The following is a 72,089-nucleotide window of genomic DNA, read 5'->3' on the forward strand; positions in this document are numbered from 1 at the left end:
AAGCGTGAGCATTTGATTTGAAAATCAAGTCACACTCAAGTCTTGTAAAATCTATCTAGTCCAACCCATCTCCACACCAAAATCATTAATTTCTATTTATTACTTATAGTTACTTCTATCTTTTAAACACATTGTGTTGACTGATAAAAGGGATGTGGCTCACATTAGGCTTTAGCTTTTTTCCTTTGCTTCTTTCTTTGGTTTCTACTGCATAAAAAAAATGTGAACATTTTTTTTTTATCATTGAGAAAGGTACAAAAAGAACAAAGGGAAAATTAATATCTAATAAAAACCACATCAACTTCTTCAGCCAGAACAACAGAGTGCAATTGAGGAGACAAGATTCACGTCTAACAAACTAAGTTGTGGTTGATGAGCCATGCTTTGCTAATCAGTTCGCACACTGGTTCCCTTCTCTTAAGTAGGTTTTCAATAAAATTTCATTTTGATTACCACTTAATTTATGATATATCCAATTATATACATCTAAATCATTACCAAAGTAAGAATATCCGAACTACCTAAAAAGCCATAGTTTTCGTGATGTGCAAACACATCATTCATTATAGTGTAAAAAATCTCACTCTGGTTGTAGATCAAATTTCAACTCATTAAGAAAATCCTACAGATGCATAATTGTATAAAATTTTGGCGTACCTTAAATATTTGTAGTTCTTGCATAAGCCTAAAGTAGAGAAAAGTATCTCGGCATTTTTGGTTTAACAACTTGCATACACGAGTGCAATGGCATTTTACAGGATTTTATCGTTGATCCCGTTTGTAATGAATATGCATGAAGCAGTAGAAACTCGAACAAGGATGAAAAGTGACAATTTTGAACTCAGGATCCACAAAATGAAGCAGTATAAGTTGGGAGAATAAAGTATGAAGCAAAAATAGGCTCCTAGCCAACTAGAAAAATTGCTTGTTAGATATATAAATTGCTATATCTGATTCATTAAAAGCCTAAAAAATGATTGAATAATGGTGAGTAGATTAACTATATTCTCAAGTCAGTCACAACAGGTGAAATATATACAATTGCCGGACAAGACTTGCATGTAGATAACAATTAGCAAAGACAGGAAAAGGGAGGAGTTTAGACCATACATAAACAAGTTTTTTTTTTTTATCTATAATTGACCGAAAAGGGGAACTCAAACCTTTCTTCTTTTCTTTGCATTGGTCATCAGATTTTCTGTAAATTGGAAGCTGGAAATGGTGTTCTTGAATTGTTGAGTTTCCCAGCTTCTATATAACAGATCAGGCTGCTAGACAGTGTGTCATTGTATAAGTCAGATGTTCATTCTCTGCTTATAGTGGTGTGATTGGGGAAAGAAGATGGCCTTCCCAGCTATCATTTTGATATGATGCTCAAGGTCTGTGCCCTACAAGAGTAAATACCCATGCAATTACTTGATTTACTTCCCAAGCTTCTTACCTGCAATCCAGAGCTCACATGTTAACAAGAAATGCCATGTCAATATTGAGAGAAAGGGGAGCGGTTTCGTTAATGGCTCGTCTAATGATTAGCTTTGGAATAGTGTAGTTTAATATTCTTTCATTGATTTCAGGCCTAAGCACAAAAGTGAGGAAGAAAATAGAGAACGGCAATGGTACCAATTGCTTCTTTTCAAGGTAACCATGAGCTTGTTATACCTCTCTGAAACCATGATCTCCGGACAGTTCGCCGGATGTGACGCTCATGCCTTTCCAAGAGCTCATCAACTGTGTGCATTTGAGATAGCAGGGGCCCAGAAAATTCAACCTTTTCCCCTTGATCTTGAAAACTCTGCAAGATTGTAGCGAATAAGAATTATTTCAATGCAAGGACACATGAATTATGTAAATGCAAGGATTCATAAATTATTGCATAGTTGACATATGGTCCGAGAATTTGATACAGGTAGGGCAAAGCACAATAAGATAAATAAATTCCTGAATAAAACTGAGTATGAGCTTTGTCATGTATTGATCCTTTATTATTCTATGACGGCAAATACGCAAGAGATTTTATGTTTAAACAATATATTATTATCCAAGTTTGGAATTGGTCCTTAGTCCCTGCTATTGGCCTATATCTTTGACAAATAAAAGTCAATAAAATCAATTTCTTTACTAAGAAGGAGATCACTTAATTAAACTGACATCTAAGAAGAAATTTAGTTATTGACAAATCTTAAACAATGCTGTTATTTCAACGAATTTTGTCTTTCTTCTTTCCATATTTTAACATTCATATTAATTCCCTGCATAATAAATTCCTGATTCCCTCTTTCCCTGAGTAACCTGTATCAATCTCTACACACACGGACAGATAATTATGCAGCAAGAGTCACATAAGTTTCATTTCACAGCAGATGATATCTCATGTTTAATACCATATAAAAAATCTGGCCAACTTACAAACTTACCAGGTTACTTCTCTTGGAAGCTGAATCTTCTCTATGATAAAGGGCGATAGACAATTCTTGCGAATGGTACTCATCTGAAGCATCAAATGAATCTGGGCGATCAAACTTACTCCATTGATTCTGCATTGAAAGTTTAGAAATTTCAAGAAGGTCATGGCCCCTAGAATTGGTGCATCCTCCAGAAAACTCCTTATTTTCCTGGTTTCTGGTGTCCAAATTATTCCTTGAATTTAATGTACAAGGTTCTAATGGATTGAAAGTATGTCCTCTTGAAATAGTTCGACAATGGGATCGAAATGAAGTGTCATCTTTACGGCTTTTGGCCCATGCAAAGCCACTTGATGTTGAAACTTGTAATGGTCCAGAAAGGGGAATATCTCCTTGAGAAGCATTCTTCACATGAGAAGCATCTTCAGGTTTACCACTTGATGGCTTTTGTGCTTTGTCACCTATTTTAGTCCTCTCCTCTTCAAGGACACGGAAAGATCTAGCATTGACCTTATGGGAAGTCTGAGTTTGACTTGCCAAATCCTGTAAGAGAAATCTTAAGTGAGAATTGGTTTATGGTAATTAGACCATTCCTGTAAACCAGTGTAGATGCACATAAGAAATTCCAAGATGCAAGAATAGAAATCAAGATAGACCTCTGCTGGGGCTAGTTTATTGAATCCCAGAGGTTTTCTTGACGGTTTTCTTGTTTCAGTTCCACGCACTCGTCCGCTAATTTTTTTCCTGAAAATCCATCACAGTATGATTTCATGAAAAAACTAAAGATAAATATATAAGTAATGCTTATGAAAATGGAATTTGTTAAGAATAGGTTTTATTTGTTTTATATTGTCAAAGATGTTGAACTATTCACTGCATCTTTCCAATTTCAAATCCTATAAAGATATAAAAAAGGCAAACTAGTGCACGCTAAAAGGCAGTAATATTTCCATTGTACCAACCAAGGGCAGAACTCTATTATGACGTTTCTTAAAAACATTTGAGGCTAGTTAAGATAAACATAGTTGGCTACTTAAAAGAAAATTTAGTGGCTACTCCAAATTTTGTTGACTTGTTATTTTCTATGGTGAATGTTAAATATTGACAGATTGGGACTTTTCTATAACATTTTTTATGTTTTCGTTCTTTTTTTTTATTTTCATAGGTCATATAGTTTGGCTATCCCTATAAATATTTTCTAGCTCCACTCCTCGTGCCATGGTTTGCCTTAAAAGATAAGTATATCTCAATATAATAACCCATAGAAAATATTTCAAAACAAAAAACAAATGTTCATTAATGGATTGGCTTATGAAATCCAAGTATGGCAGTAGACTCAACCAGGTGAAATGCACATGCGGACTTTCTCTTATTTTGACCATACCAGATAAGAGGTAATCCAGAGATCATCAGTTGAATATGTGACAACCTAAAGGCTAAAGCTTTATTTTCCAACAACTCTGCATAAAATGAGCAGTGAATATCAGTCTCACCTTGATTCCTCCCTGTGTTTTGCATCGATTTCCTTGCTAGGTGGGTATACTGGCAAGCTTGATGGGTCACACGCATAAGGTTTTGTTTTGAAATACTGAAAAATGGTTAGGACGATATATCAAAGGACTAGAAAGAGTCCATACCATATTTCAATGATTCACATAGTCATTAAGTTTCAGATAAATGATGAATGGCTTTGTATATAGGACTAATGTCATAAAAAGAAATTGACTGATATTTATATATCCCCCCAAAAAATGGGCAAGAGACATTATTCTGCAAGAAAGATTAATTCTACGCAGTACACAGAAATTAGGGTCTGTTTGGTCTTAAAAACATTTTCTACTTTTGTTTTCTGTTTTCATAAATAATTAAAAAACGTCACCTTATTTTCACTATGTTTTCTGGTTTCAAAGATTTCTACAAGAAACAATGTAAACAACAAAATCCTTGTTTTTATGGTTTCCTATACAAATCTTTGAAAATGAGAAATAAAATGAAAACATTAATGAAAAGGCATTTTTGTAATTATCTACAAAATTAGGAAACATTTTGTTAAACCAAATAGGCCAGGTATTTCAAATTAACCACAAAAGGTATTTCAGGAGTTTCCAACAAATACAAAACTAAACTACCTCTGATGATAGAGCAGATGTGGCAGTTCCACGTTTGTATGGTTCTATAGAAAGAAGGGTTTGTAGCAGATGTACACTGGTCACTGGCAAATCTTTAAAGGACTGTCGAAGGCAACTATCATATGGTTGCTGTGGCTTAAATAAAGTTGCATGAGGAAGTCTAGACTTTTTCCAGTATTCATCCGGTGGGGAGCCACAGAGCTTGAAAATTTTGTGCAATTGTTCAACCTGCATACGTAACAAATATGAATTTAGAAGAGTTTCAAATCATAGTGTCAGAATTGGCATTTCCAGTTGATTCATTTATTAACCGCAAACTGATTAGCATCTGGTCTAACATTTGAAGTGATTTTCAGATTGAAACACTTCCTTATATGAAAATTAATAATAGGTATCATGATCATATTCTTTAGTTTTATTACATTCTCCCTTTTATCTTTATTGAGAAATAGAATGTTGGCAATCTTAAAATACTGAACAAGTAATGATAGCATTAATATTAAATGACCCTATTGACAAATTGCTGTGAAATCTCATGTTGTCATGCAATAGGTATGGGATCCAAACTTCAGCTCTGTTCAATATTTGGTGGTAAAAATATGGAATTATATTCAAAATTTATACTGCAACTCAGATATAGTAATGTAAGACTAGGAGAACAAAAGCTATAATCATTATGTAAGCATGAAATATACTTAAGATTATTGCTTTTTCAGAGAGGGAGAAAATGGTGACACTAATATATGGTAAACATGCAGTGTAACTGTAAGGCTCGGTCTTGAGAGTTAATCAATTATAATTATTATTATTATTATTATTATTTTCCTTAAAGAACAAGTGCTAACGTGGCCAGCCTAGAACCTGACCTAATTCTTAAGTGAAAATTCCTGCGGTTCAGTTTGAAAGCTGCATATTGCTTACATTAGATCAGATCCAATTCTTTTAAATTGCCATGGACCATAAGAATTGACCAATGATGTGCACATTACTCTATAAAAACCATTCTAATAGAATTACAATATCAAAAGCTACTATGTAAAAGGGAAATAAAGCACTTGTATTCTGAAAAAGGAAATGGAATCTTTACCCCCGGAAGAAAGAGAGGATATCAAAAGTTATTGAACTGAAATCTCAGTGCACCTTGCTGCCAAAATTTATTTGAATTGATACTATTTTAAGTAGTTTTTTAATTGCATATAAGCTTAACAAAGAAACTCAAATATCCATCTCATGCCAAGCATTTTCATATCAGTGGCTTCCTTGAGGGTTGAGGCATTGTCATATTTCTTCATTCTTATACATCTTCAAAGTTATTTTAAACTTACCATACAGAGCACACTCTTATAGGTTTGCCATTAATTTTTTTTCTAATAAAAATGTAATCAACTTCACTACACTAACATTCACCATGACAGGAAAAATCCATACATTTTGGAAAGTCTAATACCTCTGTCCTCCCCTGAAGTATAGGCTTTCCAACAAGCAGCTCCGCAAAGACACAGCCAACACTCCAGAGATCAACAGCTGGACCATAATCTGTCGAACCGAGCAAAAGCTCCGGCGGCCGGTACCACAAGGTGACAACACGACTAGTCAGAGGTTGCCTGTGCCCAGGATTGACAAAATTTGCCAACCCAAAATCTGCCACCTTCAAAACCCCTTCATTATTCACCAAAAGATTCGACCCCTTAATGTCCCTATGCATCACTCCTCGCAAGTGACAGTGCTCAAGACCAACCAATAACTGCTTCATGTAGCACTTAATCTGCACATACAGAAAACCCATTTCATCCATTCAACAACAAAACCAAAAACAATACTACACCACACAAAATCACAACAATGCATTGATTAATGATTACTATTATTATTATTATTACTAAATAACTTAGATAAAATACCTTAGTTACTTTTGGTACTCTGATCATAATTAGAGTTTCATCTCAGTTATCCTGACATTCCTAAAATTTGAGGAGCCTAATCCAATATCAAAAACAATAAACTCTTATACTGTATTAGAATTTGAGTTTTTCAATCTAACTCAAGTTAAAAAATTACTAGATGGAAATTATATCTCACTTATATACATTATTTTATCCATATTATTACTAATCCAACAAACATTTAATACAAACCTTTATGTACCCAAAATATCCAAGTAAAAACTGTAATAGAGATCAGAAAACGACACTAAAAGCACATAATTTGAGTTTTGAATTTAAGTCAACTTTAAAAGTTAGTTAAAAGTTAACTAAGGAGAATTATCCCTTGTATACATTATTTTATTCATACTATTAATCCAACAAACATACCCTTTATTACCCAAACTAGCCAAATAAAAACTCTAATTGAGATCAGAAAACGACACTAAAAACACACAAAAAACGCACCTCTATTTCATTCAAATTATTAAAAGTTTATTACCTGCGGTTCAGTGAACTTGATATCAGGGGAAGACAAGAGCCCCGTAATGTCATGCTCCATGTACTCAAACACGAGGTAAATGCTACACGACAACCTCGAAGTAATCAAACCCTCAAGCTTTATGATATTGGGGTGATCAAGCCGTCGCAGGATCAGTATCTCACGCGCCATGAACCGCACACTCTCCGGTTCGAAATTGTCGAACCGCACCTTCTTCAATGCCACTATCTTCCCCGTCTCAAGCTCCCTCGCCCTAAACACACTGCTGTACGTCCCCTGCCCTATCTGTCAACATCAACCACCACCACTCAATCACTTAATCATCATCACCATCACATCGTAATCATAATCATAATCATAATCAAAATAATTATTATAAAAATAATAAGATTAATTTATTTATTTTTTAAGAAAAAATGTATTTTTAGTCTCCATTTTTTCTGCATGAAAATTAGTATTAGTCCCGTACTTTAACTATGATTCCTGAACTCTAAAAAAACAGTGATATCCGTTTATCATCACAGACAGACGGTTTTCACTGTAAGAAGAGATTTAAAAGAAATATAGGATTAGCCCGGTAATTGAAAAAATGATAAAGAGAAAAAAGGAAGAGTGGTTCTAATATTATTTCTAATAAAATTAACAAAAGGAGGAGAAGAAAAAAAAGAAAAGAAAAGAGAGATCGTTGTTTTGAATCCATTAATATCATTTTTAATAAAATTAACAATCTAATATTTATCATAAGAAAAGAAAAAACAAAAGTCATGATTTCTTTTTTTCGTAATCCCCCTACTTTAGTTATGATTCCTGAACTTTAGAAAAATAAAAATTTTCTTCCCTTGTTATAGACTGTTGGGAGAGATGAAAATCAATGTTTTTTCCCGTAAAATTAAGGGAGCAAATTGATCAAAAGTTTATGTTGGGTGGACTAAAATCTAGTTTCGCAAAAAATACAGGACTAAAAACATATTTGGTGACCCCTTCTTCTTCTTCACCTTCTCGAGTTTTTCGAAGGCGTCTGCGCGGAGGGGGACCCAGCCGTGAATGGCTTCGCCGGCGACGGCGCTGAGCCAGGCGGGCCAGCCGGCTGCGACGTGTTCGCCCTGCACGTACTTGTGGAGGTTCCCCAGCCTGAAGCTGAGCGAGTCGCAATTGGAACTCGTTCTCCCCGACTCACCTACCTCGCTCTGACTCGCTCCACCAGACTCGGTCCTCTTCTTGCTCCTCTTCTTCTCCGGCTCGGCCAGACCACCCGCATTGCTCCGGAACGCGCCGGAGTGGTCAATCGCCGGCGTCACCGACACCGCTTGCTTCGAGCTCACGCACCCCATGGATCCGGGTCGGATCCTCGAGACCCAATTCAAAGAACGATGATACAAAGTCTGCGCTCTGCGTTTGTTTTTTCTTTATACAAGTGTGAAGAAAGAAAGTGAAGGAATTCAATTAGTGGAACGCAGAAAGGGAACGTCGTTTTGTGTTTCTCTGCCTGTCTCTCGCTGCTGCTTCTGCGGCAATTGCGGATGGGGAAAAGAGATTTAATGAGGAGGGACGGTTAATTATATTAATAATAATAAACTCATTCTTCAAAATAATAAAATAAATACAAGGCCATTACTATGTACTACGTACGTGGATGAAAGTCTTGGGTTAAAATTAGGCACATAGAAAGACAATAAAAAATATTTAAGGAAGATTTTACTAAATGTTTGGTTTCACTTTATCTTGAGTTCAGATTGATTTTAGATTAATTTTAAATTTTAGTTTTATGTTATAGAAGATTTTAAAATTTAAAATTGATTCAGGTTTAAAATTAATTATAATTTAAAGTAACTTTGAACAGTTTTTGTGTAAGAACAAAAAATTTATACTAAGTTTTAATTTTAACTTATTCTATAATAATAACTTTCATATATAAAACAGGTTACTTTAAAATTAATTTTAATCAAAATTAATTTTATTTAAAATCAATTTTATCAACCATCCTCCAAACACACAAAAAAATTAAATTTTTGTTTGCAACAATATAGTGACCCAAAATAACATCAATCAACTATTTATTTATTCTAACTTAATTAATAATCTTCTATTCGAGAGTCTCAACATGAAGCTATGTTAAATATCTATCATAAGAGAAAGTCTTATGATCATAATAAATTACTACAGTTAACACAGGATTGTTTTAGTTCAATTATTACTCTCTTGCTTTATATAATATAATGTTTTAAAAAATTATTATAAATTAATTATTATTTTACAAAATCAATAAAATAAAATATTAAATATTTTTTTATAAAGTATCTTAATGAGAATAATTGTTACTATTGAGTAAATATTTTTTCTTAATTCATTAGAGACATAAAAAAATATATATTAAAAAGTTATACAATGCTATCTTATAATTATTAATTATATTTCATAATGACAAAACTTTAAGCATCAACAACGGAGAGAGTTTGTCTTTGATTTCAAGTGGAGCTTTATTGTTCCGTATAGTTACTTTATTGGAAAAGAATTGCTTTAAAAAATACATCTCGTTTAATAAATATAAAAATAATAAAGGTTAAATTACTCTTTTTTTTAATTTTATGATTCGTCTTTTGAAAGTAATTTTTTAGTTTATATAATTTATATTTTAATTTTTTTTTAATTCTTATAATTTGTATTTTAATTTTATTTTAGTCCCTATAGATTCAAAGTAATTTTGTATTTTAATTATCTTTTAATCCTTATTATAAAAAATATATAAAAATAATTACTTATAAATTAATTATAAATAATCAACTATTTTTTATTAGAAATTATCATACGATAAATTAGTTACGAATTACTTGTTAATATTTTTATAGTTAATTATAATTGATAATATTATTCATATTTTAATAATAAGAACTAAAAAAGAATTAAAATATAAAATATAAGAACTAAAAAAATCACTTTCAAACTATAAAGACTAAAAAATAATTAAAATAATAATTATAAACATTAAAAAAATCAATTTCAAAATATAAAAATTAAAAAAATATTAAAATATAAATTTTAAGAAAAAAATCATTTTCAAACTATAAAAATTAAAAAATATAAAATAAAACTATAGGAACCAAACTAAACTAATTCTAAAATAGAATGCCTAAATCACGGGAGGGACTCATAATGGGAAAAGTGTGACTCTGGGATATAATTTATTTTATTTATTTCCTTTGAGACTGAAACCGAAATTACTTTCTAATATGCTGTTAGTAAATCTTATATTCTCTGCATTTGTTTGCATTCGTGTTTTGTTGTGTGTGGTTTGTTGGTTGGTTGTGTTGGGTTGTTCCCAAATGGCCAAGGGAAGGGAGAAACTCTGCAAGGCAGAGACTTGTGGTGGGCTTCTATTGCTTTGGATTTTGTGAAGCGCGTGGCAGCACGTGACTCCGCTTTTGCTAAAGATTATCAATTAATTAATTCGGTTTTTTGCTTCCACACTGGTTGTTGTTGACTTGAAGAGCACTTAATTTGTTTTCTAAATTTTTAATCTTTGTTTCTTTAATTTTAAAACTTGGGGGTTTTAGTTTTACCACTTCACGCCATGGTGGGGATGTGATAGAGAAGGCAAAGGGGCACGACGTAACCAAGGAAGACAAGAGGGGAATTCTCTTGCGATGCGCTCACATCATGTTGATCGTGATTTGAGAAACATACAATTGTTCATTTTTAGTCCTTTAGGAATTACAACTGTGTAATTTTAATTCTATCTAGTATTTTTTTATATAATGATAACAATGAAAATTGAATATGAATTCTATACTTTTATGTAATTAATTACCTAAACTTCTCGCCACTAGACCCTTAGGCTGACGCTTATGTGTTAAATTTCATTTTCTAATAATGATATATCTAATGTATTTAACAAAATTGATGTGGAAAATTAGACATGACAATAAATAAACATCTCATTGTAAATAAGAAATGATATGAGACACCAAATTAGTATAATTAAAATATTTAATAAGTGGTTGGTCCAATTGAATTGAGTGATATTGGAATGAGTTTCAATTGTGTGGATGAAAAAAATGTAATTAACAAGATAAAATCCATTAAAAATAAAGTGATTAATCAGATTTTTTAAATAAAAATTAGTTGTCGATAAAACTGATGAATATTTCGTTCTAATATTAAACTAATAAAAAAATATGAGGAACAAAAATTGTGATACTTGAGAAATTAAAAATGTAATTAAACATTTAAACATAAATTTTTTCATTTAATTTTAAAACAATAAGAATCTTGTTGATAAACAACTGTTATTTTTAGTTGATAATTTAGTTTTCTTTACCGGAAAAATGTGATGATGAGGTAGCATTGCTCACATGCCAAGTTCTGTGAGGGGGAAAAGATTATTATATTAATAAAAAACAAAGCAAAAGTGAAAAGAAAAGAAAGGTAAGCAGATCCATGGTGCCTTGGTGAGGTGTGGATATTTCTCTTTCTAGATCTTCTTTTTTTAACTTCCCATCTCCTCCTACTGTTACGGTTCCTCCCCACCTCTGACAATTCCTCTTTACTTTCATCACTGTTGTGGCCCACGATTATTATTGAGTTCCAATTTGAAAGGTAAAATTAATAATAATAACAACAATAAAGGTGAGTAGGCATCTCTATGCTACGAAAATTCTTCTTGGTATATAGTCAGAAAAAAAAAATTCTTCTTGGTGTGGTGCCACTCTGGAAATGGGAATATATTGGTCTAACTTCCACGATGTTGACATTGACCTTAGTTAGATTTATCTATCTATCTGTCTCTTTTCTTAGGAAGAAAGGTTTGGGATGTTGGACTCGGGAAATTTCAAAGTGGGTGTGAAGGGTAGTGATTAGGGTTGGAGGACTAAAGTGCACTGAATGGAGAGTTTGGGTCCATCATGTCACCAAGGAAAATTAACCCAATTGATCTCATTTTGATTTTGATTAAGAAAAACATGCTCTCTAACTAATGCCATATAGCCACTTTCATTGAACTCCACACACACCCTTGTCCTTTCTGACCAATGAGGGGTTAAAGTAAAATATTTAAATTATCTCTCCTTTTATTTGGTGCGTGTTTGGTGGAGGGGGAACATTTATTTATAACATTGAAATTTTATTATAGAAATATTATGTTAATTATAATGAAATAAAATTAAATCTATTTGAAAAATAAAGTTATTCAAATACAAATTATATTTGAAATTAGGTCACTACTTCGGTGAATCAATATTTCAAATGACAATAATTCTAAATTGTTACATTGATCTCATTTCATATGTCATATTTATATCTTTTAGACCAAATTATCACTTTCACAAATCTCTCCCTAGCAACAACTGCCGCAAATCACCATAGACCGTCATGTTTCATAAACTTAAATCCTAATCACACCAAATTCTTACCCTCATTCTCCCTCCCTTTCTCTCCACCATTTTCAGCCGTCCTTCCATAGTTTCCAACTACCTCATCACCATTATTCCCCTTCTAGGAAATTTGTTTTGGCTATGAAAATGTTGACGCAATTCATCGTGAGGATGTCAACGAGGCTTTACAACATATTTACAGAGTCAAAGTTGCGACAATAAAACGAATGTCAAGGAAGAGAATGACTTTAATGGGGAACGACAGTGTGATAACGACAAAGGAAACAAATATGCAACTACCATGCTTGGGTTTGACAGAAAGGTGCAAGGTCGAGGAGAACATAAACTTTGCATAAGGATGAGAGTGATTCATACGACAATTGCTGAGAGGGGTAAGGGATTGGGTGTGTAGTGGTGGAAAAAAAATGTTTTCGTCGAAAATAGTACTGACAACGACAAACGATAGTTGCTTTGAGGGGTAGGGGATTTTGTGTGGAATGATTTACAATACTAAGATTAATCTAATAGTTAAGAATTATGATCAAAATATATCACCTATCAAAGTAGTCTACCCTAACATTGACCTTGAAATCAAGACTTTTAGGCAGTGCCAGTTATATACATATGCAAGGTGATCGATGGTTTAGGGCTCTCATTTTAAGGAGTTCTACAATTTTAAAAAAATCTGAATAAAAAAAATTTTATAAACTTCATTTTGGTGAACTTTTTAATATATAAGAATTTTGTGTTTTATTTTTTTATAGTTGAATTTATAAATTCATAAATTTTTTTGTTGATTAATTATTTATTAGATACCTTTCCGTTGTTTAAGGGTTCCTTTTTCGATTTTTTCTTCGGACCACAAAAATGTCTAAAACGACACTGCTTTTAAGATAAAAATCCACTAAAATTTGATCACATGACATTTTAACATAAATTAATTATTGACAAAGTTAAAAAATACTTCATATTTATAACTAAAATAACATAAACTATGTTACGTTAATTTAAATTATATATATTTTTACGCTCAGATCACTAGAAGTTGAATTTATAAACCTTACCCCCAATTAGAAACTTGATAGTTTCTTGCTACCTTTTGGGACGACTTTCTTGCAGCTGAAGTACATATTTTCATTTTTTCTTTCTTGCTGGCTTCTAATTGTAGGAAAAAGGTAACCTTCTTTTATTTAATTATCAGTGTGATTATCACTGTCCATACTGATTTTCCTTGGGAAATGACGTGCCAACGAGCCATTTCATGAATATGTCAAGCAATTTTAGAAAGTTACTTTTAAATCCGGTGCATTCTAATTTCCTACAGTTCAGCATTAATATATATATATATATATATATATATATATATATATATATATTTTGTTATTAGTTAGTCTGAATAATGATAATGCAATCAGGAGTTTAGAACGGTGAATATATGTCTTTTATGGAAGCTTTATAAATGATTAAGCATGCTGTATATTAATATATGACTCAAAGTGAAAGATGAAAAACATGATGATTTGACACGTAGACCTCTACATGCCCTATCATATTTTCAGTATACTATACTATTTTTTGGGTAACCTGAGAGAGAGGGCACCGCACTATATAGCTCCAACATTTAAATTCATCATTATTATTACAGGTATGTACTAGCAAGTCTTCGGTTTTTTTTTTTAATATAGTTTAAAGCGAAAGTATAAATAGAAATGTTTATAAAAATATCTATATATACTTAATTAATACTTTGTAGCCAACCCTAGAATCCTAGATTAATTATAACAGTTGCTGTAGATATAGTTGACTATTTTTTTCTTACTATTGGTGCAACAAATTCACCTCAATCTTGGTTTGTTATATTGATATTGTAAGCTCATGATTTTTTTATTTTTATTTTTATGAGTCTATCTTTCCCTTTAAAGCACTAGCTAGGGTGTGGACCATGTAAGAAATCTATGAAGTGTAGGAAATAGAGCATAGGATATAGAGATTGGTGTTCGCGGATATCAGTTAGCAAAAAATTTGAAGTTTTCTGTCGTGGACCATGTAAAAAACTTTCGTCGTCAAGGAAAATTTATGGAAAGAAATAAAAAGAAATAAAAAAGTACTGCATATATAGCTCGAGCTCTAAAGGTGGGAATTGGGGGTTAGTCTCTTGGTTTAAGTTTGGGGTTAGGTGGACAAAGAAAAATAATTATATCATTGACAAGGCTATAGCAGTTCAATAAAATGTAAGATTAATTAATGTTTTAGTTGTTGAACTTTTTAAATTTTGGGTTTTAATTCTTAAATAAAAGTTTAATCGCTCAAAATTCGTATACATTTTTTTCGTTAAGATTTTAGTTTCTATTTATGCCGTTAAACAATAATATAACATTGATTTTATTATTATTTTATTAGGACACCTCCTTCAAAATGTACATATATAATTAGACAGGAAAATCAAATTCAAACTTGTAGGAACCTTGTCCAATTTTGATCTGGCTTTGACAAGGAAAATCCATTTTAACTTGGAGCGGGTTAGGTTCAAATTTTCTCTAAATTGTTAAAGTAGGGTATATATATTAGAGTTAAAATTTTGTTTTTACAATTATTAAAATTATAATTATTATTTTAATATTTGAATAATTTAAATTATAATATAATTAAATAATAAAGTTAAAATTAAGCATCTAACTATAAATATAATTCCATTCCTAATGTTTTTCTTTAAAATCTTTGTTATTAATTATTATATATTATTTGAAATAATACAAAATAATAACAATATATTATTTATTTAAAAATGTACAAGTAAATTAAAATAAGAATAAAATATATTTTTAGTCCCTCTAAAATTTCAAATATCTGATTTTCACCACTCTAAAAATTGTTTAATTTTGGTCCTTCTAAATTTGAAATCCAGCAGCACTTTTGATTCTCCTAGTGGTTTAAATAATATTTTATAAAGAGGAAAAATGGTTTAGATAACGCTTGAAAAACCAAAAGTTTTCAAATTTAGAGAGCCCAAAACACCAAAAATAGTGCATTTCAAAATTAGAGCGTCCAAAATAGATAAAATTTATTAGAGAGACTAAAATTATAAATTTTTCAAATTTTAAAGGAATTAACAAAATACCTATTTTACTCTTAAAATAAAAAAATGAGACATGCTATTTTTTATCCATAGGAAAAATAAAGATACGCTTCAGAATGTTTATAATAATTCACATATCCTACTCAATTGTATCACTATTAAAAAATAAGTTATGCCCTCCAAACAAAATTTGTTTTCTTTAAAAATGAAGTAAGAAATTATAAGAGATAAAAGAGATTACATTGATGTGTAGAAGTATTTTAGAATTTTTGTCATAAGATTATGTTTTTCTTTTTATAAAAACTTATAAACTTTTTTATGAAAATATTATCAATTTTTTTTCTCCCACTAAATAAATTTTCTAGATTCCCCACTAACTCAATTAAATTAGACTTCCTTATTACCAAACATGTTTTTCATAGGTATCCTAAACCCAAAAAAATGGCAAATAGTATTGAGTTCAAGGGTATATTGGCTTGAGTGGAAAGAGAATAAAAAAGAGAAAAAATAAACAGTAAAATGAAGTGGGATTCACTTTTATACCTTGGGACTATAAATTTTACAATCTCACCTCAAGATCCTTTTTCAAGATGGAAAATGCAAGATTTTTTAAAAAATTTGAGTTTGAGAAGGAAGAGAACATAAAATGTTGTCTTTGAGAAATAACTGTTATTTACAGTGATTAAGTCCTCGTACTTATACTATTCCAGACACAATTCAAGTAATAGAAGACAATGCTCAAACTATTAACAGTGTTTCAGAACAAGACATTAATGAGATTCTCCCTTAAATACCTTTAGAGCAATCTCAACAACATAAAAAAATGTTATTAAGAAGATCTATTAGAGAGAGGAGAAGTGCAATCTCAAATATGTGTTACTTGTGATAAAACAAATTATTTTTGAAATTAATCAGTTATATAGATGCATAAATAAATACTAGTGACTTAGGAAAAAGAGAATTAAAATGAGTTTTGTATTAATGCCTGAAATATTGATTGAGGATAATTTTGAAAATAAAATATTTAATATAATATTAATTTTATAAAATGACTTATATTTTGAAATAATGTTTTTTATTTTCTAAAACGAGTTATATTTTAAAACGGAGGAATTATTTTAGTTTTTGAATCTAATAAGGGTAGTTTTATAAAATTATCACTGTTGTTTATTTATTTATTAATTGATAGGTTTAAAATAACCTAGGACAGTCCGTATAATTCTATAGTTTTGCCAATACAAGAAAATAATTTATTAGTGATAAAAATTTAGTGAAAAAACATTTTCGTCATTAATACTAGCGTCAACAATATTATGGTGTCAATTTTTTTAAAAATTAGATGTAAATTGTTTTGTCATTCAAATTAATGTGATAAAGGAAGTGTGTCAGAATGTATGGCTAACACTTCTCTTCCTCAACGCATGCAGAACTTAATATATAAATCAAATATTTACCTAAAACTATATTAGTTGATATTTCAACGTAAACGAGAATAATTCAATTCGATTAATATAATTGATCAATTTTTATTTTATATTTTTCATTGAAATTAAAGCAACTAATTGTACGTGTACCATTTATCAAGTTCAATAAAGAAAACTAATATTATATTTAAAGACAATTTTATTTTATGATTAAAATAAAATTATTTTTCGCGAGCAGAAGATTGATTGATTGCTGCTTTTATATAAACATATATTATAAAATGTATTAGATATAATTAATTAGTCATAAGTGGTTTGACCGTTTGATGGAATTTTCATTATGAAAAAGTTATTTAGGCTTTCTTTTATCGGTTTAATTTAACTTGTGGAGTATTATGTGGGACATGTACCATCACTATATTAAGCCTCCTTAAAAATCCCTTTGCATCCCTCGCCCTAAGAAGAAAGAAAAAAAAGAAAACTGATAATAAACTATAATTGCTGCCTCCCATGAGCTAATCAAAATCTTTCTATCCGGTAATGAGGCTCAAAAGCAATTAATCAATTTAATTTGTTCGGTACTATAGATGCTACTCTCACCAATATTTTACTGACTTAACTGCTTTAATTAACTTTACTGACTTATTAACTGCTTTAATTAACTCTGGGTTAAATATTATATTATTATATCAGAAATGCTACCACTCTCTCTCTCTCTCTCTCTCTATATATATATATAATATTTTTTTATCATAAATATCTTTCAGAAGTTAGGTAAAATTATTATGGATAATAAAGATTTTTTTTCTTAAATATAGTATTTAATGTAATTGTATATCCAGAATATAAAACCCTCTTCTAGTTAAGCTTAAGCAATCACATACCAAATTATCTATATATTTGGTGATTTTTTATATTCTATATGATTGGTTAAAATTTATTTAAAACTGTTAATTCAATAAATTTTAAACATTTAGATAAAGAGTATAAAAATATGGTGTCAGAAAAAGTATCATATCACTAAGATTTATTTATAGTTCATATTATATTATATATAAGTAATGGGTAATGGATATGTTGTTATTTTAGAATGTGTTTGATAAGATATTTGAGTTACATTTTAGTTTTTTTACTTGTTAAAAAATTTGTTTGATTATTTAAATATTTTTTTAATAACTTTTAGCGTTTTTTGAGATGTTACTTGAAGTAATACTTTTGAAATGTGCTTCTAATCTCATTTTTAGATTTGTTCCCTTTTTATCCTTGAATAATTATTAGATTTATTTTTTAATCTTTTCTATTTAAGGTAAAATTTTATATCTATTAATCTAATTTTAAATTTTCAGTTGCTTCATCAAATAATTTGATTAAAACATGTGGTTTAAAAATATAGTTTTTCAACTTTCAATTAATATTTAAATACCAATTAACTAATTTTTTTAAATAATTTTACCAAAAATAACCTTACATGCGCCATTTACTAATTAAAGAATAGGCAAATCCATAATTAATTTGTCTATGTGTATTTTTGTCAGGGAGATCGTTTTCTTTGTTTTTTTCATTAAATTATAAATACTTATTGTAATTGTTGAAATAGAAAATTAATTCGGTCATTCAAAAAAATTGGCAGAAATAATAAATTTAAAGACTATAGATATCTTTTAAGAGAGATAATTTTGTTGAAAGCAAATAAAATTATGATAGCCGATATTTTTTTTTTAAATATTTAATATAATTATATATCTCATCTTAAACATAAGATAATTAACGGTTGATCCATATGGTGAGTGATGGTTTGGCTGATAATTATTTGGTTTGTCATTCATAAAATGAATGTTATATTAATTAATTTGTCCTTCTAACTAAAAAACTACAATCAATTTAATCCATAATTAGAAACTTCATAAACATTGTTTTCATGATTTGTATTTTAAAATTACTTTCCATTATCAAGCATACACGAACCCGATGAAGGGACAGGAATCTTGGTACTTCTTTGTTGCTGATGAGCTAGTTTGCTACAACTTTATGCATAATTGCATTGGTCGCCCGACATTTTTTTATGATAAGCCTAACTTTATTGATTGAATTGTTTGCTCATGTACAAGAATATATATATATATATATATATATATATATATATATATATATATATATATATAAAATAAATATATTAAATAAATTTATAATTACAAAAGAAAAATATAATTCAATTAGCTTTCCTGTAAATACAGTGCCGGACACCCTATGCGCATGTTGCGTGATCGACTTTGTTGAATCTACTGTTGCATTCTTTTTCATGTTTGGTGTGTATCAATTTCTATAATTTATTATTCACCAAAAAATGTTTCTATAATTTATTGCCCCTCTTCGAACTATATATAATTATGCTTCATTGCTCAAAGGCCAAAAGACGATTTTAATGTCATCATTTTTTAAAAGAACAAAGTCATATCACTATATATGTTTAGTTATTATCACACCAAAAAAATAAGTTATAAAAAATGCGAGATTTTTTTGGTTATTATCTATTCATTTATGTATATCTTTCTTTAGATCAACTTAAAAAATTTGACAGTTTTGGTAAATAACGACAAACCCTAGTAGTGTCGTAGGTTTATATGATTCTATATATAGTGTGAACCCAGCTGACAATTGAATTAATAAACCAATTTTGTTTCATTCATTTTATCGGAGATGATTAACAAAATTAGATACTGTAATCTACGGTCTCACAAATCCGGCACCTAAAAATAGGAGACAGCTCAAAACAAGTAGGTAAATGTAAACCAAAAAGAATCAAGGGAGTTAATTAATGTAATGTGTGATGTTTGAGTTGAAGACTTTGAACTTGAGCCCATGTGATTCATTCTTCCTTTCATTTAGTTTTGATATATAATTGCAAGGAGTGAGAAATTTATTTGAGTTTAAGAAATTAATATATATATATATATATATATATATATATATATATATATATAAAATATGATGTAAATTTTAATATCATAAAATATATTAAATCAATTTATTTGATGTTTTTTTGTCCTCATTGGAGATCATGAGTGTCTCACAATATACCAAGTCAAAGACATATCTAACTCGCGATGCGTGACTGAGACATGATAATTACATATGAAAAAAATAGAACCTAGATTCTTTTGCTAAATAGATGTGAGCACAACAATGTTTTATCCCACTTGGCCAAACCTTTTGGTAAATTTTGTTAAAATAAATTATTTTCAATTAATTTTACAGTCAATTTTATTATGTAAATTTTTAATATCATATAAAATATGTTAAATAAGCACTTTTGAAGAAAAAAAGCACTAATTTCTCATTTTTCCAAATCAGAATGTAAACGAAAACAAGAAACAGTAATAGCAAAAAAACATACAGTAATGAAATGAAGAACAAAGGGAAGTGGGTGTGGTAGGTCAAGGGTTGGTCACAACTCACACTATTTCACCATCCAATTTTGTCAAGCAGCCTCACTAAGCACAAGTGGGATCAATGTCAGGATTTGCTTTATAAGTATGGTTTACTTATCAGGATTGACCTATATATTTATAGTGAAACTCGAATCTGGCATTCACACTACGATAACATTTTTGGCTATTTGGGTTGTTATTTCTTTTGAGTTTTGACTAAAAAATATTGCTGCGTAATGCACTAATATGTGTATCTTGTTTTGGTTCCTATTTCTAAAGGAAATTGTCACAGTACGTATAAGTTATTCATCGTCTTCGCATAAAACCCCATGTCTCCTGTGTTTAAATTTCTGCCCAACATAACCAAAAATAAAATAAAATAATTTTGCGTCTATATATATAAATTTTAATATATATATATATATATATATCGTAATAATTTCATCTCATTCTTACATAAAATAATATTCTAATTTAATATATGTATAGACTATATTCATATATAATAATTAAGTATATTAATATCAGTTCAAATTCAATTATATATACGTACCAACAAAACCAAGACTAACAACTAAATATAAGTACATGTAAAATATGTAAACTGATCAATGGTGTATAAAAAAACAATTAGTGGTATAGGCCCGTTGTCATCATTTTCAGAATCATAATTAGATCTTTTTAACTATAATAATATCACACATGTTGACTTTTAAAACATATTTTTTCTACCCCAATAGTATTAGTTTACTCGATATTAGTATTACATTAATGAGAGTCTATGGTAAAGTCTTTTAGCTTTGCCGTTTTGTCCAAAGAAAGCGAGACAAACAGTCAGAGTTGAATCTTACTATTTGAATCCTTCTCGAATAATTTTTGTCCACTAATTTAGAATTCCGTAGAAGGTCAAATATAAAAATTTAGAAGGCTAACTTATGTAGTTAATTAGTTATATATAATTTTTTTCTTGTCAAGTTCTAACAACTTGTATATAGAAACACTATTGAAACATTTCTTCACCAGGAACGGTAGTACGAGTATTGAAGTCAAATTCAATTATAGACACGTATCATTGTTGTAGTTCCCCTAAATAGATTGCTAAACACTAGTTAATTATACGTACGCAACTAATTAAAACAAGGGTGTGGAATATAAGTGGAAGCAACTGTTGTTCCCAGCGTTCTCCAGTTGTAGAGAGCAGGGGGAGCTGTAGAGGGCTCCTAAATTGATGTTAGAACTATTTTCCCATTAATATATATATATATATATATATATATATTAAATTTTATGAATGAATATGAGATAATGCAGAAAACTAAAATCAATTAAAAACCCCAAGAAAACATGAGAAGGGTCTACCATTATGGAAGCCAAAAAAAAAAAAAAAAACAGGTTTAACACATAATTCTCTAGATACATAGTGTATTCTTAATTTGGCCTTTATTGTTGGAAAGTTTCATATCGTCTATCTTAATTTTTTGGTATAACTTATATATATGTTGAACAATTTTACTTAATGTCCATTAGTTTTAAAATAGATTAAATTTAACATGATGTGAGAGAGCCTATAATCCACCTTGATAAATTAATTGGTGTAACAAATGTGCAAATGTTATCCTTGGTGCAAATGTTATCATTTTAAACTCCAGTAAACTTCTAGCTTATCTGAGCTTGACATTCTATTAACAATTTTCCTGCTGGTGATAAATTTTATGTTGTAGTCTCATTTCAATTCCTTACTTCACAAGCTTATTCCTTGCTTCAGAAACTTTTTTGACAGTTTTTGTTTAATAATGTCATTTGTAATGCCTAGGTTTTGCATGTTTTTCTGAAAATCTATATCTCTGGCTTTATGCTTATAGAAGGTGAAAACAAAACAATGGTTTAATTCAAAGATCGATCCTAACATTTTATGTTCCAGTTCTTGAAAAAAGAAAAACGCAAAATCTAACTTGGTATTATTTTGCAAAGTAGCAATTCTTTTTCTCCATCATACAATGTTCTGGACATATATTTTTCCCATGTTGTGGCCTTGATCCTCGTTGTGGATCTAAGAATTGCAGCTTGAGTATGGTATGCAGCTCTGTATTGCCAATGCACCGAGGGATATTGTTAGCAATCAGGAACCAGAACCATCACCACTGGGGAACAATGAAGCAGCAGTCCAACCAGAGGTTCCATCAACCCAAGAAGGCAGGCCCAAGAGAGCACTATCAGACCAATTTATCTTAATGATTTCGTATAGGGGCTGCAGGGTGTAGTAGCAACATCATGTCCTAGTGTTTTAGGAAAGTGCCAAAGTCTGTTAGAGTTTGTTAGTAGTGGATGGTGAGTTCTATTATATGGAAGAATCAATTCTGTTATGAGATATTTGTTATGAGATAATTCTGTATCCCTATAAATACTAGAATATATGAATAAAGTAGACAGAAGAACAATTATCAGAAATTTTAGTGTAGAGAGGAGGCCCCTTGTCCTCGAATTCAAGGGAATGCATTGTTTCCTTTTCCTCTGTCTCTAACAGATATGAAGATGGTTAAGAAGATTTATAATGACTTGAAGTTCAATTCTATGGATTGAAGTTAGTAGTTGGAAATTCTTGGGTGAGTTGGGTTTCTATTTGGGTGTTATGTACTCTACAAATCTTGTGTGCACAATATAAAAACATAAACTATATGTGTATCCACAATTAAATGGAAGCTATCAGATTTTATTCTACACATTCGATTGCGACTGTTGCAGAGTTCTAGAACTGTGGTGAGATGGAAACAAAAGTTTCTGCTTGTCACAATCAATGGAGCATAATTACTTGTAAGGTTTTAAAAAATGGTATGATCCTAATTTGAGCTGTAACATCAAGATTTTTTAACTTTACCTGATCACATTATGGTCACAATTGAGACCCTATCGACCACATCTATCCGTGATTGGAATGAATATCCACTCAATACTGTGATATTTTGAAATCTCACTGGAAATCCTAATTAGAATGAATATCCACTCAAAACTTCGGGTGTTTTTCTTTCTTCAATAGTTTCCCACTTAAATTATCTGTGATATCCCAAGTGAGACATCAAATAATTTCCCTAAATTAAATTGTCTAATTTCATGTATCACTTTATTTGTTAGAAGAAGAAAAACTATGTATTAGCTAACAGGGGGAGAGTACAAGATGGGCAAAGGAATCAAATCATGTATCAAGCATTCTACGTGTAAACTTGACACTAATTTTTCACTATGCATGTTAAATGTTAAATATACATAGTAATATATAAAATGGCGAAATAAAAGGATGGGAGAATATTACATAATAATAATTGAATGAATTCTTCTAACTTGTTATTGTTGTTCTTCTTCATTGGAAGAGAGTGATATCAAACTCTCACTATGCATAAAAATATGGTTACATCTAGTCCTGCGTTGCTCAAGCCGCTTGCCTTTGTCACTAAGTCTCATTAATATCTTATTTTCGCAATCATATGCCAAAATTTCACCGTTTTTGGTGGAGCAAATTGGAGCAAAGTCATTAGGACCATCAAGAAAAGTTGAGAAACCAAATAAAACGGTCCAAGAGGACTGCACTTTGTATTCCTTCATAATCCACAATTTTGGGTAACCCGTAGAAAAACAGAGGGAGAGACAGAGACATCCTCCCAGTACCCTCAAATGATATAAACGATTTTCTTTCAATTGACGTGGCAGTGGAATCTCCGATAATCTCCTTTCCATCACATCAAATACAATGATTTTGACATTAAAATCATGAGATTGAACCAACCAATGAAGAGCCCCATTCAAGAGAAATCCATGATCAAAATAACCCCCCATAGGGGAATACAGAACAGTACTCGTAGTGCAACTCCATGAATTGGACCTCGAAGAGAAACAATGGATCTCCTTGCCTGATAACAACACTACCACGTAGTCATCAGTTGATGAGTCATACCCAATGCCACATAAATATGAAAACTTTAAGCACAATGGTTTACTAAATCGTTTCTTGAGACCGGTTGATGGATTCCATATTATAAAATAAATGATGTCGAACAACTCCGTGTTTAAGAGTAGAAATCCTCTGCATGATCCCACAACATTTATGGGTACGTATTCCTGAATGTGAGCTGGTGATGGATTTGGGAAGTGAAGCGTTAATTCTGTGGAATCATCATTAAGTGGTGCCTCTATGTCTATGGAATTAGTTTCACAACATAGGATAAGTCGGTGGGTGAGTGCAAAAGCTAGATCATAATGGGATTTAGCAAATTGGGGATCGGAGATAAGAGAAAGCCACGACTTACACACACATTTGAAACGCACTAGACATCTCACCGGCAACCTTAATAGAATTTCTTCCATTAACTCGTCAGGGAGGGTAGGAGCCAGCGGAAGAGTAAACTGCTTGCTTTTCATCTTCTTTGCTTAATTTGCTAACAGGTGAGGGTGAAACTCAAAAGTGAAATCCTATACTTGTGGTGCAAACAGGCACATATATATATATATATATATAAAAGTATTTTATGTTTAAAAGATTATTATTGTTATCTTTATTATTGTTATCTTTAGATAATAATCTTCTTTTAGGCAATTGATATAATAAAGATAACAATAATAATCTTTTAAACATAAAATACTTATATTATAAGTAGACCAAATATTTGTGTAATACGAATTATAATCTTAATTTATCACAAGATTTTTATTAATCTTAATACGATATATCAAAATTTAAATTTTAAAAATTAATTTCAAATTCAAATTCTTAAGCAAAAAAGAATTCAAATTAAAATTGATTCAAAGTCTAAACTACAAACAATAATCTAAACCAGCGGGGTTAATCTAAACCACCCCTGATCTCTAATTAACATGGCTTATTTACAAAAACAAATTATCTTCAATTTAACGTGGTGTATCAATTTTAAAAATTTAAATTATATTAAAATTAAGATTGTGATGATAATACACAGAATGTAAAATTGTTTTACATTATTCAATTATCTCATCATTTTATATTTTTATACTAGTTTGATATTTGTATGATACCATTACTAAAAAAATAGGTTTTTATGAGTCTTAGAATGTCTGATGGTGACAATTTTATAAATAACAAAAAATGTACGCTGACGGTTTATAAAAATCGTCTTAGAAATTGAGTGTTCAAGGACGATTTTTTTAAAATGGTCTTTTTGAAATTAGTCTCACTCCGACGCGCATATATATATATATATAAACCCCTTTTTATTTCTGCCCTAGCCTCACTCAAAATATTACCTTCCACCGTTTAGTCTTTTTTCTTTCTTTCTTTCTTCTTCTTTCTCAATGCATAAACAATGGCTTTGTTGGTGGAGAAAACCACAAGTGGTCGCTAGTACATGGTCAAGGACTTTTCCCAGGCCAACTTTGGTTGCCTCGAGATCAAGTTGGCTGAGGTCGAGATGCCCGACCTCATGGCCTGCCAGACCGAGTTCGGTCCATCCCAACCCTTCAAGGGGGCCTGTGCGACACCCTCTACCCCTCACATATATACTAATAAGGAAAAAAAAATTCAAATATTAATTAAAAGTATTTTTAAAACATTTTTTTTACAAGTCTTTCAAAGGGGAAAAAGGCTCACATTCATTTTCTTTTACATCATATTCAAACTTGTTCAAATAAATAATAAAGTATTCTCGACTCAAACAAGGTCGTCTAAGCTTCATACAATTAATATATAACTTATATCCTAATGTCACATCCTATCAGAGCGTTGTGTTCCCGTGTCCTCTAGCATGAGGTTCTTCATAGTCATCCACCTATTCATCTGCTCCCCTGAACACAAGTTCAAGATCATCACAGGATCCAAACACAACAACACACAGGGAGTGAGTTATCATATTCCTAGCTAATAGAAAAACAAGACAATTAAATATACATATTATATAAATGAGATACCACTTGCTTAAACATAGCTCACGTAACTTCACCACTTCGTCATTCAAAATTCACTTTTCAATCATCAATCACATTACACAAGAATCCCACACTTCGATCAAGATATAATAACACATCAATTAGCAAGCATATGCAACAGTTATGCCAAGACTCAATCCTATATGCAATGTGGTACCATGTCAGTGAAAAACCACCCTGGGGCGCTTAGGAGTACATAACAAGACACACCACACCATGGGTTTGTCAGGTCACTCTCACTAAGTAAGATCATAGGGAGACCAGTCAAGGTCACAATGTTTTGCGAGAATGCTCCAACCATATGGGATCAGCATAGGCTTAAAAGAGTACTCAAACCCGGTGACCCCCAAGGCCTACACTTCGAAGAGTTCGTCAGGGCCTCTCCCTCCTGATTCAGGTCCAACCCCTAAAATAATTTTTGCATGCAGACACTGCTCATGAATTATACAATACCCACGACCTTACACTCGTGTTTTAAACACGTTCAACACAATTGCGCTACGATTTAACACTGGTTCCTAAATAGGAAACCTACATTTTCTCTTTAACACTGCGCATCAACGCTTTTCTCAAGATAACGCTGGTCGGGTTATTGTACAATTCATAGCTTACAACACAAGTAATTTCACATCAAGTGTCAACTACACACTTATCCACAACTAGAACTCATTCACAATTTCACATCTCATAGTGTCACAATTCACCATCACATGTTTACACGTATCTCACAAATTAACACATGTTCAATTTTACACTTATACTCAATCTCAATAACAATATTATAATCTCAAAGCAACATGTTATTTTACAATTCATCACATACTCACAATTTGAATCATCATTTCATATCCTCAATATAACAATTTATATAAAAGATTATCACAACATGAGGACTAAAACCCCTCAAATAATGTTACACAATTATATCAAAATCATAGGTCGAAATATACAAATATCAAGAGCACAATTTATCAAGCAATTTTCATTAGGACATCAATATTTTATTTATAATCATAAAGCAAAAATTGCAATTTAACAAATATCCCAAAATAAAACCCCAAATTAATCCTCTAAGGATCCCTACACATGTTCTCACTAATCCCCAACTGTGAATAACTCATCCCTTACCTCTAAGCGGACTGACGTGTCTTCCCACAGCGATAGCGTCATCTCTAACTCTAACGGTTCCTTAAGATTCCTCCAGTTTTTCCTCCAACTGCTCCGATAGAGTTCCCAAACGTCAGAGAAACGGAGAAAGGATTAAAGCCTCCATTTGGACTATCTTCATGCGATTCCTTTTTCTCCCTTCACGAACATTATCTCGTAAATCCAAACGGTCAAAGCATGAGCAACTGAATTTCGAACAACATATCCTAATTTTACGACAATCCAACGGTTAACAAAACCGGGATCGTAGTTTTACCAAGACAGCTCTTGGTTTCTGCGGGAAAGAAAAATGCTACAATAAGAGGGGTATTTCTCTTAGCTCAGACGTGATATCAAAATTCCCAACGGTGCGAATGCTAGGAAATGGGTTGCAAACATGCTGTTTTAATGTCACAACGATCCAACGGTGAATGAGTCCGAGATCGTTATTTTTCTGAGACAGGTTTGATGGCCTGCTGAAAAAAGAGAGGGTTTTGGGAGAGGAAGAGAGAAAAAACGAAATTGGTAGGCAGAGAAGGCTGAGAAGTCAGTCTAAAAACTGACCTAGCATGTCGCTATTTATAACTAGGGGTATTCACGACCTATTATTTATTTTATTTATTTATTTTTATTATTTTATAGAAAAAGAAACTCTATTTTATTCTCCATCAAATAAATAATAAAATACCCTTTTTATTTTCTCTCAAACAATTATTTTATTATAACTATTTTTCTTTATTTATTTAATTATAAAACATCATTAGTCTCTAAAATTTTATATACGAAAAAAAATGGGATGTTACAGCCTGCATCACCGGTTCCTTCCACATGACCATCTAGACCGTCGTTCTCATTGAGACCCTCACCGCCCTTAGCGCCGAGGTCCGTTGATGCTCCTCCAACATCTTCTCCACCCAGGACCACGCCGCCGTCACTATTGCCCGTGACAATGCCACTGTCTTTGCCTGGAAGGGGGAGACCCTCCAGGAGTACTTGTGGTGCGCCAAGGACACCCTCGACTAGGGCCAGACGGAGGACCTGACCTCATCGTCGACGACGATGGTGATGCTACCCTCCTTATCCACGAAGGCATCAAGGCCAAGGAGCTCTATGAGAAGACCGATGAACTCCCCGACCCCAACTCCACCGACAATGTCGAGTTCCAGATCGTGCTTACCATCATCAGAGATAGGTTAAAGACCGACCCCACCAGGAACCACAAGATGAAGGAGCGTTTCGTTGGGGTTTATGAGGAAACCACCACTGGAGTTAAGAGGCTCTGTCAGATGCAAGCGAATGAGACTCTTCTCTTCCCTGTTATTAATGTCTCTTTTTCCCCAGATCTAGTGCCTTTTTTTGTGTTAAAATGTAGGATTGAGTTTAGAACTGTTATTTTTGGATGGGTTTTGTGCCATTGGTGAAATGGGGTTTTGAACCTGTCAACTGTTTGACTAATGTCCTCTAAGAAGTCTGGATCAGTATTAGGTGCTATTTTAGTGTGTTTGGATTTGTGTGTAAAATTTTGTTTGAAATGATTCACACTAACATAAACAGTGCAGGTTGGTGTAGGACACAATTTTCAAATGCATGCTACCGGTTGGAAATGGAAGCTCACCACATGTTTGGGTAGAGATGGTATATCCCGGATCCAAAATAAGACATCAGTTGGCTTGTTTCTCAGTTTTGATTTATGGTTTGGATGGAGGGAAGACTATGTTCTTCCTGAAATTATTGGCTATGTTTTGTAATTTTGCATTTAGTGAAAAAAAAATCAGAATAATGGATTTGAAACTAAAATACATTTATCACTGTTTAGAAAGTATACTCTGATCAATTATTTTTGGATGAGCTATTCTATTAAATTTCTGATTCTTATTCTATTTTAGTTTTATTTTTGTTATGTTTCGTGAATGATTTATTTCAAATTATAATCCATAATAGGGCACTAGTGTTGATGAGCCAATATTCAACTACACTTAGGACGACTACAAGCATTATTAGATAGAGTTGAGGCCATCTTAACCCACACTAATGCTCATTGATTTAGGTAAAAAAGATAATGTTCATGATGTATGATCCTATGAAGCATGGACACGCCGCTGAAGTGCCACATCCTGCATCGGAGGCGCACCGAACACACAAACGGGTACGACTCCGGTGCAACGCGGTGTCTGTTGCCTCTGTCGTCACCGGACACAGTTGGATGCAGGAAAACGTGCGATTGGACACGGCCTACCAAGTGGACACGCGCGATTGAACGCGACCCAAGTCCAACAAGATATTTTATTATTTATTTAAAAAATGCTTACCAAATACGAAAACGGTTCTTCTTCATCTTCTCCTTGCCGTTTCCTGCAAGCGGCCTCCATTGTTGCACGTCGTCGTTGTCCAGTCATCTTCTTCGTCTGCTCCCTGTTTCTTTTTTGGTTTTTGTCGCTGTCGGAGTGCCAATTCTAGTTTCTCGGTTTCTCGCTGTCATGTTACTATTTTTTGGTTATTCTAATATGGCTGTCGTGTTATTGCCGTGTTATTCTCACTGCCGTGTTACTGTTTCTTCATAATGAACAGTATAGGACCTATACTATAGGTATGGCAGATTGGCACTGCCAAATTTATCGAAAGCAGGTATGGGCCATATTTTTTGGTACATGATGGCACAATTTATCCGCCCGTGATTCCGTGAATACCTGCTCATGGATATTGGCCATATAGAAGTATTGGCAGGCCTTATTTTTTGCCTTTTTGAAAGAGATAACCACACTGTTAATATGACTTTGACAAATTTAAATTTTTTTGATGTTAGATATTTAACTCATCTATGTCCACTTAAATATGATTATTGCATGCGACAAAACTTTTTATAAGTTATACTTTTGCAAAAACATTATATCTTCAAAAGCAATGATTGCTGCATATGGCAACCGTGATCTAGGAGATATGCAGTAGAAATACCGGCTGATCAGTAAGAGAGACTTAAAATAAAAATTTGATGGAGTTTTTTCACTTTGACCAAGAGATTATTTATATGTGGATTTTTTTCCTTCATGTGTAATTTTTTTTCTATAAAAACTTAAGCATATAAAAATATTTTTGTAAGCCTAAAGTTTGAGCTTTTGGTTGATAAGCTTGTAGCTTTTGCATATTTTTTTGGTTTAGAATTTAAATTACTGCCTGCCTCTAATTATATCATGTTTTGAATAAAATTAAGCTACAACATGACCAATAAGACAAGAACAACATTGATTAGAAATTACTTTTTGTTGTTTATTTTTTACTTAGAAATTGTTTACATTGATTTTTAATTTTTTCCAAATTGTTGTAGAGATGAGTGCTTCTAGTCCTAGTCAAGCTAAATAACAAGATGATGATACCAAACCTTTATGGACCTATGTTATAAAGATAAAAAGTGTAGGTGGTGGTGGAAATTATGCGGTAAAATGCAATATTTGTGATTTTACCTTTAATGGGTCTTACACTAGAGTGATGGCACACTTGTTAAAGATGACGGGAAAAGGGAGTTAGAGTTTGTCAAAAGGTAACAATTGCCAAACTTATAGATTTGAAGAAGATAGACAATGAGGCTACATTGAGGGTGGAGAAGTCAAAAACAAAATCTGTGTCATTGCCTCTAGTTTCTACTCAACACCAAATGGATACAAACACTCTTGGTGTTGATCCAAAAAAGAGAAAGGCATCAATTGTAGAAAATGTCTTTAATTTGCAAGCTAGAGAGACACTTGATCATGAAATTGCTAGGATGTTTTACTCTTTGGGGTTGCCTTTTCATTTAGCAAGAAATCCTCATTATAGGAAGGCGTTTCCCTATGCTGCCAACAATAAGATCAATGGTTATCAACCTCCAGGTTATAATAAATTAAGGACAACATTACTTCAAAATGAGAGGAGACATATGGAGATCTTGTTACAACCAATTAAAAATGCATGGAGCCAGAATGGTGTGAGCATTGTTAGTGATGGATGGAATGACCCGCAAAAAAGATCTCTTATTAATTTCATGGCTGGCACGGAGAACGGACCTATGTTTTTAAAGGCCATCGATTGTTCAAATGAGATCAAAGACAAGGATTTCATTGCCAAACATATGAGGGAGGTAATTATGGAGGTTGGGCACTCAAATGTTGTGCAAATAGTGATGGATAATGCAACCGTTTGTAAAGCAGCATGTTTAATAATTGAGGCTGAGTTTCCTTTCATCTATTGGACTCCATGTGTTGTCCATACATTAAATCTTGCTTTAAAGAACATATGTGTAGCCAAGAATAAAAAAAACAATGTTGTTTATGAAGAATGTTCTTGGATCACCCAAATTGTGGATGATGCAATGTTTGTGAAAAACTTTGTCATGAGTCACTCTATGAGACTATCAATTTTCAATTCATTCAATTCATTGAAATTGTTATCCATTGCTCCAACAAGATTTGCCTCCACTATTGTAATGCTAAAGAGATTCAAGCAATTGAAGAAAGGACTCCAAGATATGGTCATTAGTGACCAATGGTCTTCTTATACGGAAAATGATGTTGCAAAGGCTAAATTTGTGAAAGATACTTTGTTGGATGATAAATGGTGGGATAAGGTTGATTCTATTCTTTCTTTCACTATCCCTATCTATGATGTTCTTAGAAGAACTGATACAGAAGCTTCATCTCTCCATCTAGTATATGAGATGTGGGATTCAATGATTGAAAATGTGAAGAATGCCATATATCAATATGAGAGAAAGGAGGAGAGTGAAGGATCAACCTTTTATGAGGTAGTGCACTCCATATTAATTGACCGTTGGACTAAGAGTAACACTCCTCTCCATTGTTTAGCTCATTCCTTAAATCCTAGGTAATTAACTCTATACTTTTTTACTTACATTTTTTTAGAATTACATAAATTTTAATCATGTATATATTTCTTTTTAATTGTAGATATTATAGTCATGAATGACTAAGTGAAGATTCTAATCGAGTTCCTCCACATCAAGACATGGAACTCACTCGTGAAAGATTAAAATGCTTCAAGAGGTTATTTCTTGATGTGGATGTAAGGAGGAAAGTGAATATTGAGTTTGCCAACTTCTCGGATGGAACAGAAGGTTTTGACGATCTTGATTCTTTAAATGATAGAGGTCAAATGGATCCAAAAGCTTGGTGGCTAGTTCATGGCGTTAATGCTCTAATACTTCAAAAGGTTGCCCTTAAGCTACTTGCACAACCTTGTTCATCTTCATGTTGTGAAAGGAATTGGAGTACATATTCATTTATCCATTCTTTAAAGAGAAACAAGATGGCACCACATAGAGCTGAAGATTTAGTATTTGTTCATAGCAACCTACGACTTCTCTCAAGGAATACTCCACAATATCATCAAGAGGAAACTAAAATGTGGGATGTAGCTGGAGATGATTTTGGATCACTTGATGATTGTGGTATTCTTGAAATTGCTAGTTTGTCTTTAGATGAACCAGAGTTAGATGGTGTCTTTTTCAATGATGATTGCTAGTTTGTAGAATTCTTGAAGACTTGAAGTTGCTAATTCATCATCTTGCTTTATAATTTTTGTTTGTAAAGAAACAAAGTGTACAAATTGTATAATGAGGTCTCTTAGTATTTTTTGTGACTCATTATCATAGGAAAAGTTCTTTTGAGATGATGATGAATATATAAATCTTGATTTTCAATTTAGATCTTTTATGCATATCGTTCATATTTAATTTTATGTAATTTTATTTTATTTAATTATATATATATATAGCCGTGTCTGTGTCCTATATTTTGGACATTACAGGTATCTACGTGTCGTGTTCAGTGTCTGTGTCGGTGCTTCTTAGATACGATTCCATTCCCTTTTGAATGAAGTTCCAAGTAGTGGTTGCAGACAATAACATAGTAGACAAGACATTGGAATAAATGTATGGTGAAACATGAACATATCATTTATGAAGAAACATATATTAGCATTTTATTACTCTTATAATTTATAAAGAAACATATATTAAGATCAGAAATATTTACAATGACGATTTATGCAGACATTGAATCTAAAACTGTACTTGAGAAAAAAATTACGTATTGTTATTAATTATTAAGAATTAAACCTCTTTTCCAAGTATATGTAGATTATGCTTTTGCTGCATTTTTTTTTCAGATTATTTTTGTAATAAAAATTAGCACAGAACACTATTTTGTTATGAAAATTTGCACTGGTTGTTTAGGTGATAGCAAAATTAAATAACTTCATGATAAACTCACTAGTCACTACTAGTTGTTGAGATTGACGGCTTTCCTAATTTGAGTATAGTTTCTGTAGGGAGTAAGTCAAATTTTGAAGTGTGTCCTACCTGCTTGAAATGCATTGCCTCAAAAATGGAGTCAAGATGATACCACAATTGTTATTTGAAAATTGTGACATGGCCCCCAATTTAAAATTATGGAGCGTCTGATAGGGAGTAAAACTACTCATGTATTCAAAGGGCTATTTGCCTTGTGCATATATTATTTCAACAGTGTCGAGTTATTATTAATTTGTTTTGTCAGCGCAATGATTTATTAATTTGTATATGTGGTTGTAATTAGTATTTGTTTTAGATCCCAATTTGAGACGTTGCAAATTGCTTGATTAAGTCCCCAAGTATCTCTGCTTTGCCAAAGAGAAGAAGGGTGTGGGGGTGTGTGGAAATTTGATTGCATAAATATAACACTCGATCGTGGTTTGCTTTTCTAACCTAAACCTAGTCAAACTAAAGATTTTAGATGGGCATGTGCCGTGTGTCGTACAAACTAATTGCAAATTGCATGAGGCAGGGCAGGAACACAGAAGGTTTTTTTGATAATGTTATAGCATGTTTGGTTTCATGAATGTGTTTTTTCATATTTCGGATGTAAATTTCAGAAGTTAATAGTTATACGTTGTTTTCACATGTCTACATATTCCTAACATATTGTATATACATTATTTTTTGGGATACTATCAAAATAGATGTTTTGTCCTTGTATTCTTAGGTCCACCTGTCACTATGTACCTCAGTGTGTACTTCAGTTTGTATCTCATGGCTTCCTTTTCCAACACTTCTACCTCTGTGTACCTCAGTGTGTCATGTGTGTTGAAAATATTTGTCATGGTTTCTTTTCATGTCTATTAGCTTCTCACTTTTGGCATGCTTAAAAATTTTAAACTCTTTTTTAATATTCAACTTTGTTACATAGGACCAATGTCAATTTCTTGGATCAATTCCTTCGGAAAAGTAAATTCACCATTTCGTTTTTGCCTTTTGCTCTTTTACAGTTGGTACATTTTGAAGAGTTAACACCTTTGATACTTTTTAAGGCTATATTTGCCAGCAAGGATGGGCAGGTTGGAGTAAGAAATTGATGCCCAAGGATTGGTGCTGGTTGGGGTAAGAAAGTGGGTGCACAGTTCTTGTTTTACCTGGAACTAAAAGAGTCAGTCAAACATGTTACCTTGGCAAGCTTATATATATATATATATTTTGCTGAAGAACCTTTTCTGAAATGGATTATTTTCTTAACATCAGGCTTTGACCGAATCTGACCATGGAAGTGATGCCAGTGCTTTGAACACCACTGGCATAAAGGTGCTTTACTTATATGGACCTTAACTACTATTTGCTTTGATTCTTTTTGCCTTATTTGTTTTGTTAACCAGTCATATTTTTATGTGCTCAATTGTTCCAAAGTTCAATAATGCTGATATTATGGTCTTTGCATGCTTGTATACAAAATGTTAGCTTAGTTGTAATATTCCATTTCCTGTGATCTTATTGTGTCCCGCTTCAATTATTATTATTTTAGGGACTGCCTCGATATGATGCTTATTTTTTTAAGTTGATTGTCTACGATTTCTAGATCGGAATGGAGATAGTAAACTATCTAATCTCAAGTTTAAAGTTTGAAATTGTTCATTAACAACTTTAACAAATAACTTGAGATTCATTCCTTCTTCTCCACTCATGATTAAAATTGCTACAAGAATTGTATTAGAAGTGATAGTAAATAGACAAATAAATATCCTCACACAAACACTCTCTCACATGTTTACTCTTAATATTTTTTTTGTTCACTCGTGTTTCACTCTTTTTGGCCTTTTCCCTTTAATAGTCCCATTACTCTTGCCTTTTACCACTCAATTTCTCCTTGTGAGCTCTAAAAATCTTTGGGGTTGACAAGACACATCAAGGAATCAATGAGAACTTCTTTAGTTAATAAGAACAAACAGAGAACAAGGAACAAGGGATTTAAGAAAAGTTTTTGTTTTTTTAGAGAACAAAATCAAAGAAAGATTGTTATAACAAGAAGAAAACAAGACCAATAGTCACATTTCATTTTTTTTTTTTCATGTTTTTTTGCTTTTTTTATATTTTCTTTTTTGCATTTTTTTGCATGAAATTCAAATTTGAACGCAAATATATGATAGGGCAAATCCAAATATATACTGTAATAGAATTTTGGTTTCAAATTTAAAAATTAAATTCAGATCCTAATAACTTTAGTTATATCAAATGATAATAGAACATTTATGATCGTCTTAAAAACAGGTATAAACGACTTGACCCTAACTGAGACCTACCAGTAGAATCAAAGTTATTAAAAGGAACGTGACCCTACCTGCGAACTGCAGATAGAACCAACACTATCAATTCTTACCCCTAGAATAAAGGAAAAACCCCACCATAGATAAATTCTCAAATTCCATTAATCTTATCATTTGCCAACAAAGTGTTTAAGGAGTCTATTTATAACTAATCTAATAATTAAAAGACTTTAAAATTAAAATAATAGATCGTGACAACCCATTACAAGTCTGACAATAGACCAAAAATATAATTAAAAAATGAAAATAAATCACATTCTAAAAGTTGGCTAAATCAGCCCAATAATAATAGTTTCACCGAAATCGATCAACTTAGCACATGGATGCTTCCGGTCTTGAAATTTGGACTTCCCAAGGTGATTCTTCAAGTTGGTTTCAGAACATCTTCATTTGTAGGAGGGTGACCCAACTAGGTACAACCCTCAATTCACATTGGTCTTCTTTCTCGTTGGTCTTTAGAAGGCAGTCTTGCAATGCTTGTTTCGTCCCCTTAGTCTTGGACTTTGTTGTAGGACCTCTAATCTCTTGTAAAGGATCATTAGACGGGTTGGTTGCCCTTCCAATAAAACTTTTTTTTTTATCTCTTGTCAGTGCATAACACATAATTTTGTCCTTTCGTTTTTTCTTCCATTGCATACCAATTTTCTATATCTTTAAACTTTAATCTTTAATATTGATATGAAAAAATCTTTTTATATTTAAATAAAACTTAAAATATATTTATGGAAATAATTCAATTTGAAAAAATAATCATCATAATAAAATAATAAATAGATCGATTGATTAGTGATCCTAGCAGTATATTAAAATTTGGTACTATAAGTGATCTTAGATGTATTAATTTGCAATGGGTTTTGCAAATTATATCAGCGCCTGCAAGCATGAAGAAAGTAAGTTAAATATTTGATACATTTATTTTCTGAAATCAAATGCATCAACTAATTGCTTTTATTTCCGGTGAATCCCTTTCTCTCTTAAACCCACAAAATGAACAATTCTATCATAATTTTAATATATATAATTTTTTAGCATTAAATAAAATAAGAAAAATTTCCCATGAATAAAAAAAAAACTTACCAAGAATCGAACAAAATGTTAACAGAATGAGATCAAAATCATTTTAAGAAATTGGTTTATTGTTAATTGCTAGATTTTAAAATTTTAAAATTAAAATGATTTATCTTTTAATTTTTACTCTCCTTTATTTTTGTTAAAGGAAAACTTTAAATCAAAATCACGTATTGAAGTTGAAAATTTGTTTAAAAACTGGAAAAAAAATATCAATGATACGAGTCATTCATTTACAGGAAAATAATAGAACAACAGATTTTATGGCTAGTTTGGACCATAATGGTAGCTATTGCATATCTTGTATGATCACATTCTTTCTGCTTTGCACAACATTTTAGTTGATGATGCTAGGGATATGCCTTTGAAAAGAGGTTGATACTGTTGTAGTCTTTTGTTTCTTTCCCTGTATATTAAAAAATGATAAAGAGTAATTCACTGCATAATAAAAAAAATAGTGAAACATAAAATAATAGAAATAAAAGTTAAAAAAATATAAAATCAATATAGAATAAACAAAATTATAACCCAGCAAAAAAAAGGAAATGCTAATTTAAATGCAATGTATATATCAACGTACGATCTTTAAAATTAAAAATAATATAATTAATAAGCAAGTACTATCATAATAGGAATAAGAAGTGAACGTTATCCGGATAGGATAAGACACATTAGCTTTTACATGTCAACAAAAAAATTCATTATATCTTGCAATATATCCATAAAATGCAAGAGATTGTTCTCTTTTCCCTTAAATAAGTACAAAGAAGACAATAGGAACGCATAAGAAAGTCTTTAAATTAAATTAAAATTAAATTATAATTTCGATCCTTTTTATAAAGTAAGAAATTTTAGTCATTTAGTATGTTTATGCGGAAAAAAATTAAATAAAATAAAAAATATCTTAATAGAAATTAAACTTATAACCTTTTATTTATAAATATAAAAATAAATTACTAGGACACTTTTTTTGTTTAATTAATTATGTAAACATTATTTGTTATGTATCATTAGTTAAAATTTATTATTTTTTAAATTATCAAAATTTATAAATTAAAAATTATTTAATATATAAATATTGTTATTGTTATTTTATCAATTTATATTAAATTCATAAATTAATATGTAAGTTATTTACATGATATATGTTTTTTTAAATTGATTTTAATATACAAATTATTTTTACTCTAATTATTCATTTACAAGACAATAAAACACTTTAGTTAACTTTTTTAACATTAATATTTTTATTATATATCACTAGTCAAGAATTATTATTATTTTTTTAAAATTACCAAAATTTATAAATTAAAAAATATTTAATATATGAATATTTTTAATTTTACGTAAATAGTTAGTGTAAAAAAATATGTATATTAAAATCAATTTACAAAAAAAAAATTATATAAATAATATATATATATATATATATTAATTTATGAAATTCAATTATTAATTAATAAAATAAAAATATGTAAACCATTCAAAATAAAAACATATAAAATGATGTAAAATAAAATTAAAAATATTTATATATTAAATATTTTTAACTTATAAACTTTGGTAAGTTGAAAAAATTAATAATTTATGACTAATGATACATGAAAAATAATGTAAATGTAGTTAATTAACTAAAACAAGTGTACTAGTGGTTTATTATGTTGTTTGTGAATAAAATTGTCATGAATTCAATTGATAGAATGATCAAAATTATTTATTTTTTAAAATAAAAGACTAAATGTTTTGATTTTGAATCAAGAGATTAAATTGTGGATTTAAAATTATACGGGGTCCAATATTAAAATTTAGCCTAAATTTAATAAAATAAATATTATTTTAACACTAAGGTTTAAATAAAATATAGAGAAATCCAATTCAATTTTTTATATTTATATTCTTTCTATATATTAAGTATCAATTAAAAATAAATAATAAATAAGATAAATAATAGATGTGACTAAATTAATTTGATAGGTGGTTGACTAATTATTTATGTTTCATTATATATAATAAAGGAAACTTATCTTAAATATTACGTATAAATTAAAAATAAATCAGGTAAGTAATAAATGTGAAAATATTTAAAATTTGACAGGTGATTGACCACGTTTCAATAAAGTATTTCAATTGAATAAATTGACAAATTGACATGTTACAACTTTAAGATTGAATTCTGAGTGTAACATTATTATTTTTCATAATTTTAATATATTTATTAATTATTTTAATATTATTTTTTTAAAAATAATATATTTTAAAATTATTTTAACATTATTTCTGTTTGTTTCATATTTATTTAATAATTAATGAAAATGAAAATAATGTAAAAAAGAGCTTGTGTAATTGAAAAAAAAAATCTATCATTCAGATGTGATTTTGTTCTGATATTCAAATATGTAATGAGCGGAATAATTATTTCTTTATTCTTAATTAGTAATTTGATTAGAACAAAAATGAAAATAAATTTAAAATTGATGCGCGGATAATAATTAGTTAAAGTGAAGACCAAACTATAATCCCTGCAATTATTTTATAATTATTATTTTCTTCTTTGATCTAAATTCACAAAGTACGAGCATATGCAGAAAGCAGACAGTGTTTTAATCCCCAAATCCAGGAGTAAAATTTACACTGGTTTAAGGTAACCATTGATCCCCCAAAATGAGATTAGCCACAATGAAGTTATAAGCCTGGATTAATGAACCATTTAAGAGGGTAAACATCACCCAAATCCTGAGATGCAGGATTTCTAATTTAGTACTAAGTTTTTGTGGAAAACAAAATTAACGTATCTAACTGTTGAATTAAAAACTTACAAAAAAGAATAACAGTGGAAATTATATCACGAAAGTTCTGCTGAAACTATAACTTATTCATTCGTTGTACATTAACGTATTCAACATCGATATGAAGAACAGACTAAGCCAAGGAAGAACAGATTAAAGAATGACATGCAAGACATATTCTCAATCACAACTTGATATGCATGTTGAATAGTAATAAGTAATATATAAAATGCTTTAGTCAAAGGATTGTAGTCTGCTATTGTTGTTAATCATCACTTGGCTAATTTCTGAAAGTTGTCTCGTAGTAATGTTTTCTTTTTGTCTTTAGCCATTCTGGCTGATATAAATGCTACTCTTTTCCCTCGTGGATTCTAGTGCTTTGGGTGATTTTCTCCACCTTCTCAAGTGTGTGATACTCATGCAGCTTGCTTTTGTTGCTTTTTTTTTTTAATCGGTGAAAGTTAGTTATTTAGTTGTTAGTTTTTATTAGTGGAAGAATTGAACCCATGACATCTCTCTCCTTCCTAAAATTTCACTATTTTTGGTGAAGCATGTTGGGAGAAATTCAAGAGAGGAGTAATCAAGTGGCATCTATGTAAGGAACATAGCGAATTTTTGAAGAAACAAGCATCTAGATAATCAAGGTCATCTAATTGGATGACATGAAACTGAACCTACCATTTAGATTGGTTCTCTGATATGCATGATTCTTATACTGCTATTGATTATCCTATCCCACAATTTTAAAGTGTGCCTCTTGAGATGGATCTCTCTATAGTTGCACAATTTTATTTGAGAGATGGATTCATGGATCACTGTCCATCTACCACCAAATAGCCCTGTTGTAAAAGTATGCTAACCCAAAGACCCAAAGAGCATAGTAGGAATAAAATCCAACAATCCAAGACCGTTAAAGTCCATAGATAAAGATTAATTTCGCTAACAATGAAAGTTTCTTGTCTCATGGTCATAGATTATATAGATAATAAAATCTGGACAGAGGATGAGAAAATATGAATGGAAAATACTAGCAAGTTCTACTAAAACTATAATTTATTCATAATTGTATGATAGAAGGCTTATCGCTATGAATATGAGAAACAGATTAAACCAATGACTTGATTAGTTTAAACCTCTTTCACTCCATCCTTCTGTTAGCTCTCAGACGATCAGGATCAATATCTCCAGAATAATATAGCCTACAAATTAGTAGAGCCTGAACCTGAAAATAACATAAAAGTGTGTAAGACAACTCCAACCATGCAGGTTTTGCAAACTTGTTTATATTCAAAAAGTCTGTCTCACAATTGATCGAGATTTTAGTGACTGATGTTTTGAAATCTCACTGAAAATCCAATTCCCTCATAAAAGATAAAGATGCTAAATACTAGTTTCCCACTTAAATTATCTTTGATTATCCCAAGTGAGACATCAAGAAGTTTCCCTAAATTAAACTAAGTCTAATTTCATGTATCACTTTCTCCATAGAAGAAGAAAAATTATGTACTGGCAGGAGAGTACAAAATGGACTAAGGAATCAAATCATGTACCATGCATTCTGCGCGTAAACTTGACACACTAATTTTTCATTATGCATGAAAATGTTAAATATATTAAATACTATGTATAAAATGGAGAAATAAAAAGATTGGAGAATATTACTTAATTGAATGAATTGCTGTTATTGTTGTTCTTCTTAGTTGGGAGGGAGTGATAGCAAACTCTCTTTATACAGGACAAATTTTTCACATAAACTTCTGCGTTTGTCAAGCAGCTTGCCTTTGTCAGAAAGTCTCATTAACATTTTATCTCCGTGCTCATATCCCAAAATTTCACCATTTTTTGTGAAGCAAATTGGATGAAAGCCATAAGGAGCATCAGGAACACTAGTGCTGGTCCAAGATGACTGCACATTGTATTCTTTCATCATCCACATCTGAGCCGGCTGAGCCGGCACGTAAGTTGTACAAAAGAGACACAAACATCCTCCCATTACTATCAAACAACATCTATGTTCTACGAATTGACGTGGCAGTGGAATCTCGAATAATTTCCTTTCCACCAGATCAAATGCAATGATTTTGAAATAATAATCATAAGAGTAAACCAACCAATGAAGAGCTCCATTCAAGTATGACCCATTTAAAAGAGCATGGGTATGGGTAACAGACGTATTCTTCCGGAATGGAAGAGTACCCTCAAAGCGACTCCATGAATTAGACCTTAAGGAGAAACATTGTACCTCCTGGCCTAACCTTATCATCACTACCACGTAGTCATCAGTTGATGGGTCATACCCAATGCCACGTAGATATTCAAGCGTGGGGAACACTTTGTTAAATCGTTTCCGAAGACCCGTTGACGGATTCCATATCATGAAATAAACAACCTTGCCGGAAGACACGACGGTGGTTGTTACGAGTAGAAATCCTCTGCATGAACCCTCAAACTTAATGCCTTCATCAATGTAAGATGGTGATGGATATGGAATGTTAACGACTGCTTTCGTGGAATCATCGTAAAGTGATGCTTCTATGTCTCTGGAATGAGTTTCCCAATAGCTTTTTATAAGAAGTTGGTCGGTGGGATCAGCTCCTAGGTCATAATGGAATTTGGCAAAGTGAGGATCGGAAATTAGAGAAAGCCATGACTTACATACGTATTTAAAACGCAATAGACATTTCACCGGTAATCTTAACAGAATTTCTTCCATCATATCGTCTGGGATAGTGAAGTTGTTTTCCATTCTCTTTGCCAACAGGTCAGGGTGAAAGCTAAAACCATTACCTTATACTTATGGTGGAAAAAAGTTATATATATATATAAAGATTTAAGATTATTGGTAAACGAGATATTTGGTAATCTAGCTTAAATGATAACAATAATTTTATTGTAATCTATGATATCAAAATTTAAATTTAAAAAAATTAAATTCAAATAAAAATTGATCTAAAGTATAAACTACAATAATCTTAAAACATATCTTTTAAAAGAACCTTATCTTTAATTTAATATAGTGTATCAACATTCAAAATTTAAATTAAATTTAAATTCAAGGGGTCTATATTCAATTAGTATTTTAAATGATTTAAAAGATTTTTATTTTGTAAAAAAATCTTGAGATATTTAATCATGATTTTTAAATAATAAAAATAAGTTTAGTGGTATTGAATTAAGATTATTAAGTTTTTTTTAAGAAATTCAATAAAGTTTATTGATATTTAATTAAGATTTTTTTACAACTTAAAAAAAATCTCTTGGTATTTAAAAGTATATAAATTTCAATGAATTCTTTCTTAAGATGAATTTTAATGCATTTCATGAAAAAATACACATTAAATAATTTTACCAAAATCCTTAAGATTTCATGATACTTTTCCTCTTCTTTTTTTTTTCTTGCAAATTAAAATGCTTTTCTTGCAAATAGACATTCATAAATTTTTTTGTCTTTCAATCAATGGTCAATGTCTTGAAACGTGTGATATGAGATTTTTTTTTTCAATTTATTGAATTTGATGAACATCTTAAGTAAGTGCTTATAGATATAGATGAACAAATGAATGTGAGAAGTTGACTTATGTATAAGTGAATAAATGTATAAATGAAATTTGAATCAATGGTTGAATTTTTTTTTGTGAGATCGTTATTATAAGAATGATTACAAGTATTCATGTTATTGACAAATATTGTGGTATATATTTTTTATATACAATTAAAATGATTGATAATTGAAGAGGAACAAACCTATTGTACTTGTAAATATCCTAGGAAAAATTAATTTGTTACTTAATAAGTCTAGGATTATTTGGATAAGAAGAATTTTATTTAAAGTGTTAGGTAGTTAAAATTCATGGATTTTTATTAATAGTTTTAAATGTTCTAGGAAATCCACTAAGTTTTTTTGAAATTTTAAAAATCCATAATGTCCTTTCAAATCTTATGAATTCATATTTTGCAAATCCATTAAAATCTAAACTACAAAATCCTAATCATAAAGTCTTTTAAAAAAATATTTAAAATTATTATATTTTTACAAAGTCTTTTAAAATCCACATGATATTTTTATACCAAAATAAGATTTTAAAATCCTAATCCAATACAACCTAAATGAAAATAATATTTTAAACGAATAAAAAATCTCTTATATTATAAATTATAATTTACAACTTTGATAGACACTGTCACCCTTTTTTACTTTCTCAAGCAAATATTTTTGATATTTATTCTTCTTTTCTTTTGAAGTGTGTTTCACACGCCAATGGAACTATTAGTAAAAAAATCTACCAACAATCTCCTTTAAAATCTTGGAGGAAATTTTTATACATTTAAGGAGAGATTTATTAAAAATACTTTTCTTATCTATTTTTAATTCATAAAATTATATAAATATAGTAATTAAGGTAATTATGATAAGTATATTTGAAGCTACATTCCTGACTCAATATTCCCATTATATATATATATATATATATATATATATATATATATATATAAATAAATAAAAGAGAACATTTAGGATCATCTTGAAATCATGTATAAAAAGAAAGGAAATTGACCCCTAATCACAACCTTCTGGTGGAACCAATACTATTGAGTTCTTAAATCAAGAACAAAGGAAAAACTCTCACAATAGAGAAACTCTCAAATTTCATTAATCTTCAAGTTTTACAAATTTTACCATTAGAGAGTACAAGAGTTCCCTATTTATATGCTAATCTTGAAATGCTATACTAAATTTCCACTAATATGCATTTACCAAATGCATTGATAATTGCATTCCACTAAATGAAAATAAACATGAAATTACAATCTCACTAGCCTAAATTACCTGGAGCATTCGAGAAAGTATTTATTAAGGCCAAGAAAAAATGAAAAGTCACCAAAAGATTAAGCCAAAAAAAAATAGTACGAAAATTACAAATAAATTGAAAAAATTGAACTTAGTTATTATCCAATCATCCCAATATTAATAGTCCACCAAAATTGATCAACTTAGCCCATGAATGTTTCTTTTCTTGTAAATTGGGTTTCCCAAAGTAATTCTTCAAGTTGGTCACAAAGCATCTTCATCAATTTGTAGGAAAGTGACCCAATTAGGAGCAACCCTTAATTAACGCTGGTATTCTTTCTCTTTGATATTTAGAATCAGACCTTGCAATGTTTGCTTTGTCCTCTTAGTCTTGAACCTTGTCATAGGACCTCCAATCCCATGTAAAGGATCATTAGACGGACTGGGTGCACCTACGTCATTTCCTCCCTCTTCGAAAGGATTCATCTTCGAATCTGATCCATTACCTACATCAAATAAAGATATATCAGCCACATTAAAGGTATCACTTATGTTACCATATTCTCTTGGCAAACCCAGCTTGTAAACATTGTCATTTATCTTTTCTAGAACTTGAAAATGCCCATCTCCTCTTGGTTGCAACTTGAATTTTCTTTGCGCAAGAAACCTTTCCTTCCTTATATGAACCCAAACTCAATCTCCTAGTTCAAAAATAACTCTGACCCGACCCTTATTTTCTTGCTTTGCATATTGTTTATTTTTCTTATCAATGTTGGCTCGAACTTTTGTATGCGACTCCTTGATAGAATTTACACTACTAGAAATTATACATACAACATCGTTAGGTTAACATCGGTTTTCGAAAAAATTGATGTTAACAAAAACACGGTGGCATACTTGTAATTAAGACCATTTTATTAACAACGGTTTTGTTGAAACCGATGTTAACGACGCTATGTTAACATCAGTTTTTTAAAAAACCGATGTTAACGAGGCTATGTTAACATCGGTTTTGACAAAAAAGCGATGTTATTTTTAAATAGTTACAAACTGCAAATCCTTGTCTTCTCGCACTCGCGCTCAGTCTCTCGCAAACTCTCCCTCACAAACCCCCCATGCTCTCAGGCCCTCCTCTCGCCATTGTCGTGACCCCCTACTCTGAGTCTCGCAAAGCCACCATGAGGTCGTGGTCGCGCTTTAGTCGTGTCTACTGGGACGTTCACCGCCGTCTACCTTGGTAAGCTTTGTTGTTTTCCTTGAATGGCCTTCGTTGCTTTCCTTGTGACTGTCATTGTCTTTGAACAAGCTTTGGTGCATTCCTTGTCACTGCCATTGTCTCTGAACGACCTTTGTTGCTTTCCTTGCAAACATTCCTTTGGCACGACCTTTGTTTCTAGCTTCGGATACCCTGAGACTAGGGTTAGGCCCTTTGATTTGCACTATATCAGAGGTGAGTGAGCCTATTGGAAATTACCCCTTTGTTCTTAGTCATTATTCTTTGTGTTGTTGTTGATGAAGCTCCATTGTTGTAGCTTTAGGACTTGTACTTGCTATTTCTTTCATCCACAGAAGGAGCATTGTAGGTAAAAATTTGCTTTTCTTGTATAACATTTCACTAAACATATGGTTGTATTGCATGGGTTTGTTCTATACTTGGTGTGTGTATTAATTGAATACAAATTTTGGTATTTGTTAATTCCCTTAAGAACTGTTGGTTGTTAATTCTGCTATTGGTTTAATTTGAACCTTGGTTTCTCAGCCTTGGTATTTATTGAATACGAATTCTGCTATTTGTTAATTCACATATTTGAGCTCCAAACACAATGTAGCTGAGCTACCTTTGGTTTCTCAGCCCCATCGAGTTTGGGTGGGGGGTGGGGGGTGTAAGTGTATATAAGAATCTGGGCTCACACTGAAGTAGGTCCCACCACACCCCTACACCTATTTTGGCTCATGTTAGCCACTATTAGTTTTGTTCCAGTTGTGTGTTTGTGTAACTCTGAGTCCAAAGGGTGTGTGTGAATGATTTTGGAGAGTGTCATCATCTAAGTGTTGTTCTAGTTAGTTGTATATCACACTCTCACACAACAACAACAACCATGCTCTCAATTAATTTCTTTTTCCCAAAAAGTATAATCCCTTTTTAATTATCACAAAATCAATTGACAAGTTGTGTCCAAAATCAAATAATGTTCATTGTTCACCATGAAGTATAGTTAAGAGTTAGACCTAGGTAGGTTAATTATTTAATTACATCAAGGATGTTGAGTGCTCCCACTCAATCAAATTTACAGGACTTCTGTCTAATTTCTATAAGTCTATTTTAAAGTTTCTCAAGTCAACCCTCAAACTGTCAAGTCAAATTCAGTATTTAATGTGAGAAACTTATCAAACACTATAAATTAAATACCAAATTTACCTCCATCCTGTTTGCTGGCTCCCATGGATCCAAAGTATGATGCACTGCAGGATGAGATGTCCTTGGCAGGGTTATTCTATGTTAAAATTTGCAACTGCTTTATATTCTTATTCATGCTAAACACTTCATCATCCCGATTATGTCCATGAGTTAGGACTTCAGTGGCATAATTTGAACCTTGGTCCTTGTCAGAAAGTGTGATATCATCTTAACCCATCCATTGAGAAATAAAATAAAGCAGATCAGACTCAACATCTAAAATGAATTTTTATCTGTTTCATTGTTTGAAGTATTTATCAAATAAAAATTGCAAAGTAATCCAAACAAGTATTAGGAGACTACTTTTTGCAACTCCTGTTCTCTCCTAGCCAAGCAACCAATTATTATCCAAAATAATACATAACAACCCGTCCAATAAAAAAAATTAATAACCCACTACTCCACCCCTCACCATCGGCCCAACACACACTTTTTTTTGTCCTATTCTGCAACATAGACATAATAGAGAAGAGGATATCAGAATAGAACAACTGAGATATTCAACCTTGACTACTAATAGAGACATTATATCAAGTGAACAGTCTTTACTCTTTATGTAAGTGTATATGAATAACTAACTCTGGTTAGTTTTTCAACTGTTGTCAGTTAACAATTAGCTTTAGTTAGATTGTAGTTACAATTGAATCTCAGCAGCATAAATACTGCTCTTGTAAGAGATCTCAATGGCTTTGTATTTTCTTCTTCAATAATACAAATCCATGTTCTCTCTCTCTCTATATATCTTCTCTACATGGTAATCAGAGCTATCTGATCCATTTTCATGGCTCAAAAATTGTGGAAATGTAGAGAAATTAACAAGGTTGTGTGTAAGAATTGCATACCTAAACATGGAATGCCAGAGGCAGTAGTAGTAGTTCTACTGAAGAATATGGGTGTGCAAATTGAGAGCAAGAAAAAGAAGGAGATACTAGTAGGGGTGGTTCTCTTCCTCTCCATGAAGAAGAAGAAAAATTGCTTCATTACAACATTAACACTGGGATATGGTTGCAGATATATGAAACAAACACACACACACTCCCTCTCTTTGACCTTGTGAAGAGTAATGTTTGAAGCTATTAAGAATAGTGTTTGATGCTATATAATATAACTTTTTCTTTGATTTGAAGTCTGCACACAATATATTTGAAAAGACTCTTGTTCATCAATATTTTCTTTGAAACATGTAATTAATTAAATTACTTTGCAAGATTTGTAGATACTTCTGTTAAATTATTATATGGATGATAAATTTTGGAACTGATTGGATGTTTAATATCAAGAATTAGTATGACTTTTAATAGCAATGTTAGCCACTTGATCAAAGAAGCTATGATACCAAGCCAAGCACCAAGTTGGCTACAGATTGTAGTTGTTAGGTGCATTCACAATCTTGGTTTTGTATATCTAACATACTTATGTCATCCATCTCAGCACAATCTTCTCTCTTCAACCCTAGTTCTAGAAAATTGTCTTGCATCAAGTGCATTGCCTTATCCAAACCTCCAACATACAAGCTTTTAAATAAAGTGATCGGGTATCAACACCATCATCTAAAACTCCCTACACCTTCCTTATTGAGAGCGAGAGAGAGTTTTTAAGTGAGTGTTTCTTTGAATTTTTCTCTTCTCAATTAGGAACATGTTGGGGTTTGGTGTATAGGACCAATAGAGCTCATTTCCAATGGATAGCAAGTTTTTTTTCTTGGTTGATGTGCTTTAAATTATATTTATGGAATCATAGTACTACCTCCTTCCCGTATCTTTTGATTTTTAAGATTATTGCACATAGATTAAAAAATATTTAATGGAACTAAAAATTTCTATATTTGGACTAAAATGTCCTCATATAATACTTGGATATTTGATACTTGCACCACCATTAGTGGATATTAATAAGGATATATATTGAGAAAATGCACTAATTATACTTTGCAATTCTAAAACATCAAATGTTTTGGGAAAATAATAAAAAGCTAAAATATCAAAAGACATGGGAAGGAGGTAGTAATTTACAGGTGTGTTGCCTTTAACATTGTTGATCCATATCTGTGTATAATAATCTGCTTTAAAATTTACTAATTGGAGTTTGCTGGAGTTGGTGATGTGATTAGTATATTATCATTGCCATTTAAGGATTCATTTATGCAAAACATGTTTCCTTATACAAAAAAGTATTATTCTTACCGATTGTGCTTTAGAGGAGTGCTAAAAATAAAATTTCTAATGTTATCTTTCTAAAAACTTCTCTTATTGGTGAAAGTTTATGTGGGGGCCAACTAGTTTTGGAATGAGACCAACCAATTGGAGTGCTTGTTTGGTTTCGTGTCCAACCATATATAATCCACGCCAAACAAGCTACTAGTATCGTCTGCATTGTTTACTCAATTTTATGTGAATTGCTGCTGGCTTTGCGTGTGTTAATAAGGTGTGGCCAATCACACTAGGAATTTTACCTGAAAAGAGTGTGTTAAGCATTTCTGTGCTTTACGTTATACTAAGAAAAATAAATTAATAGGCATGCAGACCTACTATTAAATACAACAACTATATATGCCAACCCCACCCTTGTCTTCTGCTAAAAACTGGATTAAATCAGAAAGTTAACCATAGACATTAAGTTGTATATGCCAAGTTCTAACATTTAACTCTTAAGTTAATTGCTTTGTGATAAATGGCCAGTTTCTTCTGTGACTAGTGTTGAGTTTTGAATGATGTTTTGACATTTTTCTTCATTCTACAGCCTTATCATTAGTGCATTTGTGGCAACTTCTTTGGCTTTTGCTTGCTTCTCTGCAACAGCTTTAGTTGGAAGGCGTAGGGAGTACCTCTACCTTGCTGGTTTGCTTTCTTCTGGGCTGTCCATTCTTCAATTTCACTCTTCAAGTTTGAGGTCACTAGCAATGTTGTTCTATTCTTTTAGTGTGACTGATAAGCTAGAAATATATCCTGCATACATGCCTAACTCTCGTTAGCACAACTAGTTCCTCTGTTCTTTGTTTCCTTATTTAATTAGGAATCCTTTAATGGCGTAAATAGAGGTTGGTGTTTAGGAAGAAAGATTAGGGATTAGGTAGGTAAGGAATGAAAGTGTACAAATAGATTGGGTTTTGGTCTTTATGCACTTTTAGCATTTTAGGAACACAAACACGAACCCCCACACTCCACTATTTTTCTGTCAGCTAATTCCCTCTTTGCAATTTCTTGGAATGAGTTTTGTTAAGTTACATAATAACTAGTTCACACAAATTTTGTATCTTACTGAACCTTTCTGCACTTTCTGTGTCTAGAGTTCAAACTCGTTTTAGTCTATCATAAGTTGAAGCCATCTTGTCTACTGCTTGCTTTTGGGAAGCCCTTGCAATCATTGTGAAAGCTGAAACCAGGTTTGAATCTCTATAATATCTACTATTAATTAGTGATTATATACTGTTCTCTTTATCAAGATTATCTAATTGAACTTTGTGAACAAACATAAGAAGGTGATATTGCATTTTTGGGATAGCTTCTCTCAACTCCTTAGTTAATTGTAGAAGTAGATTATATTAAGCTAGTTTTCTCAAAAATAAGGGAAGGGGTCCTCTAGGTCCTGAAATTGGTTAATAACAATAACATGTTTAATGCAGCTGCAATGTAGTATAATAATTATGTACTCATGGTTCAATTTTTAACAGAGCTTCAGTGTATTATAATAACTTTATACTTGTGGTTCACATTCAACAATTCTGCTCTCTATCACCCTGTTAGAACTTAGAAGCTTAAGCTTGATCCATCATACAATTGTTAACTGTATCAGTTATTTAAAGCCTACACAAATGTTGAGTTGCAATGAAGTTGTAATTGCAAGTTGAGAGACAAACTAAGTAACAGCGAGTTAGTGATATACAAATGCTAATATATCAATTATGGTTAATTATTCGTCTTTAGTCCTTTAAAAGTGAAAATACTATAATATAGTAGATGTATCTTGTTGTCCCTTAAATTTATACAAATCAAACAGATCCTAATTGTCTTATTCTTGCTGGTTTCTAAACTTTATTTAGGTTTGTGGTTGCATTCAGAGAGGAATTCTATAAGCTATACTTGCCGACTTTGGGTGACATCTAGGAAAGGGTAAGATTTAATCTAGGATTGCCTATTATGAGCATTATTGAACTTTTTTATGCACTTTAAGTATATTCCTTGTTTAATTCCACTTTAAGTTGGCACCAAGTAAACTGTGATTGTTTGCAACTATTGATATAAAAGACTCGAGTTTTATGAAAATTGCATTGATATTAGTTATTTTGATGCTTTAAACCATTAGTTTTAATTTTTAACTCTTCTATCCATGAATGTGATGATATATTGAAACTCTGTATTGATACTCATATTGCCTCCTCTATAACCAAATACCCTTTGCTGTTGACATTCATCAGAGTAGAAGAATGGTTGTTTTCATGTTTTCTTACTTGTGTGTGTGTGCTGTGGAGATTGGAGACCTATAAAATGTGCTGGCACATATCATATGGCAGTAGAAACATGGAGAAAAATCAGACAATTAGTATTAACAAATCCCAATGCTAGAAGTTTCCATTAATTAGGAAAAAAAGAGCTTATTTATCAATTTGAAATTGCATAATAGCTTGTAGGAACTAGCTAGCTAGGAACAACCATAACAGACTACAAATAGCAGATGCACAAACATGTATGCACACACAGAATGCCATCAAGAAAACATGAGTGAAACCTTGTCTTAGCATATCATGACTTTCAATGTCCTTTCCCCTGCCATACAAATATATAGTTAAGTACATGAGAATTGTGTGTACTAATTGCTAAAAAGCATAACAAAATTACTGGAAATTCTATAGATACCCAAAATAGTCTAAAAGGTTAAAGATTATACAACCTTTAGTTTATTATGCTAAATAGCTGCTGCACTTTGGGAATCCTAGAAGAGCCACCAAACAAGGATAACATCATCTACACTGCTCTTGTCCATCTTTGCATACACTGTTCAAACTTTGCACGAGTGATTGAAGAGTAGAAGCCAATGCCCTTAAATAAAACATCCAACTCAATGTTGGTAATAACATCATAGGATAGTGTTATTTTTACCCTCTCACACGTAGTTCTCAATCTCCTTAGGGTTCTCACTAATGTCCACTTTGTTATTCTTACATTCGATTTTCAAAGTCCTCTCCACCTTAAGTGAGTGTTTCCAGTAGTAGCCTTATCTTGGAATACCTTATCCTTGATCGTGAGAAGTACCACCACCAAGGTCAAAGATGAAAATGTTTTGCTCTCCAACGCAATTAGTCCTCTTGTCAAGGCCATATGCAATAGCAGCAGTAGTAGCTTTCCGCTGAGAATCATTGAAATAAGCAGGCACTAAACTCATGATCAAGTGTTCATTCACTTATAGAGTAAATTGTTATATTTAATATTTCAAATACTGATTTATTATCAAACAAGATGCATAACCAAATATGGAAATTTTTATTGTTTGAAAACTTATTGGAACTCAAATTAGAAGCCTCTTCAAGAACAAGGACTTTCTCTTTTGTGTGCCTCCCAAGTGCCCTACCACTGTAGGGTATCTTATAAGCCCTGAAAGAAAACTTCCCCTTGAGAAGAATTCATTATAATTAACAGAAGATAATCTCATAAACCCTCCACCAAGCTTTCCACCTTCATCAACCATAAGGCTACACCCTTACGAAGCAAGAGTGTTAGCCACTGCTGCAGTAAAGAACTACGATAATAGGGGCATTTCATTTAGGGAGCGCCAATTGATCTCTTTTGCCAGCTGAATTTTTAGGTGACCAGCACTATTCTTCCACTGACTTTTTTGTCATCAGTGATTCATACACTGATAAATTGGTTGTCATTCATATAAGCCAACCTCTCTTTTTTTTTGTATCAGGTGATGATTATTTCTCCAATATCAATGATGTATACATTTTAATTTGTGTGTACTTGAGAGAATGTGTCTGAGTATACATGTATATATTTTAATTGTTAATCCCAAGTAGCATGTGGAGTGACTGACCCCAAAATTATATTGCAGGATAGTGGGATGACTGCTATTTTAATTCTTAATTCCATTGCTGTTTGAACTGCTATGTGCCAATTAAATAAATGTCATTCCATTGCAGCACTGTCCTGTGAGAGTGTTATGTGAGGGGTGATATCTGTGGTAGAGATGGATCCAATTGTAGGGTTGCTGCTAATAATTTGAGTCTTGCTTATGATGTAGTTTGCAACTCAATTATTCAAACCAAATCTAGCCTAAAACTATGCTCTTGGTAGGTTTGACTTCTTTGAAATATAGGAATGAAATCCCGCCTAAATTCAGCCTAAATTCTGCAGCCTAAATTCAATTATTGTGGTTAAATTATATTGGCAATTAGTTTGTTTTGATTCTGAGTCAATAAATACTCCCTTTCTTTAGTAAGCAATCATTTTTTTCTTCATTATAATGTTTCTCTAGACAAGAAAATCTCTGTTTATCCCCAAAAGCAACTACAAATTCCCAGCATTACCCCATAGCAATTAGCCACTTGCAATTCTGTAACAGGAATAGTCTTGTCAATCCTACAATTTTGTAATAGATCATTTATACAGTCATTAGTTAGCACCTTATGTCCCAAACTGCCGTTGATATACTCATGATGATTGTTTTTTGCATTTGCTACATGGTCTATGATGTCTACAATTTTTGAACTACAAGTTACTTATCTACTATTCTTAACAGCTTTTGGCAGCTAGTGCCTTGGAGGAAAGAAACAAATTTCATCACCCTTAGCTACCAGAGACAATATCTAACTACACCAACATTTGGGATATTCTGCTTCTAGAAGGTTAGTGCCACCACATCCTTACTTTAGAGTGTTTTTGGTGTGTTTTTGCTTGCTTATTCTGCCTTGTTTGTTTTACCTTGATTGGTTATTTTGCATGCTGTGTTTTTGCTGTTTCCAAAATGGTTTGTTACTGCATATTGTTGCTGTCAATTATTGTTGAAAGAAGATAAATATAACACCCCTACCCCCCAATACTAAGTTTACACCATCATGCCAACTTAGTAAAAAAAAAAACTCAACTAGCCCTAGACTGAAAATATACATATGATAAAAGTAACAATGTACTAAACTAACATGAAGAGCCAAAATACAAGGTTCTTTTTTTTTGGGTAGAAAAAACAAGTTTAGGGGAATAGGTCCTATTCAAAGGTCAAGATAAGTCAGATGACTCAGCGATGGCTTATAGTGGTACTTACAAATGACCTTTCCATCAAAGGCAACCAAAAAGCATGAACCCAGGACCTTCTAGTGGACATTGTTCAATCTTTGTGGTTGAGCAAACCATGGTTTTATGCAGAAACACAACAGTGCAGATTCTTATTTCTAACTCAAAGACAAACATACACACAAAGACAAACATAGTCAAACCTGTCTCATAAAAAAAACAATCTCTCTTTATCTCACACACAAAGACAAACATACTCAAACATACACACACACACAACTCACTCAGTCACACACCACCACCAAATTTTATTTTCTTCCTCTCCTTGCGATCATGGTGGGACGCGAGGATCTCCACCAGCACCACCGTCATAACAAGTTCCCATTCTAGCTACTTGAGAAGAAAGAAAACCAAGAAACCGCCTCATGCTCCATGTTAATCGGTGAAAACAACTAACTTTTGTGTATAAAACTTGTGTAAATTGTATCAAACTCTTCCAAATTATGGTTATTTTGTAGTGTTATAAGTATTTTCTGTTAAGTATAGGTAATAAATACTTAGTACTTCCATTTTGTGTGTTTAATAATCATTTTCTCTCAATTTCAGGTTAATTAGGCAAGCTTTGAAAAGTGTTGTTTTTCACCTTCTCGCTAAGCCAATCTGTTGGCTTAGCGAGCGTCCGCTAAGCTCAACACTCATGGGCTAAGCACGAGGAAGACTCTGGAAGAAGAAGAGCTATAAAGGTTCATTAAGCGCACCGCTTCATCTCACTAAGCGCACCGCTTCAGTTCATCCGCTAAGCAAGAAAGGCACGCTAAGCCAAAAATCACTAATGCGTGCTAAGCGGTCTATAAGTGCGCTAAGCGCACGAGCACGAACAAGGCCACCTATTTAAGCCTGAAATTAGATTTTAGAAAGGGAGTTTAGACTGGGATTCAGATCTTTGCATGTCTAGGGTTTCTAGAGAGAGAAAGGTCCAAGTTTTAGAGAGTTGAGAGATTTTGCTGTGTGAAGATTTGCAGAGACCAGAGCTTGAAGCAGGAGTTTGAGAGCTTGAGATGAGTTTGTGAGTGATTGTGAGATCCTAGAGGTGAAGGAGACATCCTCACCACTTATATTTTTGCAATCTTTCATCTTGTTCTTCTCTTTGTTGTTAAGAAGGCTTCCTGGTATGGAAAGCTAAATCCTCTGTTGGATCTTCCCTGTAGGTACCTGATGTAAATATATTTTTATCTATTTAATGATGCTTTGTGTGTTCTCTGTGCTATCTGCTTTTCACTCCAGTATGCCTTTACCTTGATCACATAGATGCATGCTTTGTTAGGGTCATTCAACAGTGAAAACTGGTCTGACTCTAAAGTCCTTGATAGTACCAGGCTGAGTTGTCATGCTTTCACGAGGAATCAGGGTGCGATAATTTAGTTTTGTATGTGTGTCTTAATGTGGTCCTGGTTGAGTTTAGTCTTACAAGAGGAATCTGCGAACGATGCTTGATCAGGATTAGGCTAAACTATCATGAGGAATCGGGGTTTAGTATCTCAGGAGTCACCATAAGAACACATAAGCATTGTTAGATAGAGAATATATTTTTAGCATTAGGCACCTATTAGGAAGGCCAACGTGTTCTCTACTTGTTTTTACACATCATTTCTCTCGCGTGATTTTCTTTCTTTTTGCACAAATAATTTATACACCTGTTCATATTCACACTTACCTTTAGACACCAGAAACCTATTTGCTGAAATAGCTTACCAAATAACACAAGTTCCCCGAGTGTTCGATACTCGGTTCTTATTGTTTTATACTACTTGTGCGATCTGGTGCACTTGCCGAAAGTCGAACACTCCACCTACCTCCTCCATTTACCATTCCCTAGCAATCTCCGCGGAACCGAACATCTCCCTACGCAGTTCCTTCTCAAGGTTTCCAAGAGAACTAATTCACAAGTATAACAACAGTATTAAATCACATTGTTGAAAAATTAAGTAATGAGGCAGCTTGGCAATAAAATTGCAGTTACTTCTCTTATAAAAGTCAAATTTTGAAACTGTTTCACTTACTCACATTGTATGACTGTCCTCACTACTCTGTGTGCTACTTACAAATGTTTGTTACCAATTAATTTTTTTATTACTTGTTAACTGCCATTAAAGACAACTGATATATGATATACAAATTGTGTTCATGATGAGAGAACCTTAGATTCCCGTTTGAGATTGAATGCAATGATTATTGCAGACAGTTTGCATTAATCATTGTATTCAATCTTGAATTGTCCGTATGGACAGTTTGGGGAGACTGATATTTTTATGGTAGATTCATGCGTTAAGGTTAAAATTATTTTGTTTAATTTGATGAAATTTCGGTACAATGCATTTCTAGTTGTTCTCTGAGTGCATACTTCATTATCGGGAAATTAATTTCACCGATTTCATGTCGTGTACTTAGAGACCAATATGAAATGCTGCCGAAATTTTGTCAAATTTAACAAAATAGAATTAACCCTGACGTATGAAGCTACCATAAAATACGGTCTTCCCGAATGGGATATGGCCACGCCTATAATAAAAAAGTGAGATTTTCATGCATTGAATAACTTTGTGAGTATCACGGAGTTATTACTTAGGTGGATCGAAGTTGGATGAATGAAAGTCGCATCAGCATAGAATATAAGGAAGGCGTCGAGTAGTTCTTACAATTTGCTTCAGAAAGAGGTTAACCAGATGAAGATGGAAAATATTATTGTCCTTGCATCAATTGTTTGAACAGAAGACGACAAATACTGGACGACATACGGGAGCATCTGTTGTGTGATGGAATTAAGAGGAATTATACGACGTGGATATGGCATGATGAAATGACAAACATGCAGAGTGGGCCCCAATCCGAACCGTTTGATGTAGAAATGGGAGATCACTTGGAGGATATGATTTGTGACCTTGGACAAGAGTCTTTTCAGCAAGCACATGCCCCTGTATATGAAGGATTGCAGAGTGACACAAAGAAGCATTTGTATTCATGGTGTAAGAATTCCTTGACGCTGTTGTCGGCGGTGTTAAGTCTGGTTAATGTCAAGGCTAGATATGGGTGGAGTGACAAAATCTTTACTTCATTGCTTCAAGTAGTGCACGATCTGGTTCCAGAGGAAAACACATTGCCTAAAAGCTACTATCAGGCCAAGAAGATACTGTGTCTGATGGGTATGGAGTATCAGAAGATTCATGCTTGCCCTAATGAAAACTCAAAGAAAGGCCATCCAATGAAGATGTTGTGGTATCTTCCCATCATTCCAAGGTTTAAGCGCCTTTTTGCTAATAAGGACGATGCAAAAGACCTTACTTGGCATGCAAATAGGAGAAACTCTTATGGAATGGTCCGTCATCTGGCTGATTGCTTCCAGTGGAAGAAGATTGATGATTTGTATCTGGATTTCAGCAAAAAGGCAAGAAATCTTAGGCTTGGACTAGCCAGTGATGGAATGAATCCATATGACAATTTAAGTACTCAACATAGTTCATGACCAGTTCTACTAGTAATTTATAATTTGCCTCCTTGGTTGTGCATGAAGCGAAAATACATGATGTTGTCTATGATGATATCGGGCCCAAGACAGCCAGGAAATGAAATTGATGTTTATCTAAGTCTGTTGATTGAAGACCTGAGAAAGTTGTGGGACGAAGGGGTTTTAGTGTTTGATGGGTTTCGCAAGGAGACTTTTGAAATGCATGCAATGCTTTTTTGTACCATTAATGACTTTCCAACATATGAGAATCTGAGCAGTTACAGTGTTAAGGGTCATCATGCATGCCCCATCTGTGAAGAAGACACAAGCTACATACAACTGAAACATGGTAGAAAAAAAGTGTACACTAGGCATTTCCATTTTCTAAAACCTCATCAACCTTACAAATGATTGAAAAAAGCTTTTAATGGAAGTCAAGAGCACGAAACTGCACCGATACCATTGACTGGTGAGCAGGTCTTCTAGCGGGTTCAACACCTGAATACTATATTTGGAAAGACCCAAAAGATGGATAAAAGTAAGAGTTGCATATGGAAGAAGAGGTCCATTTTCTTTGATCTTCCATACTGGTCTGATCTAGATGTTAGACATTGTATTGATGTTATGCATGTGGAGAAAAATCTACGTGATATTGTCATTGGGACGCTCCTTAACATTCAAGGCAAGAAGAAAGATGGTTTGAATACCCGTCAAGATCTAGCTGACATGGGTATATGATCGCAGTTGCATCCAAGGTCTGATGGGAAAAAATATACTTGCCTCCAGCTTGTCATACTTTATCCAGAAAGGAGAAGATAAGTTTTTGTTAGTGTCTGCGTTGGGTGAAAGTCCCACAATGATACTCTTCAAATATTAAGAGCCTTGTGTAGTTAAAGGAGCTTACTTGTATGTGTTACAAGCTCACTTGTATGTGTTGAACAACAATAATGAATTTTTGCCATACATACTTCAGCATGAAGCTTTAGTCAAACAAAATAATCCAAAAATGTCAAAGAACTGGGTGTTGAAAAAGCATAACAAGACTTTCTCTGATTGGTTTAGAGATACAATCTTTGCTGAAGAAAATGCTTCAGAAACATTAAGAAAGTTAGCAGATGGGCCTAAAAGAAATGTTATAACTTGGCAAGGATACGACATAAACAAGTATTCCTTTTACACAAAAGCACAAGATGACAAAAGTACAATGCAAAACAGCGGGGTCACCCTAAGGGCTGAATCTCAACACTTCGCAAGTGTGCATGATGACAATCCCTGTGTAGCTTCCATCCCTTACTATATGTGTTTTCAAATGTAAATGGGTTGACAGCAACACCGGTGTGCAGATCGATGATGTAGGATTTATGTTGGTAGACCTAAAGAAACTAGGTTACCACAATGACCTTTTCATCATGACAGAACAAGCTAAACAAGTATTTTATGTGCAAGACCCTTGTGATGAAAGGTGGTGCATGGTTCTACATGGGAAAACAATTGGTGTTAATGTAGAAGATGATGATTCATACATGGACACTTATGTTAGTCCTTTGTCCACACAAATCACTCCTAACGTCGTCGGAGAAGAAGACGCTGACGACATTCATGTTAATCGTAATGATCATGATGAAGGAGAATTAATTAACACCGTCTAATGTAATTTTCTTATTATGTATTTCATTTCACTAAATTGATTTACATAACTCATACTGTGGTTTTTGATAATGTTAACTAAATCAAGTTTTTCTCTTTACAGGACCATGGCTACTCCACCTGCCTCACCTCCTCCTCCTGTAGTAGCATCAGTGTTTATGTCCACCCAGAAGCGGACACGCAAAGCAACACGACTACGATCCTTGGCCACTAGACCACCTAGGGCAAAGAGACCAGTGGTCAACGTCGAGGATATTCAGGTATTTTAGTTTTCTTCTTTGATTTTCTTTAGTAGCCAAAATTTATAATTTACTAACAATAAAACCTAATTTATTGTTTGTCAGGCAGAATTTGAAATCCCTGAAGCTTCTGACAGTAGCACAAAGAAGAAAATCTTCAGACTGTGGGCCAGCGGTGGAGGCAGTTTGAATCCGATTTGACTAGGAAATGGGCACTTGCAGCCGACAAGGACGATGTGGACGACACTGTCTGTGAAAAATACGGCATCAGCAAGGAGAAATGAACCCATTTTTGTTAGAGTCACAGAGATCCCTCGTGGGAGGTATGTACTTTGTAATTTGAATTGTTTTCCACTAAAAATTCAGTTCTTATAATAGATTGTAGTATTCTTTTGTTCATTAATGTTTGATTTTTGCACGATGTGCGGAAAAAAGCACAGGCCATCCAAAAGCAAAACACCGCCCCCCACGTGTTGTCTCGTGGGGGTTATGATTATTTAGAACAAAAGCTCATGGCTGAGAAGACAAAGAAAAAACTAGAGGAAGCTGCTCAGTCAGGAAGCACTGAGGGTGTCATTAACCTTCTATCTCCCATCAGACGACACGTGAAGTGGAAGATAGCCCGCACCAAGGAAACTGGGCAGATGACGTCTGAGGCTGCAAAGGAAATCATTGAAAAGATTGTATGTTAAATGTAAATTAAGAATTGTAATTATGTTTGTTTATTCTGTGAATGCCTTGGACAAATATATATGTGTTTTGTACAGGATTCTTTGGAGGAGTAGGCGTCACATGTAACATCCTGGAAATTTCTACCCGGAATTTTTGGAAACGATGTATTTTGAATGATTATATATATATAAGTATTATTCAGTGTACATGCCTATATGTTCTTGGTAGAAGTAGGAATAGTGGGGGCAAGATACGCGAGTTAGGCTAATTAAGGAAGAGAAATCCATAACTGGGAGGTTGTGGGTTAATTCTTAATTAATTAGTTTAAAAATCATCGTTTTGCGTGCGACTTAAAATTTAACGAAACCAACCTCTGAACCACGCTCGGGGTTTTATTCTGAGCGTTTTGATATATATATATTGCTTACTTTCGAAAACTGGCCCCGACGGACGCAGAGAAACGCGAGGAATTGGAACCAGAGAAACGGCACGCAAACCGAGGCAGGATTTTAGCGTTTCAAAGGTCAGATTTTCCTCACTTTTGTGGCTGAGTATGGGTCACAGTCAAAAGGGGAAAGTGGGCCCTTCTTGCTCCACTCAAATGGAGACATGTGGCATTGCTTAAATAAAATAATAGAAAAAGAGAAAACCCTTTTTATTTAAAACCAAAAAGCTTTTCTCTCTCCTCACTCAGCCAAAGCAGAAAATTCAGAAGCTCTCCCTCTTCCTCACGTTGCTTTTTCCTTCTCCTCCATTCTCCATTGAAACCCCAACAAAGCTTCAACCTTTGGTGCCCATTTCTGCTCCAAATCGCGAAAGGAGAGCATTTTTGGAGTCGTGAAGTGCGTGGCTACGAGTGGGACTTCGAAATTTCAGGTTTGGGTGGACTTCTTTCCCTCTTGATTTTCGTGGGTATGGGGTTTTGGGAGATATTATGGGTAGTCTTGCTAGGTTTCTGCTGTGTGATGATTATTTGTGAAGACATTTGCTGAAAGCTTGTTGAAATTGCCATGTTTGGATGAGTTAAACATACCCATTCTGTTTAAGGGTTTTTGTGATAATGTTTGTAATGTTTATATGCTGAAATTGCCTATGGAAAACTGTTAGAGATGAAATGTAGAGTTAACCTAGGGTTGGAAAGTGAGAATGTGGTGTTATGAGTGGAAAAAGAGTGAGGCTTTGAGAGTTGGAAGGTTAAGTCTGAATTCTGTGGTAAATGGAGGTTAAAATGAGTTAATCCTAGCTTGAAATGTCATTTAGAACATGTGAGAAAGGTTAGGCTGTGCTAGAGGGAAAAACAAATGACCAAAGTGAACAAAGAGCCATTTCTAGGGCAAAATTGGGTGTTGAAGAGTCAAATTTTGATTCGGTGGAATTTTAGGTGTAAATTCAGTTTGAGCAAGTTTAGATGGATGTTATGGACTGGTGTGAGGTGAGAGTTTGCTTCAAATTTACCTCATTCTAAATTTCACTTTGCAAACCTAGAAAACCCATTGAATGGAGGGGTGTTGGACACATAGATTCTGTGTTGCTGTGCTTTAAAGCTTGACTTTGGTTTAGACATGATTGATACATGATTTGGGACTTGTAGGAATTGATTTGGGCAAGATTGGATGAGAGGAAGTGTGAATTTCGAAATCTGCACTTTGTGCAGATTTTTGCTGTGAAATTGTGCAGCAGGATTTTGCACAAGTGCAGAAAAATGCTATGTTTTTGCTGGTTGTGGAAAGAGTAGTGCAGAATGAGTTCTGGATGTTTGCTAGTAGATCCCAACGGTCACAATGTAGGCTTATGCACTATAGACTTCCAGTAAAATTTTGGAGTTGATCCAACGGTTAACGAATTGGATCGAAGGAATTGTTACTGGGTCTTTAAGTGAGAAAAGCTGTGATTTTGGTTGGTGTTTGAGCAGAGTTTTCTGCCTTTGTTCTCTTTTGCTTGGCTGTGATAGCTTGTGCTGTTTGAATGTTGTTTTGCTTGGATGTTGTGGAAGCTTGAGAGGATTGATGGGGACCCGGTGTTGAGAGAAACGAGGATATGGGCTACGTGGGAGTACGTGAGCTCAGTTGGAGGTGGGCAACAGGGGATGGTGGGTTTATGCGCGCATTGTGGATGTGGAAAACTTGTTGTGCACCATCGCCCGACCGCCACCTAGTACCACATGTGATGGGTACCCCATAATCCTACCAGCTTGAGATGAGGAAGTGTTGAAGGGTGAAACTTCCTGCTTTTATTGTTGACCACAGAGTGGTACCTGGAGATATGTCGCGGGGGTCAGGAGACCTTGGGGACGTCAGGTGGGGTGCTATTGCCCAAAACCAAGCTTGACCAATCCCGACCCAACCCGGGCATAGTCGGTCAGTGAGAACCAGTGATGTACCTAAGCAGGCGAGCTCCTGGCAGTCAACAGATAAAAGGAACAAAGACCACAAAGCAAGGAGGCTTGTGGTGGCTGGCCAGCTGTGAAACTTGATTGATATGTGAGATATGGTCTCTGGTAATCGATTACCAAGGGTGGGTAATCGATTACAAGGCTTAAAAATGAAGACAGGGGGCTAAGATGGTCTCTAGTAATCGATTACCAGGGGATGTAATCGATTACCAGGCTTGAAAACGAAGTCAAGAAGCTAAGGGAGCCTCTGGTAATCGATTACCAGCCTGTGTAATCGATTACACAGAGGGATGGGTCACTGGTAATCGATTACCAGGTATGTGTAATCGATTACACAGTGCATTTTTGCATATTTCATGTCCTGAGGCTGTGTAATTCAAGTTTAGCCTCTGGTAATCGATTACCAAGGCTGTGTAATCGATTACCAGAGATGAAAAGCCTTAAGATACTCCTTTTAATTGCATGTAGTGGTTATGAGACGCATTGTGCGGCGGCATAGTTAGATTCTTGTGAAAGAGTCTACCCCTTTCTTTTCTTTCTTGTAGATCGTGATGGCGGCGCAGCTAATCCGTGATCGAGTAGAGATGGAGTGCCTAGAGGGAGCTTGGGAGACCCTCGAAGGCAACACGAGGTGCCGATTTCGGGGCACTATTCGATTTACGACGACTTCTTTAGTGCATCCAGATGAGCCCGCACGGACGCTTCAGCGCATGGTGGAGTGGATACTACCCACGCCTACACCATATCGTCTAGTGGAGCCCGTCCAAGTGATCGAGGTAACGTCATCCGAGGAAGACCCCGAGGAGGATCTGGAGGAGCTACCTCCTGAGCCTGCTGTGGATGCCCTTGACTTTCTAGAGGGTGATGAGGATCCACTTCTTGAGGTGGATTCTCCCGAGGAAGTCATGCCGGCATCTGAGGCAGACTCTACGGAGGATAGTGGCCTGGGGGAGATGGCGATCAGCGGAGGCTCTTTATCCTAGTGGACAGCTTTTTGGATTAGTGTGGTATACTTTTTGAGGGTGGGTGTATCTAGGACTGACTGTTAGGTTTACTCTTTTGTTTTTGTATGGGTAGACCTGTTGTGTAGGAATTTGATGATTGTATACATGTGGCTGAAGCCACCACTATGGACACCTTTGCTCTGGATGACACTATATATTTTGTAAAACTCCCATATTTTGGACAGCTTTAAATGATGAATGCATTTATGATCGATCTTGTTATTTGAAAAGAAAGCGTTAGCAACTTTATTTGTAAAAGAGTTTATCGACCCTATTTTATTCTTTTATTTTCACGTGACGACCTAAAGTAATGGCTGGTACATTCTTTCTTTTGAAAAAGCAAAATAGTTTAGAGATTATGAGCGGTGAGAAAGAAATGACTCCGAATAGAGTTGTGAACTGGCCATTCAGGACTCTATAGTGAGGATTTTCCTTCGAAACCTTGTTTTGGTGAAAAGAGAGAGAAATGAAAAAGAAAAAGAAGAAAAAAAAATTTACCATGGTTTTTGTTATTTAAATTATTTCTATTAAACCAGTCATTAATTTAGGGACGCCACATCACAGGGTTCGTTTGTCCCCCATGGACGTCAAGATGTCCTGGTTGTTGCCATTGGGCGACCAAAACACCCTGGCCGTGTGCGTGCTTCTGGGGCCGATGTCACCATCAAGCAATACTTCAGATCGGCTCCATGAAGCTCTCGCAGTTCCTCCTCCATCCTTCCTGAAGAACTCGAGCAGCTCACTCAACAAATCAGGGACTAGCTGGAGGAGTCGATCACAGAAAAAGTGACTCGGCAGCTGATGACATCCTTCAGCCAGATGCAATCCCAACTTCAGTCACAAATGCAATCACAAGGACTTGCATTGCCTCCGGAGCCTGAGGTTGGTCCCTCAGCTGCTCGTGTTAGCACAAATAGGAGTTGTGTTGATCCCTCACCAACCGATCCAGAGACGGGTGACTCAGACAAATGCGGGTTGTACATCGAAGAAAATCCTTCCTGCCTGATTGCCCTAGGAACAGTTTATGAGGGATCCACAGTTGTTCATAACATCCCTTTGTTGCATGGCTAGGTGAAGGTTGGTGTTGAGGAGGTTAAAGATGCAGAGGTTCCCGTTCCTATACCCACTAACGAGGTTCAACTAATGGGGCAGGCACTGAACACCTTCCTTGCTTGGTCGACACATCTCGTGAAGCGTGTATCAGAACAGGTATTATACTCTGATTATATGCTTCTTTTTTTCAATTCATTTGTTCACTGTAATTAAATTATGTTATTTCACTATGTTTAATAAACAGGCAGCTGTGTCTCCAGCAAAGCCTTCAGATAAACCAAATCCTGAGGTCGATGATCCCCTGTATCTGATGACATTGATCATCCCACAACTTTTCTTGAAGCCTCTCTGATCGAGGCCGTACCCGAATCAAATAAACATTAAAATGTAGTAACTAGGAAGTGATCCTAGGTCGTTTCCCAACGAGCAGTGACAAGCCAAATGTTCATAATATACTTGCAGTAACAGTAACAGTAACGATGGGGGGGTTGTTTGCTTTTGTAAATTAAACAGCGAATATATGTGAATTAGAAAATATCAGAATTAAAACACGTTGCTTCCCCTTGATTCACAAGCAAGTCTCTTATCCTAGGTTACGAGAGTTTATCCTTTATTAGTTTAACCACTCAATCCAACCCTAAATTAAATTACTAAGCGAAATTCAACATAAGGCATTCATTATGTGATTAAGCATCACATACACCAATTACTCATAAACGATCATTAAGCATGAACGTAAATTAAGCGCAGAGACAATTAATCAAGCACTAAGCATGCATGAATTAAAAGCAACAAATTCAAAGTAATTAGTGAAGAGGAAAAACTAAACAGAATTTAACAGTAATAATAGAACCTCAAAGAGAACTGTGCTTGATCCTCAAGGGAAAACAACGCTGCGGACTTAGCCTTCCATTAATCAAATAGAGAATGAAATTTTATTGATAAAACTAAAAGTCTGAACTGGAATTGTAAAAAAAACGAAAATAAAAGAGAAAGAGAAGAGAGACTAAAACTAAAAACGAAAAATAGAAGAGAGAGAGGAGAGAGAGAGAGTCTCCCGCGAGGGAGAGAGGGAGCCCCCTAAACTAGAACCTTGGTGCTGTTATATAGTTTTTTTTCAGCCCCAAAGCTTACAAATATGTTTTAAATCCAAGCCCATAAGTAAAATCAAATCAAATCTAGATAAGATAAGATAAGATCTAGATGAAATAATATCTAGATGAGATCAAATCTAAATAATATCTAGATAAGATAAGATCTAATTTTATAGAATAAATTAGTCTGCCCTCTTCAAGTCCAAGCCCAATTCTAGATTCAAGCCCAATGCTTCATTAATTCCTGAAATTAGATTAAAAACATCAAATTAGCTGAATGGGCCCAAATAATAAAACTGCCTAATTAATTGACAATTAAGACCAATCAATAATTAAAATGGTGCAAAAAGGGTTTAGAAAATAGAAGAAAATGATGGCACATCACTCTCCAGGTTTATGTGGTTTGCACTCCTGGGCAAAATGAAACAAAGAACAAAATCCAAGGATATCAGAGGGAGACAAACAAAAACATTCACATATGTTGTCAATGTCTCAACATATCTGTTATACAGTTGTGGATTCTGTAAGTCAATTTAGATTATTGTTAATTACCTAAGTTTTTGTTTTAAATTCATACATAATTAACTTTGTCTTAACAACAACAAGCATCTGACTGAGAAAAGTATGCGAGCGGGAAATTCCGATGTGTGTGGATTCTTCTAGACACAGTCCATTCAGAGATCTGTGCAATCGCAGTTTGAATCAGAAAGTTACATCAAAAGTTGGATGCAGAGTTCAAAATGCAATGTCTACCTTGGAGCCTACTTGAATGGGTAAGTCAAACAAAACAACTAAATTTAAATAATGTATAATACTACAATAACCCATATTCGTCTCCACTGCAGTGGGCACTGGCAAATGGTCATCATTCTGCCTAAGGAAAACCTTGTTGTCTGGTTTTGTTCCTTGCATAACAGGCCAGACAACTACCTTAAGTGAATAATTAATAGGTCAGTGTTGTTTTCAATACATTTGCAATAGCATAACTGAACAACATCAATATTTTAATGTTCCTCGTATTCAACAGTGCTTTGAAACGACTTGATGATACTCCACAGCCTAAATCCAAGGCTGCTGCTAGGTGGATTGTTGTTAAGGTACGTGATTTAAATAAAGCATCTACTTATATATACTGCTTATGTGTGTGTACACTAATTGTAGTTAACGTTTAATTAATATTCAAATTTCATTATGTATTTAGTGTAATAGACAAAAAGGAAGCATTGAGTGCGGCTATTACATCAAGCACTGGATATCCATAATAATCTTAGGAACTTTCAGGAATAATTGGGATACGATAATTGTTTATTTCAAACAAAGTTTATTTTCTTGTCATTGGTATTACATTATTAACTTATGTTTTATTTGATCATGCAGTATTTTAACGATGTTAGACCATTGGAAGCAGAGAGATTAAAGGCGCTTCGCATCCAGTAGGCACAATTTTATCTCAAAGTTAGAAATCAAAGTTAGGATGTTAGGGAACTATTTCATTTTAGGTTACTTAATTTGTTTACTATCTTGTTTTACATTTTTGCCAATTGCTATGTCATTTGAACATTGAATATTCTTTATTGATAAATCATTTATTCATAGTTATCAATTGATAGTTTAATATAGTTTTCTGCTAAAAACTATTTAAAAGTAGAATGCAAATGATATATGCTGTGATCTGCGGTCTGATTTCAATTTTACAGGTTAAATTTTGGGTTTTTTTTTTGTAAAAACAGAAAGTGTATTTAAAAAAAAAACCTAAAAACAACATCGGTTTTCTACGAAAACCGATGTTAAGTTACACAAACAACATCGGTTTCTCAAAAAAACTGATGTTAACATACAACTTAACATCAGTTCCCCAAAAAACTAATGTTGTTTGTGTAACTTAACATTGGTTTTTGTAGAAAACCGATGTTAATATTCAAAATGTTAACATCGATTTTGTATAAAAATTGATGTTAACTTATAGATTAACATCAGTTTTTATTTTAAAACTGATGTTAACCTATAAGCATTTAACATCGGTTTTGAATAAAAACTGATGTTAACATATAGATTAACATCGGTTTTGTATAAAAACCGATGTTAACGTTTCTAAGTTAACATCGGTTTTGTGGAAAAACCGATGTCAACTATCAACATTCATACACTTTTTTTGGTGTAATTCTTATTATATAACATCGGTTATTTAGATAACCGATGTTGTCAATTTTACATTAACATCAGTTTTGGAAAACTAATGTTAACGATAATACTTTCAACATCGGTTAAAAACCAATGTAGAAAGTCCTGAATAATCAATTTAGAAGGTGTATTTTCTAATAGTGCTGCCTTTTTCTTACCATCAAAATTAGCATACTCATTTGAAGGCAAAGGTAAGATATCCAAAGGAGTCAAAGTATTACAACCATACACAACTTCCGAGATGAGAATAAGAAGTAGTAGAATGAACATACTTATTATAACCAAACTCAATATGTGGCAAACATTTCTTCAAGTTTTTCAAATTCTCTTTGTTGCAACCTATCCTTCAGCGGGAGGGTGAGGCAAAAAGCCAAAGGAATGTCTTCCAATGAAGAAAATGCGCAGAGTCGCCACCAACGTTCATTCGAGGAAAACGTTAGAAAAAACCAAAAAGGGGTCTGCGAATTTCAAAAATAAAGGTTCGGGAGTTGTTTACACGCGGGGAATGTATTAGCACCCCAAACGTCTGTCACAAGGGACAATAGCCTTTAATCGAGTGTGCAAAATCATGACTTCTATATTTATTTATTTTTCCCTTTTTTATGTTTTTACTTTTTGTGGTCAACAAGAGCGTTGCCCTTGCTCCTACGTATCCTTAAGTGTGATGAAGAACTCATACCTACGTAGTTCTTTAAAAGCAAGAAAGTTGTGTGTCAAGTTGATTTTAAACTTTTGAAAGATTCATTTTAACCAACAAGAATTAAAGAGACCACTAAGGCATTGGACTTTGAACGGATTCAAGTGACTTTTATGGATAAAAAGCTTGGTTACATGTTGATTTTAACTTGGTTCCACTTATTAAACTTCCAAACTTATTAAAAGATGATTGGTGACGTAAATGACCGGTCAAAACTCACTTTACCAAAGGAAAAAAGATTACAGATGGTAGAAGAATGAGATGAAGGTGTACAAATCAAAAAGAGGACCCCTAAGGGAGCATAGATTGTATTCAAATACTTATAATAAATACTAACCGGATGAAGAACAAAGAACACCGAACGAAGAACGATGTAGAAGTCGATTACGGTCACGATTCGATAGCGCTTCAGCCTTATTTTTCTCTTCTTTCTTCTTCTTTCCTTCAAATTTCACTAAGTCCTTTCAATGTTTAAAAGCTCAACCCCTCCTTCAGCCCTCCTCACGCCTATTTATAGGAAATTAGGGGACTTGGTTGATCTGCAGCTTGCCCAGGCTAGCTGTTGCCTCAACCTGAAGTAACCTTGCTCTCTCAGGTGAGCTGGTTACTTCACCCCTAAGCTATTTAGCGGCCCAGGAGAGCCAGAGGCTAGCCTGGGTGAGCCAGGGGTCAGAAAAAGCTTTGAAATGATCATTTTGCCCTCCCATTTGGGTATTTTTCGCATTCTATATCAAAACATCGAATAATCTTCTGTCTTGCGCAACAACTAGTGTCGAACAACTCAATTCGGCTAGCAAGAATCAAAACATTGGTGAATGATAGTCCCTGGACGAAATTAGGGTCTGACACTCTTGATTGCATGCAATAAAGTGGTAAGTGTCCTATTTACCACTTCAATTTGTCCATCCGTTTAAGGAAGCGCAACACTGGAAAACAAAAGTTTTGTTCCCAGTTTATTCCACACAGTTCTCCAAAAATGACTTAGGACCTTCACATCTCTATCACTTACTATTGTTTTTGGCAATCCATGCAAGCACACTACTTTTTTAAAGAAAAGATCACCAATATGTGTTGTATCATTGATTTTGGAACATGCAATGAAATGCGCCATTTTACTAAACCTATCAACAACAACAAATATAATGTCTTTACAAACTTGAGACCAAGGTAGTCCTAACACAAAATCCATTGAAACATCAGTCCAAAGGTGATTAGACATAGACAAAGGTGTATAGAAACCATGGGGCATCACTTTAGATTTTGCTTGTTTACATGGTATGCCCTTGTCACAAAATGATTGCACATCATGCTTCATGCTTCATGTTAGGCCAATAAAAATGCTCCTGCAGAATTTCTAAAGTCTTTTTCACACCAAAATGTCCCATCATTCCACCACCATGACTTTCTCTAATTAATGTTTCACGCAAGGAACACACAGGCACACACAATTTATTTATTTTTTTAAACAAGAAACTATCATGTCTATAATAGTTCCCAAAAGCATGTTTAGAACAAGAATCTCATACTTTGCCAAAGTCAGAATCATTAGCATAAAATTCCTTCACAAACTCAAAACCAAGCAATATAGTTTGCAAACAAGTAAGTAAAGCATACCTTCTGGAAAAAGCATTAGCCACTCTGTTTTCCTTACTATTCTTGTACTTGATCAGATAAGGAAACATCTCAATGAATTCCAACCACTTGGCATGTCTCTTTTGAAGCTTACCCTGAGATTTTAGAAACTTCAAACTTTGATGGTCATAATGAATTATGAATTGCCTTGGCCACAAATAGTGTTGTCATGTTTGCAAAACTCTTACCAAAGCATACAACTCTTTGTCATACATGGCATAATTCAATGTTGTCCCATGAAACTTTTCACTAAAGTAGCTAGTTTAGAGTCCTACATCAATACAACCCTTATTCCAACACCAGAAGCATCACATACAATTTCAAAAGCTTTATCAAAATTACGCAAACAAAGAAAAGGTGCATTGGTCAACTTATCTTTCAATAAATTAAAAGTTTTCTCATGCACACCAATCAACTTAAACACTGTATTCTTTTTTACAAGTTCATTTAAAGGTGCAGTAAGTGAACTAAAGTTTTTCACAAATCTTCTATGAAAACTTGCTAAACCATGAAAACTTCTTACCTTATTAGCATTCTTAGGTATAGGCCATTCCCTAATTGCCTTTACCTTTTCTTCATCCACACTTATTCCTTTTGAGCTAATGACAAAACCCAAGAACACAACATATTCAAGGAAAAGGAACACTTTTTAAGATTTTCATACTATTTATTTTTTCTTAAAACATTAAGAGGAGCATGTAAATGATCAACATGTTCCTCTAATGTTTTGCTATAGATCAAAATATCAACAAAATACACCACACAAAATTTCCCAATGAAAACACGCATGGTTCATTAACCTCATGAAGGTATTGAGTGCATTAGTTAAACCAATTGGCATGATCAACCACTCATATAAACCATATTTTGTTTTAAAAGTTGTTTTCCACTCATCACTTTCTTTCATGTGGATTTGATAGTATCTACTCTTCAAATCTATTTTAGAAAAGACACACGAATCATAAAATTCATCAAGCATATCATCCAATCTAAGCATAGGATATCTATACTTTACAGTGATTTTATTTATGGCTCAGAAGTCTGTATACATGTGCCATATCTCATCTTTCTTTGGAACCAAGATCATAGGAACCAAACATGGGATAAGACTTTCCCTTACATATCACTTTTGCAAGAACTCATCAACTTTTCTTTGAATCTCCTTTGCTTCTTCTAGACGACCTATAGGCTAGCCTGTTTGGAAGTGAAGCACCAGGAATGAAGTCAATTTGATGCTCAATACTTCTTAAAAGAGGTAATCCAAATGGAATTTCTTCTGAAAAACATCAACAAGTTCTTGTAACAAGGAAACAGTTAAGATATAAGAAGGGAGAGTTAGTTAAGATAGTTAGACTATTAATGAGTTAGTAAGTTAGAGGAGTTTATTAGATATAAATAGGGAAAAAGATAGGAGATGGGGAGTTTTGTTGTCATTGTAAACTGAGCATTAGCTCTTTCTAAAGGTAGAAATCCTTTGTGAAGGGAAAACCCTTGGAGGATAGTTTTTTCTCCTATTTTCTATTCTTTTGTTGCTCATCAATAAAATCTTTTCTTTTCTTTCTAATTTCAATTCTTGGTTCCTAACAAATTTGTTTGACTTGCTGAATCTTCGAGGGAAAGCCAGTGTTAGAGATGGAGGAAGCGTAAATTTTGGCTAAAAAGGTGGAGTTGCCAGCGTTCATGGGGACA

General features: G+C 33.1%; 4 protein-coding genes and 1 pseudogene across 4 annotated transcripts; 2 read left to right on the forward strand and 3 right to left on the reverse strand.

Moving 5' to 3' along the window:
- Positions 1-1,005: 1,005 nt before the first annotated feature.
- Positions 1,006-8,489, reverse strand: LOC100803328 (protein IMPAIRED IN BABA-INDUCED STERILITY 1). The gene is made up of 9 exons (XM_003527047.5): positions 7,951-8,489; positions 6,956-7,240; positions 5,979-6,296; positions 4,532-4,759; positions 3,896-3,990; positions 3,059-3,146; positions 2,415-2,945; positions 1,660-1,792; positions 1,006-1,441 (listed from the first exon to the last, which is right to left on the reverse strand). The coding sequence occupies exons 1-9, from the start codon at positions 8,284-8,286 to the stop codon at positions 1,422-1,424; spliced, it is 2,034 nt and encodes a 677-aa protein (XP_003527095.1). The 5' UTR covers positions 8,287-8,489; the 3' UTR covers positions 1,006-1,421.
- A 14,939-nt stretch (positions 8,490-23,428) lies between these two features.
- LOC113001909 (F-box/kelch-repeat protein At3g23880) lies at positions 23,429-24,652 on the reverse strand. The gene has a single exon (XM_026128787.2). The coding sequence runs from the start codon at positions 24,603-24,605 to the stop codon at positions 23,589-23,591; it is 1,017 nt and encodes a 338-aa protein (XP_025984572.2). The 5' UTR covers positions 24,606-24,652; the 3' UTR covers positions 23,429-23,588.
- A 924-nt stretch (positions 24,653-25,576) lies between these two features.
- Positions 25,577-29,598, forward strand: LOC100779609 (adenosylhomocysteinase-like; annotated as a pseudogene).
- Positions 29,599-30,990: 1,392 nt separating this feature from the next.
- On the forward strand, positions 30,991-32,199 carry LOC102669223 (uncharacterized). Its single transcript, XM_006582484.1, has one exon. The coding sequence runs from the start codon at positions 30,991-30,993 to the stop codon at positions 32,197-32,199; it is 1,209 nt and encodes a 402-aa protein (XP_006582547.1).
- A 9,311-nt stretch (positions 32,200-41,510) lies between these two features.
- Positions 41,511-42,560, reverse strand: LOC102669359 (F-box/kelch-repeat protein At3g23880). The gene has a single exon (XM_006582485.1). It carries the CDS (start codon positions 42,558-42,560, stop codon positions 41,511-41,513), a length of 1,050 nt encoding a protein of 349 aa, XP_006582548.1.
- Between the last annotated feature and the right edge of the window lie 29,529 nt (positions 42,561-72,089).

Source organism: Glycine max, chromosome 6, assembly GCF_000004515.6.
Source record: "Glycine max cultivar Williams 82 chromosome 6, Glycine_max_v4.0, whole genome shotgun sequence".
Classification (NCBI taxonomy): Eukaryota; Viridiplantae; Streptophyta; class Magnoliopsida; order Fabales; family Fabaceae; genus Glycine; species Glycine max.

Excerpts from the sequence above, each read along its gene's own strand:
- LOC100803328 (XM_003527047.5), bottom strand. The coding sequence starts at position 8,286 with ATGGGGTGCGTGAGCTCGAAGCAAGCGGTGTCGGTGACGCCGGCGATT. Across the intron at positions 1,793-2,414 it reads CTTCCAAGAGAAGTAACCTG|AGTTTTCAAGATCAAGGGGA; the intron begins GTAAGTTTGTAA and ends ACAATCTTGCAG. Across the intron at positions 1,442-1,659 it reads GAGATCATGGTTTCAGAGAG|GTAAGAAGCTTGGGAAGTAA; the intron begins GTATAACAAGCT and ends TCTGGATTGCAG.
- LOC113001909 (XM_026128787.2), bottom strand. The coding sequence starts at position 24,605 with ATGGAAGAAATTCTATTAAGGTTGCCGGTGAGATGTCTAGTGCGTTTC.
- LOC102669359 (XM_006582485.1), bottom strand. The coding sequence starts at position 42,560 with ATGGAAAACAACTTCACTATCCCAGACGATATGATGGAAGAAATTCTG.
- LOC102669223 (XM_006582484.1), top strand. The coding sequence starts at position 30,991 with ATGGATACAAACACTCTTGGTGTTGATCCAAAAAAGAGAAAGGCATCA.